This window comes from Schistocerca gregaria, chromosome 3 (genome assembly GCF_023897955.1).
Source record: "Schistocerca gregaria isolate iqSchGreg1 chromosome 3, iqSchGreg1.2, whole genome shotgun sequence".
NCBI classification, from domain to species: Eukaryota; Metazoa; Arthropoda; class Insecta; order Orthoptera; family Acrididae; genus Schistocerca; species Schistocerca gregaria.
In genome coordinates, this window is record NC_064922.1 from 634,311,428 (window position 1) to 634,383,516 (window position 72,089).

Here is a 72,089-nt window from a genome sequence, read left to right on the forward strand (position 1 = left end):
CGTCGATAGCTACTGACCACTAGGTGAACACTGCGTTCGCGAGTGCAGTGTGAAATCTGATCGAAGCAGGTGCTGCTTTATATCGAAGCCATAGCGAACGCACCCGTATGAACCTGAAGGACACTGTTCCTCTACAGTACATGAAGATTTTGCCAGATTTGTCTGTGCTTTATTTACGATGGTAAACACTTCCCCAGAGTATTATTTTTAGAGTAATTTCGCACCCAGAATTCGTAGTCTGTGGTGCAAAGTGCAGTTAGCTATCCTGTGGGTAAGTCGGGCGAGTCCGACACGTGGCGATGGCGCGTTCGTATTTCAAATTTTGTAGGAACACAAAGGCAGGTCTGTTAAGCACTTGATAAGCGCAACCCTGTTACACCACAGCTTTCTGATACGGGCAGATGACGTGTCATACGTTGTACTTTAGAATTTGTACCATTGGTACGAGCGCTATTCGGAAAGCAATGTCCTATCGTTTGCGAAATGGAAACCATAGAGGAGACGAAAAACGCTTTATTTACAACAGTTTTTTTGCACCTTCCAGCTACTTCTCCAAATAGTTACCGCTATGACTTACACATTTGTCATAGAGTTGTGACAACATTCCACCACCCTCGTCATAGAAGGTAGGCGTCTGTGCTGTACGCCACTTCTCTATGCTGGTCTGCAGTTCTTTGTCTGTCGCAAAATGTTATCTTCATACCAAGAGTTTCAGTTGTTTAGAGATGAACATAAGAGTGAGCCATATGAGAGGTGTATGATGGGTGATCAAACGCTATCCATCGTAAACGCTGCAGGGCGTCCTTATTGCCCCTGCAGTGTGCGGCCGATAATTCTCATGACGATTGAAATGCAGTACAGGTAAGTTATGTGGGGTTGCATGAAATCAGGCAGAGCATTTCATGGGAGACCTACACTTGGAGGGACACGCCATTTTAGCTGCACATTTACCACTGACTGAGAAAAGAGTGACTTTACACTATCAACAGGCAAGTATTTATTAATGTGGGGACCTAGAAGGGAAAGAGAGGCATCGTCCCTCCATAACCCTCAGTGGCTCACAATCCAATTTCCTGACAAATTGGACCTTATTTTTCGAATATCCGCAGTATTTCCTCACGTCGCAAACCGATGCATTTTAATTGGGTTCAAACGAAAAAAAGTAACAAAACAGATTCACTTAATATACTAGGGGGAAGGCCGACAAGGTTACAACGTTCATGGCCATTACATTTCATCAGGGCTTTAAGTGACCAGCAGGTCTAGCAAGCAGCTATGCAGAGAACTACAGATCTTTGTTACTTTTGTTGTACTCTAGCGATGTAAGTGGAACAACAGGTAGGGTGCTTCCATACTACTCTTGCAACTGAGGATGCAGATACAATGCGAAGCGTTCAGTCAAGCATGAACAGATAGGCACCAAATGTTTGATGTTGCAAGAAGTTCGGTTTGGACATTTGATCTACACTGAGTCAAAATACTTATCAGACATTTGATTACAGTGTTGCGAAACTGCCTTTCTTTGACGTCAGTTTTATTCGGTGAAGCGTATTCGCGAGAAGTCGTCGTGGTGTGTGGGATGCGGATATGGATTTATAAATAGCATAAATTTTCTATGTGAAAGTACAGCTCTATAATGACTATTTATAGAACTGGAATAATTATTAACATAAAATTAAGCTTCGAAAGTTTAACCCAACCACATGTTATCTACTCAGAAGTTAAATTTTTGAGAAGAAGTTGTGAAGTAGACATGGTCTCAACTCTATATTTAAAGCTTCCACTCTCTAACAGCATTATCAACTCCCAAAGTAAGTGATAAACATTGTTGATACTCCAAACTTCGCTTTTTTTGTTCAGGGGTATGGTTAAAATGTTGTCTTAGGAGCCTACTATTCTCTCTAGCTTTTTTTTTAAATTAATGGATGTGGCTATTATTTGGAACTTGTGTGCCTATTCTTCACAACAACCGTTACAGAGTAAATGTACTGTGAGGCTGTTAATAATGTGTCTAATTATTCAAACATCTGCCTACATGTAATTCGTAGACAAGTAACAGAAACTAAAGTTACAGAAAGTATCTGTACAATGAGGAATTTGTCCCGAGATAATTATTCAGTATTATATCAGTCGATGGAAACAATAATCTCTTTTCTAGTGCTTTGAGGGCCAAAATCAGCAAATACAAATAGTCCAAATGAAACAGGTTTCAATTTACTGAGAAGATGTATAATTCACAATTAATTTCAGTTCCACACACAGAAACTTTGAACAAACTGCTCCATAAATTTCCTTTCCCATTGCTGTCTTTTCATTAATCACAATATATCTTGCATTGAACATAACTGAATGTATAAGTGAGGGACCTTTATTCAATGACCACTCAATAGTAATATTATTGCTGTTTTTGTTACTGAAGTTTTCATGATGTTGGTTATATCACCTGTATCAACTAAGCGCACTATCTCAAGTTTATGAGTGTTTAGATGGCAGGTCATATTACATAAAAAATACGAACGGCTCCAGAACTGAACAATGCGGAATTCTAGCTGTATTTACTCCTAAATTAGAGGAAAATTAATCATGAGAGATCCATGTGCTGTCTTGCCTGACCATTTGCTTCCAATCACTTGAATATGAAGTGAAGCTTATTCTTATCATACCTCACATGCCATTAACCTGAGTGTCACATTACCTAACACACGTAGTACCGCTGTAATTTATTTCTGTTCTAAGTGCCCCATCTCCGTCACATAGTTAGCTCGTCCATGCCAGAGCTCGCACTGAACGTGTAGCACTAATTTCTTTGGATCTCCTCTTGCTATTCCGGGCGGATGGCGGCGAACCCATGTCTTTCTTTTCAGTGTGTGTCCTCTCAGAGCAATCGCTGCGGCGATATGGCGGTCACGCACGCACGGCAGGTCAAATAAATTGCGACACAAAGCCCGCCCCCCCCGGGCAAGGGCTTCCTCCACCCTCACCGAGTGGGGACCACCTCCACCTCCACCTTGCCCTCGAACCTCTGCGAGCGGCGATGCGCACATTGGGAGGACTTCAATAAGGACGCCCGACTGGAGTGCAAGGCGTGGTTCGATAAAGACGTGACGGCGCTACGGTTTGTGCGTCCGCCCTCTGCTTGCCCTCAGCACGAAGGGAAATGGGTGGCCTCTGGGCAGAAGACGCTGGACTCTAGCCGCTATATATCTTCCGCAGTATGAGAAATATCTTTACTAAGTTTCGTCCTAGCCCGTAAATCTCTCTCCATCGTCCTCCAACTAAACATCCGAATTTATCTGGGTCGTCGTCTACAGAGTACGGAGGGATTGGAGAGATCAACAGCTTCTGGTCGCCTCAGAAATCCATAAGAGAAATCTGCACAATTCTCTTTAACATTCAAAAGTGAAATTATTGTGTTACACGGGGTGTATTGGAGGTAATCCAACAACTTTTAAACGTCAGTCAGAATATATGTTGAACAGTGTATACTGGGTATGTCAGAGATAAACTAGGCCAATAATTTTTTTCGAACTCTCGGTTTTATGAGTTTCTTTTGACCGATCCTTAATGGCTCCGATCTGCTGATGCCAAATCTGTAACCGCTTTATCTCTACATATACTGTTTTTCATACAGCCATAATTAGTCCATTCCAGCCATTTGTGGCATGATTCCTTACTGACGCGTTTTCTTTCAGATCTGATGTTGTTTCATCATGGGTACGAATGTAATAATCATCAAGACAGTTTCTTTTATGTCTGTGGATGCTACATCTGCAGTCGTCAAAGACGGAATATAACATTCTTTGAAAGGCAAGTTTATAAAGCATATTTTGTACTTACTCATTGCGAAAAAGACGAAGTGTGAACACCACATACTGTATGTCCCAACTGTGCGGAAATTCTGCGTGACTGGACGAAAAGAAAGAGTTATAGTTTACCTTTTGGAACCTCCATGCCCTAGCGAGGGTCTGTACACAAGAGGTTACCGTTTTATTATCTTTAAAGAAAAGGAGACTGGTGCGGAAAACACACATTAAGTGTCATATCCTAAAATCACTAAGTTATAACAAAGATGGTCATCAAAGAAAGGGCTGCTTGTGAGTCATTCGTTTGGGTAAAAAAGCTGGTAGCTAAGAAAGTAACATAGAAGGTATATTGTCAGCATTTCATGGCCTTTGGTCTTGATAAATTAACTGACAGCTTAGGAGACATCAGTGACGATCAAGGCTATAGAATAGCGTTATCAAGGGAGATGGGACAAACACGTGATGCAGACTATTGGTGGAAAATTAAATAAGATATCCCTGAAGAGGTGCACCAAAAAAGTGCTTTCAACGAAAATTACTGTCTGAATAGAAAAAGTTACTTAGTTAGAAGTCAGTTTTATCAAACTTTAGCCTTTTCCAATAGTATTTATCCAATAGTATAGTTCAGTTCGTTCACAGAATAGTTTTATACTGTCTTTCTGTTTCAGTTGTATTTAACTTAATTTGTATTACCAGCTGAGTTCAAGAGGCTTAAAGCAAATATTTATCCACGTACATTTTGAGTTAATGATAAAAATATGAAATAATAATACTTTGGGATTACAAAAATGTGAAGATTGTAGAAACAAAGGTGATCTCATATCTGAAAACAGTGCCTTTAATTTATGTAAGAGCAAATTATGATAGCAATACAACCAAAACATTGTTGACCAGTGTCAAAGTAAGAACTTCAAGGGATGCTGACGAAACGATAACATAACAAACTGAGACCGGAAATCCTTGTCCGGAAACGACTAAGCCCAGCAAATTTCAGAAAAAGTGATAATTTTAAATTTGAGTTTAGTTCACTGTCGTTGATAAATACGTAACTAACAAAATTACTGTAATGATTTTACTTGCCCGTACAGCTTGTACAAGTTACTACGTTAACAGACAGTTGTTCAAAATGGTGATCTATGTCTTTTATGCAGATACGACGTCGATACACAATATTAGGTCGTATCTGATCAGAAAACTCGAGAGTTGTAGGACACTGTCATAGGCTTCTAGAAGTCTCGCCAGTAGATCTACATCTTGAGTCTCAATAGGTGTCTCTTGCATATGGCTTTTCACATGGTAGGGGGTGAATGCTGTATCTGAAAGATAGTGTGCCTAGGAACGTTTGATGGTTACTGGTCGGTTTTTCAATTGACTGAATGATTTTAGAATCAAGTGAAGAAATGTGCACTATAAACTACTGTGACAACTTTCTGGCATTTTCTATGGTGTTTATTCTTGTGCAAATGAGGTTGCGTTACTAAATATTACGTGCTGTATAATACATTAAAGCTGTTGGGAGCACACTGTTAATCATTCATTAACAGCGTTTTAAGTTGAGTAAATTTCTACATATTTAATCCATACTTCGTCTATACTGCATCACTTAGTACCTTGAAAGAACCGAGCGAGGTGGCGCAGTGGTTAGACACAGGACTCGCATTCGGGAGAACGAGGGTTCAATACCGCGTCCGACCATCCTGTTTTAGATTTTACGTGATTTCCCAAAATCATTCCAGGCAAATGCCGGGATGGTTCCTCTGAAAGGGCACGGCCGACTTCCTCCCCATCCTTTCCTAATCCGATGAGACCGATGACCACGCTGTTTGGACTCCTTCCCCAAATAACCAAACCAAACCAACCTTGAAACAAAAGATCTTCTACCATGCAGCACGTGAAATTTGCAAACGCACTGATTCTCTTTGACTTCTAAAATAATTGTTGTATCTACAAAATGGAAATTCATGTTGGTTAGCAATATCTTCTCTTTCAAGTCACAAAAACTGACTCACTACGAAGGAATTATACTAATGGGATGACACTCGGTAGATGTGATGTAGATGTACAGGTAAAAAAATGATTAAAGTTTCAGAAAAATAGGAGATTCCCTCCCTCTCTGAACCACGGAGCGATCCGCTTCCCCTCTGTGCCGAATGCCAACTACCAAACGTCATAGCGATGGGGCCTAAAGTTTAGCTTCCCCCTCTCCCCCTTTGCCAATAGCCTTCAGAGAGCGCCAAACCTCGTCTGCTACGCGCTCGTGGACAAGTCATGTAATTAATTGCAGAATCAATAACCAGAGAGCCTCAAGGCTTAGGAAAATTTATGTAATTCGGTCTGGAAGAGTCCGAATCTGCTATGTTTCACAGTAATTAGGTGGAGTTAAATCTGATAAACGGCCGCCACGAAAAAAGACCCTCCTCTTTGCACTCTACGGAACGTATGAGACATATGCTCACGAGCCTGATAAGCATTTAGAGAGATATTTTTCCTTCATGTTGGAATCAAACAGTGGACACAGTTAAAGCACAACTTCATTCTTCAGAACTCGCCAGTGGCTCTCGTCCACCCCGTGGGACATCAGATCAGTCAGCAGTTCCCGTATTTCACAATGTGCACTGAGATGGCGTCCGATAGCGTCCGAGATTTGTTCCGAAGGGCTCTCATCAGGAGAATTTGGTGGCCAAGAGATCAGCGTGAGCTCATTCTCATCTACTTCATACAACTACTGCTCAATTCTGGTCACGTGACAGGGTCAATTGTCCTGTTGCAAGTCGTTGTCTCTGTCGGGGAAAACATCATCGAGGTGCTTGCTTCCGCTCTCATAACGTGGTACCCTTTTTCAGCAGCCGTTAACCTGGATGACAGAGTATCAGGACACGACTATTTACCTGGCGTAACAAAGAATGTGGTTCGACCCATCAAGGGACAAGTTTTCATTGATCCAGCGTAATATGTTGGCTTCCCTGTGTCCACTACAATAGTAACTGAGGATGTGGTTGGGTCAACATGGAGGGACTACTTCCAGATGTGACGGTGCAAACCCCCGTTACTAAATGAACATTCTTAGTATGCAAGGATTGCTTTGTGGAGAGTGAGCGCGCGACATGGTGCGCCTTTCACGGAAGTGCGTGTCGCGCCAGCGCGAGATTTGCGACGGTCGGTGGGACCCCACTGCCGCCACGTGACCCTCCAGCTTGGGGCACTGTTTGCTTTTTCGCGCATTACACGAAAAGTATGTAACTCACGGTGAAGAGCGATGCGGCAGTGCATTTTCATGAGCAATATGCGGCTTCTGAAAGAACTATCTTTATTTCAAGTCACGAGACGCAAAATTTATAGTAACCTCAAAATCGGTTAACATCCCGAATACTAATAGGTTAATAAAAGTAGTAAATAACAACTTACAGGGATGAGCGAGCACTCATTAAAAACGTTTCGTCGTAGTGGATCAAGTGCCTTAGTCATTTGTTAAAATTCATAAATAATTAAGCACCTAAATAGCAATAAACATAGTTTGAGGGAAATTTGTTTATAAAATTCAATAGAAAATTCGTGAAGTACAGAACGGCTCTATATAATATTTTGGGTGGAATCACACGTATTTTAAATTAGTTAAGCTATACTATACACTTAACTTGCAATAGTTTTCATTGTTTGCAAACTATTATTAACATTTACCGCCCATAATTAATTAATTATTATAGATATGAAGATTTTTAGCGGCGCAATGTGTAGAGCGCTATAGGTTACGTCTAAAAACTGTGTTACGTGCAGTTCTATGTTAAAACTTCATAGCACAGATGTCAACATTGCGGTAAGTCGCGAAATTTTGCGAAAACTAAAACTTGATTTATGGGCGATAGAATAATCCTAGAAATTAATGTAACATGGTATATGAAATGTACTTTTTAGCGCAATTCCGATGGTGTACTTATTTCTGCCGAGGGATGTATGTATCAAAATTAGTGACCTTAACTGGCGAGCCTATATAACCGAGCGGCCATCTTGGCCATGGGGCAGTCTTTGGGCAGTCGTTTCGGAGGGTGGGTGGGGAGCAAGCCTCACTTTTGGGTGGCCCATGTAGTCGTTTGAGAATTCTTTTTGGCGCGGATTTATTTCGACCAAGAGTATTGTTTGATAGATCACATATGGCGAACTGTGATTTCGTGACGAAACTGTTAAAACAAAGAGGACAGTGGGACTTGTGGTTCTGTTCGAATTAATTGAGTAACTTTCGTTTATAGCAGACTACATTACTGCTGTTGGGGCTTCGGAGTAAAATTATTATTAAAGTAAAACATTAAACTGTCTGAACAGTGCTAATTTTATTGTGTGAAGGAAAAGGACAACGCCAACATATAGTGATTGAACTATGTCGTAAAAAAAACTGATTTTTCTCTAATAATCGCCTGATTTTTGTTCCCTAGCATAAACTGTACTCATGTCTGAGTGAATAATTAATTCAAAAACTATAACAAATGCGTGGGTGTGGAAGTGTACTATTGCACAAAGTGTGGAAATCATCCCCTAAGACTTACGTGAGAGCCCAAATTTGCAATAACATTTTAACTAACATTTGTATTTACACATTCGTGAGAACGCTTCAACTGCACTTCTTTATTTATTTACCGCCCCGTCTCTCAGTGGAATCTCATTTGTATCTATATTTGCTGAACGGTATGCCCGAAACACTAACGACGGCAACAGTATTGTACGCTGTAGTGAGATCTTCCGTATGTGGCTCTTGTCCTGGTTTACAAAGACAGCAAGCCTCCGATCTACAGTAATCGTTCTTTGATGAGGCTAGAATTTTCCAAAACTTGCAGCTTGTTCGTGACGTCACAGTCCTTTAGCAATTCTCCGTAGATACTTCCGACAGCAGCATGCGAACAGCCGACTAGTTTAGCCTCTTTACTGAGATGTCGGTTCTCAGGCCATTCGTCAATTGGCTTACGTCCTGTATCGTGTATCGGCCCTAGAGTGATTCCCCATCCGGCAGCTCCTTTTATGTACTGTCCTTATCTCATAACATGTTCACAACACTACGAACCGGTGGGCAGTGGTCACAGTGTCTCGACTCATCAGTGTCGGTCGCCTTTCGTCTTGGGGTGGAGACTGCCCAGGACCGGTATGTGGCTAGCGTTCCTCGAATCGTAGCGTGGAATATTTGGAGTTTGACTGTTTTATCGAAACTACATCATTTGACAAGTCAGTTAATCAGTGGGTCAAAATCATCTACCCACTCACTCAGTGACCATAAAGGCACCGAAACGGAAGACACCAAGACAAGGCCGAAATACTGAATTCGGTCTTCTGACATTATTTCACTGAGTAAGATTGTGACATGGTCTCTTCCCTTCAATCGTCGTACGAACGACGAAATGGCAGATATTGAGGTAAGCGATCGCGGAATAGGAAAACAACTACAATCGCTTACTAGTGCAAAGGTGTCAGGATCAGATCACATACCTATCAGATTCTATAAGGATTATGCGAAAGAATTTGCTCCCGTTCTAGCAGTAGCCGTAGATCGGTTGAGCAAACGAAAGGTACCTAGCGACTGCAAAAAAAGTTCAGGCTATTCCCCTTCTTAAGCAGGGCCATTGGAACGATGCACACAGTTGTAGGGCTACATCGTTAAAGTCAGTCTGTTGTAAAGTTATGGAAGATGTTTTATGTTCCAGAGTTATGACATTCTTGAGGAAGGAAAATTTCATTTATAAAACATGAATTCCGCAAACAGAGATCCTGCGAAAACTCAGCTCTCTCTGTTCCTCCATTAGATCCATAGCGCCGAAGACAATGGCGTTCAGGTTGAAACCGTGTTCCTTGACTTCAGGAAGGATTTTGCACCGTCCCGCACAGTCGTTTAGTGAAAACAACACGCGCTTATCTAGTATCGTAACAGATTTGAGACTGGATTGAAGAGTTATTGCAGACAGAACTCAGCACGTCTTTCTTAACGGAACAAAATGGACGGATCTAAAGGTAATTTGATAGGACTGTTACTGTTTACAATATATATAAATAATCTAGTAGAAAGCGTCATGGCCTCTAAGGCTGCCGGCAGATGATGCTGTTGTCTGTAACAAAGTAGGAACGATCTGTACAGTGACCCGCCGAGAATAGATGAATGGTGCAGGCTCTGGCAGTTGACCCTGAATGTAAATAAATGTAACGTATTGTACATACATAGGGAAAGAAATGCACTTCTGTATAGCTATACTATTCATGAAAAATTGCTGGAACAGTATATGCCGTAAAATATTTAGAAGTAAGTATCCAGAGCGACCTTAAGTGGAATGTATTATCTCGTTATAGGGGAGAGAGTGTGGCAGATATGATACACGAGTTGGGATGGAAGTCATTACAGCATAGACGTTTTTCGTCGCGGCGAGACCTTTTTACGAAATTTCAGTCACCAACTTTCTCTTCCGAATGCGAAAATATTTTGTTGAGCCCAACCTACATAGGTAGGAATGATCATCAAAATAAAATAAGAGAAATCAGAGCTCGAACAGAAAGGTTTAGGTGTTCGTTTTTCCCGCTCGCTGTTCGGGAGTGGAATAGTAGAGAGATAGTATGATTGTGGTTCGATGAACCCTCTGCCAAGCACTTAAATGTGAATTGCAGAGTAGTCATGTAGATGTAAAACAAATAGGAGGAAAAGCAGATGCCAGGCGCAGATTCTTAGATTGAATCTTAAGGAAATGTTACTCATCCACGAAGGAAGTGGCTTATAAAGTGCTAGTTCGACTGATCCTTGAGTATCGTTCATCTATCTGGCAGTCATACCACATAGGACTGATGGAAGAGTTATAGAAGGTCCATCGAAGAGCGGTACCTTTCCTCGCGGGATCGTTTAGTAGCCCCAAACACGTTACGGAAATGCTCAACGAACTCCATTGGCAGACATTACAAGAAAGGCATTGTAAATCACGGAGGGATTTAACATTGAAATTTCGTGACATCATTTCCGGAAATAGACGGTCAACATATTACTTCCAGCCACATACTCTTTCATTTCTTCCTATTACATATTATTTCTACTGGAACGTAATATTTATCATTACCGCACGTACGCCAGTCTGTTAAAGCCAGTCTCCATCAGTCCGTACGAGAACTGCAGCAACTTCTTGGCATAACTGTTGTAGCGATTTCACTCGTTGTGGTTCAGTTTTCGCTTTCGGCCAATACGATACATTCGTGTCAGGTGACGAGGCTTCGCCCTTTTGAATGAGAGTTTGCCACTCTTTTTTCTGATTTTCATTGGCTGGTCTACGCAGTTTTGTGATGCTGAGAGGAAGAATACAAGATTCTGATGGAGATCCATGGCATCCAACAAATTCTAATGGGTACAGAACTGGGTGCTACTATTTCAATTTATTCCGCGTGCTCAAAAATATTGAGAGTGGCGAGGTTAGAGTGGCAATAATCTGCGAGTAGCCAAGGGGCGGTGTAGTTGCGCGTCCTACGGCTGTACGCTAGGAGAGTGTTTCTGATAGGTAGAGCAGGTAAGCAGTTATAAACCACTCAGTTAGACAGTGATCTGGCATCATTTAGTTCCAGTAAGATGGATGTAGATGAACTGTGGGCAAAGTATAAGCAGGTTGTAAATCGTGGTATGGAGAGTTACGTGCCTAGTAAGTGGATCGAGGATGGAAAAGACTCGTCATGGTTTAATTACAAAATTCGGCGGATGCTGAGAGAGCTCTTGCACTCTATATTCAAACGACAACAAGCGAAGGTTAGTAGAGATTCTTGTGAATGTGAAAAGGTCCTTTCACGAAGCACACAAGAACTGCCTCCGTCACGAATCAGCAAAAGATCTGGCAGGGAACCCGAAAAAATTCTGATCGTCTGTAAAATCATTAAGCGGGCCTAAGGCTTCCATCCAGTCCCTTCTTGGCCAGTCTGGAGTGGCAGTTGAAGACAGCAAAACGAAAGCCGAAGTTTAAAATTCCACGATCATGAAATTGTTCACTCGGGATAATCCTACAAACACACTGTCATTTGACCATCGGACAGACTCCCGTATGGACGACATAGTAATAAGCGTACCTAGCGTAGAGAAACAACTGAAAGATTTGAAAGCAATTAAATCGTCAGTTCCAGATGTAACCACACTTATATTTTGGATAGAGGACTCTACGGCATTGGGCCCTTACCTAGCTTTTATATATTGCGAATCTCTCGCCCAGCGCAACGTATCAAGCGACTGGAAGAAAGCGCAGGTGACTCCGTTGCATATGAAAGGTAAAAGAACAGATCACAAAATTATATACCAGTATGACAAACTTTGCTGCAAAATCCTATAATATATTCTCACTCCGATTATAATAAACATTCCTGAGGCTGAGCAATTTATGTGCACGAATCAGTATGGTTTTAAAAAGCCTCGCTCATGCGAAACTCAGCTTTCTCTTTTCTCACATGATATACTGCGAACTATGTATGAAGGGAAACAGTAAATTCCACTTTTCTAGATTTCTGGAAAGCTTTTGACACGGTGCCCTATTGCAGGCTGTTAACGAAGTTACGAGCATACGGAATAAGTTCACAGATATGTGAACGGCTCGAAGACTTCTTAAATAATAGAACCCAGTATGTCGTCCTCGACTGCGAGTTTTCATCAGAGACAAGGGTATCGTCAAGAGTGCTTTTGTTCTCTGTATAGATAAATGATTTGGCGGACAGTGTGGGCAGCAGACAGCGGTTGTTTGCTGATGATTCCATGGTGTACGGTAAGGTGTCGTTCTTGAGTTACTATAGGAAGATATAAGACAACATTTCCAGTTAGTGTGATGAAAGACAGCTAGCCCTAAATGTGGAAATATGTAAGTTAATGCGGATGAGTAGGAAAAATGTTCGGATACAGTGTTACTAGTGTTCAACTTGCGTCCGTAAAGCCTTTTAATTATCTGGGTGTAACGTTGCAAGGCGATATGAGATGGAACGAGCACGTGAGAAATGTCTTAGCGACGGCGAATTGTCTACTTCGGTCTATTGGGAGACTCTTAGGAAAGAATGTCCACCTGTAGAGAAGAACGCATATAGGAAGCTGGTGCGACCTACTCTCGAGTACTGCTCGATTGCTTGGGATCCGCACCAGGTCGGATTGAAGGAAGCCATTGAAGCAGTTCCGAAGCGATTTGTAGGAAGGCGACGTTCTTTTCGAGAAACACAGTTGAGAAAATTTAGAGAAGCGGCATTTGAAGTTGACTGTCGTACGAGTCTACTAACTAACTGCGCGTAGGGACCACGAAGGAGAGATCCGAAAATTAGGCCTCATGCTGAGGAGTACAGGCAGTCGTTTTTCCCTCGCTCTGTTCACGAGTGGAAGAGGAAAGGAAATAACAAGTAGTGGCACAGGGTACCCTCCGCCACGTACCGTCCGGTGGCTTGCGGAATTTCTATGTAGATGTAGGTTGCTCATATTTAGTTGAAAGAAGGTGGTTTTTATTATGTTTTGTCTTCATTGTTTTGTAACCTCAAGGTTATTACCCTCTTACGAAGTATAAAACAGATTTTTGCTTGTCGAAAGAATCCTCAGATACAAATACGATGATCAGCTTGAGTGGCGTGAATGTGAATCAGTAGTATTTAGGAGATTGACTGCACATACGGCTCTGTGAGTTTGTTTATTTGTGTGCTCGGGATTAGAGCTCTAGCTCTTTTAGATTTATTTCAAAGATATCTGGCAATTCTTTGTTAACTAATGCTGCGGATTGCGCCACAACGCATGTTCCTGACGTGTGGCCGCTTAATAGACAGTCATCCTTTCATCTGCTAATAAGGAACATTAATTACAAGAATTCATTCTTTTTTATGCTATTACATTATCTGATCAAAAGTATTTGGACAACACCAAAAACATACGTTTTTCATATTAGGTGCATCATGCTGCCACCTACTGCCAAGTACTCCATGTCAGAGACCTCAGTAGTCGTTAGAAACCGTGAGACAGCAAAATAAGACGCCCTGCGGAACTGAAGGGCTTCGAACGTGGCCGGATGGTTGGATATCACTTTGTCATATATCTGTACGCAACATTTGCACACTCCTAAACATCCCTTGGTCTATTGTTTCCGATGTGATAGTGAAGTGGAAACGTGAAGGGACACGTACAGCACAAAAGCGTACAGCCCGATGTCGTCTGTTGACTGACAGGGACAGCCGCCAGCTGAAGAGGCTCGTAATGTATAATAGGCAGACATCTATCCAGACCATCAAGCAAGGATTCCAAACTTCATCAGGATCCAATGCAAGTACTATGATAGGCGTGAGGTGAGAAAACTTGGATTTCATGGTCGAGCGGCTGCTCATAAAGCACAAATCACATCGGTAAATGCGAAACGACGCCTCACTTGGTGTGAAGAGAGTAAACATTGGACGATTGAATAGTGGAAAAGCGTTGTGTGGAGTGACGAATCACGGTACACAATGTGGTGCTCCGATGACAGGTTGTGGGTATGGCGAATGCAAAGTGAACGTTATCTGCCAGCGTGCTTAGTGGCAACAGTATAATTCGGAGGCGGTGGCGTTGTGGTGTGCATGTGTTTCACATGGAGGGGGCTTGCATCCCTTGTTATTTTGCGTGGCACTATCACAGCACAGGCCTACACTGATGTTTTTAACACTTTCTTGCTTCCCACTGTTGAAGAACAATTTGGGGATGGTGATTGCATCTTCCAACACGATCGAGCACCTGTTCATAATGCACGGCCTGTGCGTGAGTGGTTACACGACAAGAACATCATTGTAATGGACTGGCATGAACATGAAAACCATTGGGATATTTTGGAATGCTGATTTCGCTCCAGGTATCACCGACCGACATCCTTAGTGCAGCACTCCGTGAACAGTGGGCTGCCATTCCACAAGAAACCTTCCAGCATCTGACAGAACGTATGCCAGCGAGACAGGAAGCTGTAATCAAAGCTAAGAGTGGGCCAACACCGTATAGAATTCCAGTATTACCGATGGAGGGCGCCACGAATTTGAAAGTCATTTTGAGCCAGGTGTCCGGATACTTTTGATCACGTAGTGTAGATGTGCTGATGAACGTAGGTCAACATATGCTGTACTATGCTGTTCGTGAGACACTGCGTGACGTAAACCTGTCTCCCGTTATGGTGTTATGAAGAAAAATACATTCAGGATCTATTTGCTCACACATATGGTTTAAGCATTTTCGTGTATCAGATTCTTGATCATCCAATCAAGGAAAAACCTGGCAGCATAGCTGGAAGCAAAAAGTGGAAGACTAACACGTTAATCTTCGTTCACTATCTTTACGTGTCAGTGCTTACTATGCAGTACCCTAGTACGTGAGTGCGGGTCCATCTTTTCCGCTGTGTATCATTTATGAGATTATTGGTGTGAGTGCGATTATTTTCACTCAGCTTCGCGATTTAAATAGCGTTTCCAAACAAATTCAGTTTCCGAGGCATTATTAGTATATAGTATCTTTATTCTGAAAGAATCAAGACTTGATTATCAAAACTTACTGGTGATATTCTTGCTTTTCTAAAACTGTATTATTTTCAGTATAAAAGGTGCAGAAGAATAATTGCACAGCGAGTCAACCATGAAAGAACCATGAATTAAGTTGCTGCATGTGTGTGGATATTAATTCATAAAAATGAAATAGAGAGAAACACCGTTGTAAATGGAAGAATTTTAATTCCTAGACTAAAAGTAGAGAGAGGAACTTTAATAGCCGCATATCCTCTAGATCAAAAAGGTGAAGACCAGGGATCGTTTTATGAAGTTCTTTAATTGGTGTCTGAAGAACTTTTCAGAAATGATTTTGTAACTGGGGCTTGTGATACAAATGTCCACGTACGAATGAAACAAGCGACAGAAGTAATGTGAACACATACTAAATTAAAATAGTAAATAATTGAATGTGTTTGTAACCTATGACCAATTAAAAATTTCCGATGCCTTTCTTAAGAAGGACATTCATAAATACCCATGGAATACAAGAGGATAGAAGTCAGTTAATGCACAAGTAATGCGTAACAATGGACTGAGACTGGATGAAGTCGGCTACAGAGTACATAGAGTAAGGACACATGCAGATCATTACCTGGTCATTAAAATAATTAGATGTCTTGCTAAACGTAGAAAAATTTTAAGTAAGATAATACAGAAGAATGAAGAAGGGTATACAATATACTTGTTGCAAAATGAACAGAAAAAAATACGTGCATCAGAGTCGATTGCAGCAATAATTGAAATTCCTATAGGTAATGATATCAACAAGGAATGGGAATAAACAACTTTAACAGCAATGAAAACAAGCAGATGAAGCTATCGGAATGGAAACCGAGTTCGATATAAAGGCTAAACGAAACATTTGCAAATAAAAAAAATTCTCTCAAGCAGAAATGAGTAGCGTATCCACAAATGGTACAGAATCGGAACCCATAAAAATGAGAAAGAAATAAAAATTGTAGAAATAATTTGGAGTCAACAGAAGACAATATGTACGGTAGGCAATAGATGTCCTATTAATTACTGAAACCTCTTAATTGTGACGAAATAGAAACTGCCAATGTAAGTGTAACTGAGGAAGACTCACGAACCCAGCATTGTAGAGAATTCTGGTATGATGAAAGGAATTGGGATTCACTAACACCAAACCGTCGATAAGGGTCCTGCAACAATTGATCCAATAGGTATAGAGGAACAGTATTGAAATCCTTTAAAAAGAGGATATCTAAAGGATTACATGAAATGAGTTTGGAGCTCGACAAATATTATCTTGGCATTATTCTTAAATTCAGGCACTAGTAGTTAATTAAGCTTTGCTGGGAAAGGGAAATCATACCTACATGGAGGATGGAAAATCAAAAGGAATTTCACACTGTAAGAAAGGAGACATACGTTCTTGCCTTAACTATCTTGGAATATGTTTGCGAAATATTATGTGTACAATGTACACTAAAATGGGAAACAGGCACATGTTATAGCTTACTCTCTTTCACTGGAAGGAAAATGTGGACTTGTAACAGGAAGTTATTGTGAAGTAACACATTCTGCTTAAAACAGATACTGGAGAAGAAGAAGAGAAATTAAAAGCCAACGTCTCCTACTCTGATTACGTAAATGCTTTCTATGCGGTAGATATAGATCAGCTACGTATCGTAACGAAACGAAATGGCTACCCAAAATATTTTATTTAAGTTATCGCCAACAGTCGGTAGCATTTGGCATGGATAGCAGCGGTGACGCGTCGTGGATGAAAGAGATGAGGAAGGTCGTTGGAGGGAGTTGGCTCGAAGTATGTGTATACAAGGCAAGGCTCCTAATTCCCGTAAATTAAGGGAAGGGGTGATGAGTTCTGCCTCCATTTTCAATCATATTCCAGAAGTGTTCGATCAGGTTCAGATCTGGCTAGTTGATGGACCAGCACAATAATTGGAACTCACCACAGTATTACTCGAACAACTCCATCACTTTCCTAACCTTGTGACATGGCGCTTAATCATGTTGAGAAATCCCACTTTCACTTCGAAACATAATCGCCATGAAGTGTCGTACGTGGTCTGCAACCAGTGCAGATACTCCTTGACGGTCATGGTGGCTTGCAAGAGCTCCACGTGAATCATGGATGCTCTGGTGAATATCCTCCAGAACTCAATGGAGCAGCCGCCAGTTTGTCTCCGTCACACACTACAGGTGTCAAGATGTTGTTCCCCTGGAATACGACGGATTCGCCCCCTCCCATCGGCATGTTGGAGAAGGTATTAGTGTTCATCAGACCATGAAACTCTTTACCACTGCGCCAACATACAGTTGCCGATGGTAACGTACTGTTTTCAGTCATAGTTGCCGATGTCGTGGTGTTAACATTGACACGTGCATGGGTCATCGGCTGAAGGAACCCTTTTTCAGGAGTGTTGGGTGCACTATGAGCTCAGGTACATTTGTTCTCTACCCACCTTTAAAGTCTGATGTTGGTTCCACCTCAGACCACGGCTTGTCTTGTTTTATCAGTTTTCCCGGCCTACGACGTCTGACATCTATAATAAGGGGGAGACGACCAACCCCACGACTTCTGAACGCAGTTTCACCTTGGTTTCACCACGTGCTGAAGGCTCTCAGTACAGTACTCTTCGAATATCGGACAAGCCGAGCAGTTTCCGAAACGTTCGTGCCGAGCTTCCAGGCCATCGCAATCTGCCTTCGGTCAAACTCAGATACTTCTTCAAACGGACAGCACGCTCACTGAAACAACAAGCACCCTGCGTGCGTCTTACTTGGCATCATTCCTCGCCAGGTGACGCTGCTATCGTCTGGACGGTTTATTTGGACAGTAGCTCGGAGGTTATATTATTCGGGCTGATCAGTGTATAGATAAAGGGCAAAGTCGTGACTGAGTGACTCATAATCACACAGTCCAAACCGCAAAGAACAGAAGCTTCAGATTTTGAAAGGAAGTTGATCTTATCGTATAGGTGTCGTTTACGAAAGGGACTTTTCGAAATTCCACCCCTATGGTAACGAAATAGGGTATAAGGTTCTTGAAAACATGTCACTGTAAGGCAAGTTTGAAGCTATTCTGAAGCTAAACAGATGGAAAGTGGTGTTTGGTGTCGGTCAGATATAAAGAGAAACATGATGAGAATTTTTTGAAATGTGACTCATATGGGTGTCACATACTGGGTGAAAGATTTTTAAAAATAAATCAGTATTAAAATACAGTAGAGCGTCGATTATCCGAACGTCGGTCCACCGAACGAGCGCTTAACCGAACTGTGGACTCGCTCGCACCTGTTACTCTCCCCCCCCCCCCCCCTTCCGTCCATCATCCCCCTCACTCCCAAACCAAGCAATAGATTGGCACGAATGTGATGAAGAAGATGCTCGTGAGTGGATGATTATCGATGATGCAGATCCAGGACACCAAATCATGCAGGATAGCGAGATTATAAACGTCGTCAGTGATAAAGATGACGCCGCCTGCATCTCTTCAATCAGTGGTTCAGAAAGTGAAGATGAAAGTATACCAACAGCTTCTGAGGCGTTCACTTGTTTAGATACTGCTTTGCGATGGTTTGAAGCCCAAGGTGAAAGTGACCAGTTTCAGATACCTGTAATGAAAGAAGTACGTAACTTCGCTGCTTGTAAGCGAGTAGGCTTGCTTAGACCAAAATAAAAGGTTTTTTAAACATTAATTTTATATACTGTGTGTATTGTTCATGCAAAATTCGTATGTAATATGTGTATATTTTTGGTTAATAAACTGTGCCACATACTATATACTCCTATTGAAGTTGCCTTTGTATGTTACTTTGTAATACTAAGAGAGATGACTGTTTTTATGAATAAATTTACTGTACAGTAAATATTTTTGGCAAATAAACATGTAGAGTTCGATTATCCGAACAAACCAGTTTTCCGAACACCCATGTCCCCCAATTACTTCGGATAATCGACGCTCTACTGCATTACTAAAGAATTTCTAAAGATACATCTATGAAAACTGATATTTGACTTCTTGATTACAAAAACTATATGTTTCACTGCTTTTTGAAATTCAACATGGGGATGAAATATGGGATGAAATGTTTCATGACAGTAATTTCAAAACTAAATAACAAAAATTAGAATTTGTCTAACAGTTGCATATGAAAAAGAGCGTATTTCAGTGCGAAATAATTTTTTAATGGCATATCACTTCTGGACTACAAATGAAAAAAATAAGAGTTCCAATGCAACTAGATATTTAAACCCTAAGGGGATGGACTACCCCCCACCCCCCTACTAAATGAACCACGGACCTTGACGTTGGTGGGGAGGTTTGCTTGCCTCAGCGACACTGACAGCCGTACCGTAGGTACACCACAACTGATGGGTATCTCTTGAGAATCCAGACAAATATATGCTTCCCCAAGAGGGGCAGCAGCCTTTTCAGTAGTAGCAGAGGCAACAGTCTGGATGATGGACCCTCCTGTGATAGTACTGTGAAAGGATGAAAGCAAGGGGAAGCTACAACAATAACTCTTCCCGAGGGAATTCAGCTTTACTGCATGGTTAAATGATGATGGCACCCTCTTCGGTAAAATATTCCGGAGGTAAAATAGTCCCCCATTCGGATCTCCGGGCGGGAACTACTCAGGAGGACGACGTTATCAGGAGAAAGGTAACTGGTGTTCTACGGATCGGAGCGTTGAATGTCAGATCCCTTAATCGCGTAGGTAGGTTAGAAAATTTAAAAAGGGAAATGGACAGGTTAAAGTTAGATCTAGTGGGCATAAGTGAAGTACGGTGGCAGGAGGAACAAGACTTCTGGTCACGTGAATAGAAGTTTAAAAATACAAAATCAAATAGAGGTATGCAGGAGTAGGTTTAATTAAGAATAAAAAAGTATGATCCCGGGAAAGTTGCTACGAACAGTACGTTGAATGCATTAATGTAGCCAAGATAGACACGAAGACTACACCTACCACGGTAGTACAAGATTATGTGCCAACGAGCTCCGCGGATGAAGAAAACATTGAAGAAATGAATGACGACATAAAAGAATTTACAAAGATACTGAAGGGAGACGAAAATTTAATAGTCATTGGGGACTGGAATTCAATAGTAGGAAAAGGAAGAGAAAGAAAAGTAGTAGGTGAATACAGAATGGGGGTAAGGAATGAAAGAGGAAGCCGCCTGGTAGAAGTTTGCACAGAGAATTATTTAATCATAGCTAACACTTGATCTAAGAATCATGAAAGAAGATTGTGTACTTGGAAGAGGCCTGGAGACACTGCCAGATTCAGATAGATTATATACTCGTAATACAGAGGTTTAACGACCAGGTTTTAAATTGTAAGACATTTCCAGGGGCACATGTGGACTCTGGCACTATCCTATTGGTTATGAACTGCAGAATAAAACTAAAAAAACTTAAAAAAGATAGGAATTTAGGTATATGAGACCTTAATAAGCTGAAAAAGCAGAGATTGTAGAGAGTTTCAGGGAGAGCATTAGGGAACGATTGAGAAGATCAGAACTAGAAGAAGAACAGGTAACTTTGAGAGAGCCAGGATAACAAAACTGTACAATCTACAGAGCAATATGCATGAGACAGGTGAAATACCCTCAGACGTCAAGAAGAATATAATAATTCTAATCCAAAAGAAAGCAGGTGGTGACAGCTGTGAAAATTACTCAACTATCAGCTTAATAAGTCACGGTTACTAAATTCTAACACGAATTCTCTCCCTTGGGGAGCCCTTGGGGAAGAACAGTTTGGATTCTGTAGAAACGGTGGAACACGTGATACAATACTGTCCATTCCAGTTGTCTTGGAAGATAGATTAAGGAAAGGCAAACCTCCGTTTCTTGTATTTGTAGACTTAGATATAGTTTTTGACAATGTTGACTGGAGTAGTCTCTTTCTAATTCAGAAGGTGGGATGGGTAAAATACAGGGAGCGAAAGACTGTTTACAATTTATATAGAAATCAGATGGTAATTATGAGTCATGGGACATGAAAGGGAAGCAGTGGTTGGGAAGATAGTGTGGCAGGTTTTTAGCCTATCTCCGATGTTGTTGAATTTGTATTTTGAGCAAGAAGTAAAGGAATCAAAACCAAAATTTGGAGTAGGAATTAAAATCCATGGAGAAGAAATAAAAACTCTGAGGTTTGCCGGCGACATTGTAATTCTGTCAGAGACAGCATAGGACCTGGAAGAGTAGTTGAACGGAATGAATAATGTCATGAGAGGAGGATATAAGATGATCATCAACAAAAGCAAAACGAGGATAAGGGAATGTAGTTGAAATAAATAAGGCTATGCTGAGGGAATTGGGTCAGGAAATGAGACACTTAAAGCAGTAAATGAGTTTTGCTATTTGGCAAGCAAAATAAATTATGATGGTCGATGTAGAGAGAATATAAAATGTAGACTGCAAATGGAAAAGGAGCTTTTCTGAGGAGGAGAAATTGGTTAACATCGAGTATAAATTAAAGTGTTAGGACGTGGTTTCTGAAAGTATTTGTATGGAGTTGAGCCATGTATGGAAGTGAAACATGGACGATATATATTTTAGTCAAGAAGAGAATAGAATCTTTCGAAATGTGTTGCTACAGAAGAATGCTGAAGATTAGATTGGTAGATCACGTAACTAATCCGGAGGTAGTGAACAGAATGGGGGAGAAGAGAAATTTGCGGCCAACTTGACTAGAAGAAGGGATCGTTTGGTAGGACATTTGCTGAGGCATCAAAGGATCACCAATTTGGTATTGGAGGACAGCGTGGAGGGTAAAAATTGTAGAGGGAGGCCAAGAGAAGAATATGCTAAGTATATTCCGAAGGATGTAGGCTGCAGTATGTACTGGGAGATGAAGAAGCTTGCGTAGGGTAGAGTGGCATGGAGAGCTGCATCAAATCAGTCTCTGGACTGAAGACCACAACAACAACAAGAGGATCAAAATTTTTAGGAAATTATTTTTTTATATTCCAAAAAATTTCAAGCAGAATTTTTCAAAGCTGGTATTTCGCTTCTGGTTTAGATATAGAGAAATATGTACTAGGGGATGAAAGTCATCGTGTTAATAACATCACAAGAAAGCAAGAGGCATGATTAAAAAAATAACCTTGTACTATTAAAATCGTTTTTTTAAATAAGTACATACGAAAAGACTATGCTTCTACGGCCTTAATTAGCGTGAAAAGTTTAAAAAGTGTACATTTCGTGAACAACAGAAACATTCGAGAAAAGAAAAAAAAATGCATTGAAAATTGTGAGAGTACCATAGAGTCGACATGAGCGAAGCAGCGGGCGTTAAGCTAGTCCAAGACATATAGACCAAGAAAAAAGTTGTTTGAATGTAGGGCATAAGTTAACGGAAGGAATTCTATATGTACTAAGTAATTAGGAGCTGGAGGAAGCGTGCAGTGTTTTAGCCGATGATAAGTTTTTCCAGCAAAAAAATGAAGATAAGCTTGAGAAATAATTACGTATACTAAACGTCATTGGTAAAAATTGTTACATGCTGTTATCTAGGGAAAAAAGTTGCGATAGAGCTAAGAAAACCCCTAATTAAAGTGAAGATAGTAATTGTAGTTCAACCAACAGAACAAGTTTCAAGTTTCACTTACCTTGTTTGTAATTTATCTTTTCGATGATGCCGAAGGGAAGAAACAGCTTCATAGATTTGGATACGTATGTGAAAAAATTTCGAAACCTTTAATGTGTGATGTGAAAGAAGAGACTCAAATTATATAAAACTACGACTGTGCCAAAATTGAGCTATGGAAGCTACACATATGCGATTGACGCAGATTATCGAAACAAAAGAGCAACTTTCGAAATGTACTCCTGAGATCAGTGAGTGGACACTCCGTTAAAAAAAAAATAGAAATCCGAGACTTACCATTAGATACTGACTTACTGGAAAAAAAGCTGACGGTCGATCTATGAGGAGATAACTGGTAAAGTGAGATCGGAACAAGTAAATAGTCTAAGCCAGCTAACGTAAGTACCTAAGTAAATATGAATTTGAACTGATGACAGAAATTAACAAAACGCGTGACTTACCATGAAATCTCCAAGAACCTCAAGTATCCGCGAACATTTATTCAACCTATTTTTCAAGTAGCCACAGCTTGGTTGATATTAATGTCATCTGACAAGTCAATTAACTTCAGATTTTTCAAAAGGGCTATCGCCATATTAGGTATGCCTTTGGTCGATGAGTCTACATGTCGAGACATATATACAGAAGAATAGAAAAGTGGAGAACAGAAGACTTACTAGACTAATATTTGTTTGGTTTAAAAAAAAGGCAAATATACCAGAGACCTGGAACATAGTAATACTAGTAAGACTGAAAAAAATTTGACACTTTTCTGGCGTTTCAGGAACTAGAGAATACAGAATAAGGTGTTTGCAGTACTGGAACTTTTCCATCTGAAGCACAGAGATGAGAGAATAATCTGCAACGCAGGTAGTAGTATGAACAGGAAAATACACTAAAGTTTAATTTGGTATGAAGGATGTATGTCAGGGTGTTTTCCAGCTTGTATGTTGTACAAAAATAGGAATCTAAAGAGGAATAAACGCAAAAGAGAAACAGACACCAACGCCAAGTTTCTCAGCCCTAACGGCTTGAATGCAGTTAGTGTTTGGAGACCTGTCCAGAGGAATAAAAAGCATGCTTAACACATATTATGACTTACGGGTAAACAGAACACAGACGCAGATGATGACGAGTAGTGGGAAGGGGAACAGCGACTTTAGGCAATCATTATTGGGAACGGACATTTGGGGCATGTAATAATGGAAGTCACTAACCAAAGAAACGAGATTACTCATGATGGTGGACGCATAGTATTTTTGGGATGAATAAATATTTCTTCAATAAACGAGCTGTAAATAGTGATATTTAGTGCGAGAGCTTCCTGAGAGTGTATATGACGAATAAAGCTGCATATGGAGATGAAACACTGAGTATTAGGAAACGGAAAAGAGTTAACGTAATGCTATGGAACCGTGAAATAATAAGAAACTAATAGGTACTGAAAAAAGTAAATAAATATGGCCGTGAAAAATCTTATCAAATGAAGAGTCAATTTACTTGAACATTAACTATAGTATCCAAGAATTACTGTTGACAAGGGAAAGAGCAGTAAAAGAGAAAATGGTAGAGGCGGATAAAAGATTAAAGTAATCAGAATATGGAGCATAAGCGGTGTGGCAGATATGTAAAGGAGTAAACATAGACACAGTCAAAGAAATGAAAGGAGGTATGCAAGTGGTAAGAGAGATTAAAAATGATAAAATTATTTCGCAAAAAAGGCGCAGTCGCCCGCTTTTAATGGAAATGACGCAGATATTCGCAAGTATAAAAAAAAAGTTATATCACATACCGACCTTACTTTCATAACTAATTTCGTAAAGTATGACAGTCTAATTAGTTGAAATAAATTAATAGCAGGCCAAACGTTACAAAAGAGATGTTTCACACAAATTTGATTTTCATGTGGGAGAATCGTAACTTGTCATGACTGCCGAATGCTTCGTCAGCTCCTCTCGGTTGTTCTTTCACAACACGAGAATACTATGTTTTTTTTTTTTTAAGTTGCGTCAAGTAAATATGAAATTTGAGGTACAGTTCGACCCAAGTCCCTCACAGAAAAGGAAAGGGGCATAACATCAGGTCGCAGGTCATGTGTAATTGCAGAAAATAAACATGTAGTAAGATTTATAATAGAGGATATTGAGATTATCTCCAAGGTTTATGTAAATCCTCGTTTAGAGTTGACAGTTCTGCCGACTTACGTTAAATGAGAGTCTGACTAAATCAAGAAACTATTTCTTTAAAGATATGTATTGTATTTAGTAACAGCTGACTGCGTGGTCTTAGCTGGTTCTTTTCGCTACTATTCTGCTATTACGTAGGGAAGTTAATAAAAGGTGTCACTAACCAAGAATCTAAGAAACTTCAAGTGTCATTTATTAGATAACCACTACAATATTCATTCAGAGAAAGGTAAGTACAACTTGTTGTACATCTTCTAGAACAAGGATGAAGTTATTATTGGTTTAATCAGTTACGAGCTGGTGTCCCAAAATAGTGCGTGAAAAATCCTGGCCACCTCAATTAGATTCGGCAATACTTTAAAACTTATTGGACCGAGTACCCGTAACCACTTTTTATTTTAAATAAAAGAGGTGGACTGGAACGATGTAGGTGACAAAGAACTGCTAGCACGTGGTCTTGTGGCCATCACAGATGCGTGCCATGACACTGAAGAAGTGTGTGAGGGTCACTCGGTTGTAACGAAACAGCGTCATCTTGAAGACGTGACAGAGTGCCAGAACGTAGAGGCACTGTTTAACATGCCCACAGCCTCATAGTGAGTAAAGCTGGTTGATTTGCTGTTGCAGTCTGTCTGCAGGGAGTAGTGTACCATCTGCAGCCATCTAACACGGCATATTAGAATAGCGATCGTGAAAAGATCCTTTCCAATAGAGACGAGACACGAGGGTCACAATATATCGATGACAGTCGGTTTCATACCATACAAGAACTACTACTGCCAGTGAATGAAAGTTCATATCAACCTGTTTCGGAGTGAATATTACGAAGGGACTGCATACAAACGATACGGGGGTTCGGGTGCATCACCAAAGTTGTTTGTTCACTTTGTCATATGAAGCCTCACATCTCTCTCGTGTATTACGTGCTTCCATTAATTCCAGCTTAACGTGAAGATTAACCAGGATGTTCGTTTAAAAACTGTAATTGACAAGTTTTACCTCGTCTCCTACATAATCAGCAAGAGTGTGCCTTAGACACTCATGGCTCCTTGGATGAGAGTTACGTTTACAGTTAGAAAAAAAGCTTATTTTTAGCCATCAGCTAATTAGTTACTTAGATTTCCCATAGATCATTTGAATCATTTTTTTATCGAAGTGATGTGGGAGAAGTCGGTTTACACTGAGGTGAAAAGAGTAGTGGGATACGACCTAATATAGAGTTAGACCTCTTTTTTCCTTTGCAGTGGAGCAGCAGCTCGACATATCTTGGACTAAACAAGTCACTGGAGGTTCTCGTGCAAACGTACTGTGCCACGCTGCCCCCACTGCCGTCAACAATAGCGAAACTGTGGCAGTCTCAGGATCTTGTGCACGAACTGACCACTTGATTATGTTCCATAAATGTTGGATGGGATTCACGTCGGGCCAAATCATTCCCTCCAACTGCCAGCGAACAGTTGTGGCCCAGTGACACGGCGTGTTGTCACTCAAAAAAATTCCATCACTGTTTGGTAACATTAAGTCCATAAATGGCGGCAAATACTCTACTGCAGTCATTGATCGTTGAGTTGGACCAGTCCATCTCACGTAAAAACAGCGTACACCTGTAATCACCACGAGCTTGCGAAGTCCCTTGTTGACAACCTGCGCTCATGACGTCATGCGGTCTGCGCTGCACTCGAACCCCACCATCAGCTCTTACCAACTCAAATCAGGACTTATCTGACCCGCCCACGGTTTTCCCATCGTCTAGGGCTCAGCCAATACGGTCACGAGCCCAGGAGAGGCACTGCAGTTGATGTGCTCTTAGCAAGGGCACTCGCGTCGGTCGCCTGCTGTCACTGCCCATTTACGACAAATTTCGCCAATGAATACGTTCGTCGTACGTTCCACATTGTTTTGTCCTGTTATTCACTCATTGTTCCTGGTCTGTTATAGCTGAAGCTCGGAATAAACGCTGCTGCCCATCGGCCATTGCATTGTCCGTGGTGAGAGGTAATGCTTGAAATTTGGTATTCTCGGGAAACTCTTTGACACTGCGCATCTCGGAATATTGTATTCGCTAAAGATTTCTGCAGTAAAATATCCCACGCATCTAGCTCCAGCTGCCACTCCGCGTTCAAAGTCTTTTAATTCCCGGCCCTCGGCCACAAATAAATGACTCAACAGCAAACCATATAAAATGATGTTCCAGAGTACTCTCTAAACCGCTCATAATTTGGTTATGTGAGAGACGTTCAATAAGCAATACAATACTGATCACAGGTAACAGGTTGTTTTTGTTCTGCATCCCAATACACCATACTACTCCCAACCCTTTTGACTAGAAACTCCTGTTTTTCAACATAGTCTACGTTCAATGCGGCGACATTACGGAACCCTACAGTGAGGCCGTGTATGGCGGCACGGTACCACTCCACAGGTAGACGCCGGAGCCACCGTCTAGTTGCATCAACAAGCTCCCCGTCATCTACATACTGCTTCTCATCCTTCATTGGGCCAAAAAGGTGGAAATCGAAGGTGCAAGAGCCGGGCTGTAGGGTGGATGAGAAAGAACAGTCAAGTGATGTTTTGTGAGGTCTTCTCGGTTGCGGACGAATAAGAGTGTCCATACGTTCCAACTTTTCAGGAGTCAGCTGTGTGCGGCCTGCGGGCAGGCGGGAGATGAGACTGAGATGACCGACCTTATTTTGATCACAGAAACCTTGCCCAACGACCCACCATACTGTTTTCACTACCAGGTATACGTAGACATTCTGTACGCGCCTGTGAATATCTGCGATACTCTGGTTTTACACCAAAAGAAACTCGTTAACAGCTTTTTGTATTGAACACAACACCATTCCAGACGGCATTTTCATGATTACGTATAGCGTCGTCACCATCGGAATTTCATAAAACTGTAGTACCTTAAACATGAATATTCCACGATGTCATACGAATTCCGCATTGATTCAACATAAACTGGTCGAGATAAGAAATGTGTTGCATTATTTGTTTAAATCCCTTCGTATATTAGGAGTTTACCCTACTGCCAGTCTGATGCCAGACTGAGACTCTTTGGAATAATCCGGAAGAAATGCAATCGGAAAACAAAGGAAGTAGGCTACAGCACTCTTTTTTGCCCGCTGCTTCAATATTGCTCACCAGTGTGGGATCCGTACCAGATAGGATTGATACAAGAGATAGAGAAGATCCACAGATAAACTCTAGTGGAAGACTCTGCAGGAGAGACGTTCAGTAGCTCGCTACGGGCTTTTGTTGAAGTTTCGAGAACATACCTTCACCGAGGAGTCAAGCAGTATATTGCTCCCTCCTACGAATATCTCGCGAAGAGGCTACGAAGATAAAATCAGAGAGATTAGAGCCCACACAGAATCCTACCGACAATCTTTCTTTCCACGAACAATACGAGCCTGGAACAGAAGGGAGAACCGATAGAGATACTCAAAGTACGCTCCGGCACACACCGTCAGATGGCTTGCGGAGTATGGATGTAGATGTAGATGTACCTGTGTCATTTACGACATTGGTCTAATTATGAAAGTTTTACGTACCACTATGGAACATCGTTTTGTTTAGCACACGTGTGTGTCATTTACGAGTGGTACGCATTCTTGATCCATCCATCTTTCAGTGATGGTGTTATAATAACCTAATAACCGAAATCGTTGATAAAATTGATTATGTACGGCTGATGCCTCAAAAAATGTTTTTCTTCCAATAATTAGCAGCTGTAGCAAGGTGCCTATAAAAACTGAAACATTTTCAATGCTTCACAAGTATACATATAGCGTGAAAACCTTCAGATATCATATTGCACCATTACTGGCCTCCTAAATCACCAGATGCTAATCGCATGGAAAATATTTGTGACTACACAAATAAGGAGCGGTTTTATACGATGGTAGAGTTGCGGAGACTTATTTCTTGTCTAGTGTGTTTACATATTTTGATGGTAGTCGAAGAAGCAATTCTGATTGGACACTGGGAACTCGTAGAGCCTAAGGAAAATACATAGGTAAGTTTTATTTGAAGGATACTGACTCTCTCTCTGTTTCTACGTCTACATTCACACACGGCAATCCATTCCACGGTGCGTAGCACAGGGTACTCTGGACTATTACCAGTCATTTTCTTTCATGTTCCACCTGCACAATAAGCGAGTGAAAAACGACTGTCTGTATGCCGACACGAGAAACCTATTGACGGCAGTAGAATCGTCACGCAGTTAGCTTCAAATGCTGATTCTCTAAATTTCCTATGTTTCTCGAACAGAACGTCGCCTTTCGTCTAGCGATTCCCAAGTGAGTCCCAGAAGAATTTTCTTAATAATTCGTATTGTTCTAACTAACCGGTGAAAAAAATCTAACAGCCGGCTGGTGTGGCCGAGCGGTTCTAGGCACTACAGCCTGGAACCGCGTGACCGCTACGGTCGCAGGTTCGAATCATGGCTCGGGCATGGATGTGTGTGATGGCCTTAGGTTAGTTAGATTTAAGCAGTTCTAAGTTCTAGGGGACTGATGACCTCAGAAGTTACGTCCCATAGTGCTGAGAGCCATTTGAACCATTTGAATATGCTAATCAGGTGAGACAGGCTCGAAATGTTTACAGAATCTCTCCCACTTTAAATAGCTAGGTAAAGGGACCGCTTTTGCTATCTAGATCTAACTGCCGTCCTCTGGACTGCTTCGTTATGTTCCTTAAATATAGATAGATCATGGACACTCCAGTAGCCAAATTGGCGTCCAATTGAAAGACTGCACCTGACTATTGCGCCACAACAGAGGTTAGCTATCTTGTTACGTCTCCTCGTTCACTCATCTTACGGCACTGTTTCCCATTCTACCAACTACAGTCCTATTAAAATTGGTTGACACTTTACGTTTGACACTTGCCGTTTCAGTGCTGCCACATCGGCTGCCGGCTATGGGTCGGTTATTGGTGACGCACGAACACGGCGGCACATTTCGCAAACGTCCGCCACCGGTAGCTGAGTGGTCAGCGCGACAGAGTGTCAATCCTCAGGGCCCGGTTCGATTCAAGGCTGGGTCGAAGATTTTCTCCGCTCAGGGACTGGGTATTGTGTTGTCCTAACCATCATCATTTCATTCCCACCGACGCGCAAGTCGCCAAAGAGGTGTCAAATCGAAAGACTTGCACCCGGCAAACGGTCTACCCGACGGGAGGCCCCACTCACATGACTTCACAAACGATGTTAATGTATAACGCCGAGTAATGCTGGAAGCGTCCGCCGTGAGGCGTGACTGAAATGCAAGATGCTCTTCGACAGCAGATTTTAAGAACGCAGGAAGATTGAGTTTATCGCCCCGTCGACATGGAGGTCATGAGAGATGGAGCACAAGCTTGGATTGTGTCAAGGACGGGGAAGGAAATCGGCCATGCATTTTCAAGGGAACCATGCAGCATTTGAATGGAACGATATCGGGAAATCACGGAAAACCAAAATCTGGATGGCCAGACACTGCTTGGAGCCGTCATCCTTCTGAATGATAGTCCAGTGTGCTAGCCACTGCGCCCACCTCGCTTGGTTGATTTTAAGAGACAAATGACCGAACTGCTTCAGACGACGCGCTTTGTAGCCGTGAAGCGCCTCTCCTAACCTAGCCGAAGCGTCGGTATGTGCAGTGAATCAGACAAACTGCGGCAATCACAATCGCTTTGTTTACAGCAATCACAGCTAACCTCTACGAGCAAACTGAAGACTGAAAAATTCCTGTTTTAGCTTTAAAATTTCTCATTGTCATTGGTTGTCTGAAACTACTATAACACTGGATACATCAGCTGTCATGTTGCCAAACGATGGGCCCTTGGTTGCACATTATAGATAATACTCGCAGATTACAAACGAAAAAGAACTAAAAGGAAGAAAAATAAGAGCAAATTAAAAAAGTCAATAGGATGACGAAAATGAAGTGGAAAAGTATTAGAAGAAAGTAAATTTATAATAATTAACTGAGTAAAAATAATAATCAGTCTTTGACTGGATTTAGAAATAAGAAAAATCATTACGTTTGACTAGATTCAAACCGACAACTTCCTGAACGTTAGATTTATACGCTTGCCACTACGCTACGCCACTAAGCTGTGTTGCACAACTTTAAAATATCTGGGGACTGAGTCGCAACGATGTAACAAAACCTTCAAAAATTTGGTTTCATGCAGCGATCTCTGTGACTATAATAGCCGCGCGGAGTGGCCGCGCGGTTAGAGGCGCCATGTCACGGACTGCGCGGCCCCTCACACCGGAGGTTCGAGTCCTCCCTCGGACACGGGTGTGTTTGTTGTCCTTAGCATAAGTTAGTGTAAGTAGTGTGCAAGTCTAGTGACCGATGACCTCAGCAGTTTGGTCCCTTAGAACATTTGACTATAATAACAGAATATGTGACTCTGAGACTTGTCTTGTGTTGAAGGATCCAGTATAGTTCGACTAGTACTGCTGTGTGTGAAACGTGTGTGTTCCGTTAGCATCGTTGTGTGTGTGTGTGTGTGTGTGTGTGTGTGTGTGTGTGTGTGTGTGTGTGTGCGCGCGTGAGAGAGAGAGAGAGAGAGAGAGTGATGTGGTTATCATGTCGGATGATATACGGAATAAAAGGGTCTGACCAAGGATTCGAGATGCAAACACATCAAAAAAGAATGCCGAAGAAGGAACTGGAAGTGAACTAATCAACTGGTTTGACAGATTGGCAACAGCGCACGTTTGGCTGTGACGTCGAGAGCTCTGATTGGAGGCACACTTACGTCACCAGTGGATGATCACACGACCACTTGGTACAAGTTCAACACTGTTGATAGAGCTCCAAAGCAACTGTTGAGGCTTCTTAGAGGGTTGTAGTTTGACCCATTGGATAATATTGAAATAGCCGATATCGAGGAAAAGTACTTCTGAAAATATAGGAAGCAGGTATTACGTCATTCTTCAGTTGCTCTGAAAGTATTCCTCGCCAGAACCTCAAATGCGTAGCAGTGTTGCACACGCGTTCGTAGCGACAGGTGAGACCGAACTGTTTGAGGAGGGCGCTCCCGTGTGGCCCTTGGCGCCCGCATTTGCTTAACGCGCTCGTCGCGTGTGTCACCGCTAATCAGTATTTACAACCTCGCGGCCAGAGCTAGCGTGGCGTAGAGAGCCGCGCGTTTCACTGCTGCCCTCGTACCTGGAGCGCGGCCCCATATGCGAGCTCTCACCACTGGGGAAGCTGGCTGAGGCTGAGATACTGCGCTGGCAGCAATCCACCAGCGACATCAGCCACGCTGCTAGCCATTAAAAGCGCAGTACCAGAAAGCGGCAATGAACAAACATCGGTATCTTTCAGGAAGCGTTGCCTGTCTAACACAGGGGTTCGATTGATATATATCGACCTCCCGAATCTCGTGGCGGCAAATATTGATACTGTTGTGACCAGAGCGACGGCAAACACTAACGTTTGCTAAGTTAACATTCATTACATGGTCGCTAGTAATTTCACTTAACTTCCTCTTCAGGCACGTCTATATAGAGGACTTTTATGCCAGGCACGTCTACAAAGAGGACTGTTACGGTTTGTAAAGGGCGGTCCACTGATCGTGACCGGGCCAAATATCTCACGAAGTATGTATCAAACGAAAAATACTACAAAGAACGAAACTTGTCTAGCTTTCTAGCTTGAAGGGGGATACCAGATGGCGGTATGGTTGGCCCGCTAGATGGCGCTGCCATAGGTCGAACGGATATCAACTGCGGTTTTTTTATTACATATACGTGTAGTACGTAAAGGAATATGAATGTTTTAGTTCGACCACTTTTTTCGCTTTGTGATAGATGGCGCTGTAGTAGTCACAAACATATTGCTTACAATTTTCGACGAACAGTTGGTAACAGGTAGCTTTTTTAATTAAAATACAGAACGTAGGTACGTTTGAACAATTTATTTCGGTTGTTGCAATGTGATACATGTACCTTTGTGAAGTTATCATTTCTAAGCATACATGCTGTTACAGCGTGATTACCTGTACATGCCACATTGATGCAATAAATGCTCAAAATGATGTCCGTCAACCTCAACGTGCAACGACACTCCTCTCAACAGCGCATAGTTCGCCTTCCGTAATGTTCGCACATACATTGAAAATGCGCTGATGCATGTTGTCCGGTGTTGTCGGTGGATCACGATAGCAAACACCCTTCAACTTTCCCCACAGAAAGATATCCGTGGACGTCAGATCCGGTGAACCTGCAGGCCATAGCATGGTGCTTCGACGACCAATCCACATGTCATGAAATGTGCTACTTAATACCTCTTCAGCCGCACGCGAGCTATGTGCCGGACGTCCATCATGTTGGAAGTACATCGCCATTCTGTTATGCAGTGAAACATCTTGTAGTAACATCGGTAGAACATTACGTAGGAAATCAGCATACATTGCACCATTTAGATTGCCATCGATAAAATGGGGACCAGTTATCTTTCCTCCCATAATACTGCACTATACATTAACCCGCCAAGGTCACTGATGTTCGACTTGTCGCAGCCATCATGGATATTCTGTTGCCCAATAGTGCATATTATGCCGGTTTACGTTACCGCTGTTGGTGAATGACACTTCGTGGATAAATAGAACGGGTGCAAAAATCCTGTCATCGTCCCATAATTTCTCTTGTGCCCAGTAGCAGAACTGTACACGAATTTCAGAGTCGTCGCCATGCAATTCCTGGTGCATAGAAATATGGTACGGGTGCAATCGATGTTGATGTAGCATTCTCACCACCGACGTTTTTGACATTCCTGATTCTCGCGCAGTTTGTCTGTTACTGATGTGCGGATTAGCAGCGACAGCAGCTAAAACACCTACCTGGGTATCATCATTTGTTGCATGTCGTGGTTCACCTTTCACATGTCGCTAAACACTTTCTGTTTTCTTAAATAGCGCAACTATCCGTCGAACGGTACGGACACTTGGATGACGTTGTCCAGGATAACGATCAACATAGATATCACACGCCCGTTGGGCGTTTGATCACAATAGCCATACTTCAACACGATATCCACCTTTTCCGCAATTGGTAAACGGTCCATTTTAACACTAGTGCTATATCACGAAGCAAATATCGTCCGCACTGGCGGAATGTTACGTGATACTACATACTTATACGTTTGTGACTGTTACAGTGCCATCTATCACAAAGCGGAAAAAGTTGTCCAACTAAAACATTCATATTTCTTTACTTACTTCACAAATATGTAACAAAAAATGGGGGTTCCTGTTTAGATAAACGCAGTTGATGAACATTTGACCTATCAAAGCGCCACCTAGTGGGCCTGCCATAGTGCCATTTCGTTTCCCACTTTAAGCAAGTGAAATTTCGTTCTTTGTAGTTTTTTCGTTTGACGCTTATTTCGTGAGATATTTGGCCCGGTCACTATCAATGTAAATTCAAAGTAAAAGGGTATTAATGATACGATTCGCTGATAGCATTGCTATGCTGAGAGAAAGTGAAGAAAAATTACATGGTATGCTGAATGGAATACACAGTGCAATGAATACAGGACATAAATTGAGACTAAACCGAAGAGAGACGAAAGTAGTGAGAAGCAGCAGAAAAGTGAACAGCGAGTAACTTAACATCAGGATTGATGGTCACGAAGTAGGTGAAGCTATGGAATTCCATTGCCTAGGCAGAAAAATAACCAATGACAGACGAAGCATGGAAAGCAGACTACCAATGGCAAAAAGGGCATTCCTGTCCAAGAGAAGTTTATTAGTATCAAAAATAGGCCTTAATTTGAGGATGAAGTTTTGGAATATGTCCGGAGCACAGCGTTGTATGGTAGTGAAACGTGGACTGTGGGAAAACCGTAACAGAAGAGAATCGAAGCATATGTGATGTGATGCTACAGACGAATGCAGAAAATTAGGTAGACTTATAAGGTGAGGACTAAGGAAGTTGTGCACAGAATCAGAGAGGAAAGGAATATGTGGAAAACAGTGACTAGCAGAAGGGACAGGATGATAGGAGATCTATTAAGTCACCAGGGACTGACTTCCATGCTATTAGAGGGAGCTGTAGAGTGCAAAAACTGTAGAGAAGGACAGAGATTGAAATACATCCAGTAGATAATTGAGGACATATGTTGCAAGTGCTTCTGTGAGATGAAGCGGTTGCCATAGGAAAGATATCCGTGGCGGGCCGCATCAAACCAATCACAAGACTGATGACTCAAAAGGGTCAAACCGTGTCAGTACCGTCACGTGTCCAGTATAGATGCTAAAAGAGATGTAGTACCTTTAGCAAAGGGACTTATGTTGGTTGTAAGCTGCCATAATCCATTGAAGCCGAACTTTACGAACGGATACGTTCATCGTACGTCCTACATTGATTTCTTCTGTTATATCAGGCAGTGTTGCTGGCCCGTTAGCACTGACAACTCTACACGCAAACGCCGCTGCTCTCGTCGTTGAGTGAAAGCCGTCATCTACTGTATTGTCCATGGTAAGAAGGAGATCCTCAAAATTAGTAATTGAGAATATGGGCCTCAGAATTTTGAACTCTCTAACGATATCCTAAGTGGAATGTCCCTTGCGTCTAGCTCAATATACCGTTCCGCATTCAATGTTTACTAGTTCCAGTCTTGGTGTCACAATCACTCCGGGAACCTTTTCACATGATCTGCTGAACGCAAAAGACAGCTCCACCAGTTCCCTGCCCTTATATACCTTGCGTACGTGATACTATCGTTATCTTTATATGTGTATATCGTTATGTCACGTCTTTTGTTACCGCAGCGTAACGTGTTCGCCCCTTGTCTCTAGTGGCCCTTACACTTTTTTTTTATAGCCCATGCACTTGCTGTGTACACGTTATCGACGCGACAAGAGCGCCTCCCAGACTGCAGGTCGCGGCCGTTGGCTTGGTGGTGGTGGTGGTGACACCCCTCGGCGCCAGCCAGCAACCGCTTTTTATGCTCGCCGCGCGCCGGGAGCAGTTTATTATGGTTCGCAGCGGGACGTAACCTTGTATCACGGCAGGAGCTGAAAATTCTATGCTCGCCTTTACGAGGGCCATTTCACGTTGTTTGTGAGCAGCTCGTCCCTGGTACAGCGAAACCACAGCCATGTTTTTTTGTATTAATGAGGATATCCTTCATATTAACACATTCAACACCATTAACTCTCCTTTTCAGTTACGTAGATGAACTGGCGATTGTCGAGCAAATTTAAACAATAATTACACACAAGTCAGGAATCTTGGTGGCACACACTTAGCACCATTTTAAACCACTTACTTCATAGATTACGAAATATACTTCCTTTCATAAATTTTCACATACGTACTTGTACATTAGCGATATCAGAAACATAAAACGTCCACCCTGAAACAATTTTCACGTTTACACACAAAAATCGCACGCAGAAATAAAAATACGGAAATATCTTCATAAGTGTATAGTTATTCCGTATCTTACATGCAGTTTATACATGATCTGCTACCATGCGGTAGTCTCGAAAACATTGTGGTACATGAAGTAAGACATTGCAGTCTTTGTACGACAATCTTTTTGGTTTATTTTTCAGCTTGCCAGTCACTTTCTTTCGCTTTCCAGAGCAAGTTTTACAGTAGCATGCGGTGTTTATGTTGTTGGAAGTGTGTGTTACTTTTCCTTGAAAATGGTCAGCAAAGTTTTCTTGTAAGTTAGTTGCCGGTGTTGATTCCAGTGGTTGAATGACACCTGCTGTAGCTACGTCCATGCTAAATTCTGTCTATAAAATCCACTAGAAATACCTTCTGCTTGGTAATACCCTTGTACAAAATAAAACCAATCACATCAGACAACAGGAATACGTGAAACAAATGTTATCTTCCCACTATTTCATTGTTTCTCTTGCAAACTAATAGTAGCTGTAAAACTAATTGAAGGTCTACACCACTTTTCTTCATGGCAGATTATAATACTGTTTGGCTTCGCTGTTTTCGTGAACACTTCTTTTGAATGGATAGGAACCTGCTTTGTGGCTGCCTGATGTTTTGTGGAGAATCAATATACATCCCGTTCATTTTTGAATCTGAACGCTTTTATAGAACCCTTCGTAAGGAAAAGTAAGAATAGTGACCCAATTTGCGTCAGGCTCTTTCTGTTCTTCATGATATTTCCGGCAGCTATTGTCTATGTTCCTACATTATGTTCAGTAAAGGCACACTTGTGAGTCCACGTCTGTTGCATCTAATAGACAAAATATGAAATACGACGGCTACCCTCCAGCCACCAGTCGTTTAGCACACCGAATGCATATTTAAGCGAAAGGAAAATCTGTGCCCCAACGGGATACAGCCGCCGTTCCCAAGACAGAAATGTGTGCGTCCGCACGGCGGTCGGGCATAGCGCTGAATGTGGTAAAATGTCATACACAGGACGTTGGAGTCGACAAAAGGGGCATGTGCTGCACTCAAGAAAGGCGTTTCATTCACCAAATGATTTTCATACTCCACTAGGAATCATTACCTACTATACCGCTAATTAGGGATGTGAAGTAATCTGTGCCCCAACGGGATACAGCCGCCGTTCCCAAGACAGAAATGTGTGCGCCCGCACGGCGGTCGGGCATAGCGCTGAATGTGGTAAAATGTCATACACAGGACGTTGGAGTTGACAAAAGGGGCATGTGCTGCACTCAAGAAAGGCGTTTCATTCACCATATGATTTTCATACTCCACTAGGAATGATTACCTACTATACCGCTAATTAGAGATGTGAAGTAACTACTGCTATGTTTTCACCATACTCCCTATTGTAGACCTAGTTGCATTGACAGTCATCAGTTGTACTGCAGATGTCTGAGTTGTGCGTTGAACGAAAAATTCTGGTTGATTGCTACTTACTACTACGGTAAAAACAGGTTTAGGAAATTGTAGCATTGCTTAGACCACTACAATAAGAAATACTGTCGCTTTAGCAACCATTTCTCGCTGGTTGTCACTCGATACATGAAAAATTACGCTGTTCCCTCGGCGCAGGTCACCTTTGGTGTTGACTGAATCTCAGTGCGGAAACAAACATGCTAAAACAATACTCAATAGAACAAAGAGAGTAAATTACTTTTTTTGCTACATAGAGGCACTTACATAGGCTGTTGATACCTAGGATGGGCCTTGGGATGTGTCTCACGTGGCATCTGGCATGACTACGAACGACACGCACTTAAGCTAGTCTTTTTTGTAAGTCAGATTGAAAGAATTATTTCAAGAAAGGAAGCTCCATTTCGTCATAGAGAGCCTCGTTTGGTTTTAACAACAAAAAACTCTCGGTCTACGAAGACTCTTTGTGGGATGAATAATGGGAGTAAATTAGTCGATTCAAATCAAACGTCGATAGTATTTATGACACTTCATTTAATGGGTCTAAAATGCATAAACAATATGATATTAAAATGAATCCGTTGACATTTCAGTGATCGTAAGTCTACTTGTTTTTTGTGTTCTCCTAGATGTAGATGCACTAAACAGTGCTGTCTAGCAGTACACTTTAGCAGCTGTCGAAAGTCAGTTAGTTACAGTCAATGTTATTTCATGTTTACTGATTCGCATAGTCGCTTCAGCACAATCATCGAGTATTTTGTGTAGTTCGCGATCATAGCTGTACAGCAAACAAATTCACGCCTTTAAAACACATGGCCTCCGCCTACACTGCGTCCCATAGTACGATCTGACGACCGTCTGTAGGACCGACGTTAGTGTCTTAACAGTTGAGCCATTTATCGCAGTCAGTTTGATAATATGTAGAAGAAGCAAATTACGGAATTCGGTATAACACAAAAATAGTGTTTTTTTTTTTCATTCACATTTGCTGCACGTTGCAGCAGAGATGATTAAAATTTGGAGAGGGAACTCACTCGCAAAGGAAAGAAACCTACGCTCTATAATGCAGTACCTTGTTTTACTCTCTCTGTGTAACCTACACAAAATAGTTCGTGTGGACTGACACATATCCAAACTCAGACAGTTATTTGGCATATTAATTTCAATCTCCCTTACCGACTCCTCCCCATCCCATGATGGACAACGGTGTTCTGATCGGAGGCCAAACTTCAGTATATCTAAATATTCCAGTTTGTACATCCGGTCACGAAAGCTAACAACGGCCGGGAGAGTGGTGTACTGACCACGTGCCCCTCTATATACGCAACTAGCGACGCCTATCGTTGAGGATGGTACGGCGATCGGTCGGTACCGTTGGGCCATCCGCTTACATCTATTAACAGTTAATTTATAGTAACGGTCTGCTTTGAAACAATAGTTTTGTTTGTAATTGTTTTAACATGGTTTGTTATTGTGCGCCGGCCGTAGTGACCGAGCGGCTCTAAGGTTTAAGTAGTTGTAAGTTCTAGGGGACTAATGACCTCAGAAGTTAAGTCCCATAGTGCTCAGAGATATTTTTGTTGTTGTTGTGGGCTTCAGTCCAGAGTCTGGTTTGAAGCAGCTCTCCATGCTACTTTATCTTGGCAAAGCTCTTCATGTCCGAGTAACTACTGAAACGCACATCCTTCCGAATCTGCATAGTATTTTCATCTCTTGGTTTCCCTCTACGATTTTTACCCTCCACGCTTCCCTCCAGTACTAAATTGGCGATCCCTGGATGCCTCAGTACGTGTCCTACCAACAGATCCCTTCTTTTAGTCAGTTTGTGGCACGAATTCCTCTTCTCCCCAGTTCTCTTCAGCACTTTCTCAGGCACCGATGGCGTATGTAGTCTGGTGCCTCCAACCCCTACAAACCAACCAGTACCTCCTCATTAGTTACATGATCTACCCATCTGGTTTATTATCGGTTTATTGTTTTGCCTGAAGCGAACCTTAAGTGTATATATTTAAGCACAGTGCAGCCATTTAAATATAAAAGGAAATAAAAAAGCGGCACGATGCATGACTCGTCTCTTTTCTTCTTATTTTATAAATAATTGGATCGTACGCGAGCGGAGTGAAACAGGTCCTGATAATGCACATTTCGATATGGATTAATCCGATTACTGAGATTTTACAAGTAAGCGCTGATTACAAACCCAATATTTAACATTATTTATTCTAACTTCGTGTTGGGAATTTTAATTGATTTTCAGAGTGAGCTATAGCAGTGAGACGCACTGAGGATACTGGGCACGAAAATTGACAGAGTGACTCAACAAAACCAACCCTCCGAGGGCTGACTGAGCACTTCCTTCGCAGAACTGCTGGAGTTGGCCTACGGAAAGTACAGGCTACTTGCGTCTTGTCTTGGGAAAGTCGTCTTCGCTAGCAGCATACTGGCTTCCAACATGTGCAGTTCATTGCTCAATGCACTTTGGACAACTGACTCGAAAGCATTTGTTCCGAACAATGGAACTTGCCAGGTAGGAGCTTGGCATCCATGCCTTGCTAACAAAAGTCGTTTCAGCTGATTTACATCTCCAGACGGGCCAAAAAGCACAGCAAAAGAAACTGTGGCATGTAACAGGTTCAGAAGATACTGCAGAGCTCATGTAAATCCTTCAGAGCGGTTTTTTAGATATCACTACGGCCTGTGATGTTAAGACTAGCTGCATCCTGTGAAGGCACTGGATGGTTAAGTTGATGTGATGCCAGGAGGTCGTAACACACTGTGCCAATCTTTTAAGCGAAAGTGGGGAGGAACTTGTCATTATCGGTTTGTGAACGTTTTGCCTCTTTCTAGTGGGAGATTTTTTTTACGTGGAGATAACAACGTCACTGGTAGACAGGTGTGACTTTAAGAGAATTTGTCGCATCGGTTCTTGGCGGGAATAAGTGAGTAGTCTGTTCTTTGCTGACTAGAAATTAAGGGATTCGCCTCTGGACTTGATGCCGATCGCAACGGCATTCTGCAGGCTTCGCTCTCAACTGGAACAACTGACTCCATTAATGCAGTGCAGTTATACGCTGGAGTCCTGGGCAAAGTGATTCTAATTTATGGCAGCCTAGCACGGTTTCAGCGACCTCATCATATGGCACCAAAAATGATGTTGAGCATAACTTGCAGCTTCAACATGTTAATATGATCTCGAACTAGAAATTTAGGATCATGTTAGAACTCACATTCTCTTGTCCATCAGCGCATTGTTTGTTGTACGGGGTTGTTGGTTTGCTGTTGTCAGACAGTAAGTTATAGATACTGTGTAGGAATGTCGAGTTAAATTTCAAAAACTCAGGTATATGACCACAAGATAATTCTCTTCCTAACCAGACAACTTTGCAGCTGATAGTTCACTTACCTTTTTCCCACAGTTAATATTAAGTATTCGTAAATGAAACGATTTCTTGACTTACATGTTTCATCAAACTCATACCTTTTTATAAGAAACCAAAGAGTTCCATTACGATTTACTTATTTTTAATGTAAGATACATATTTCTCACCTTGAAATTCACTGGTAGGGTCGCGATCTTTCATAGCTCTTATCATTCCGTTGCTTACAGTTATTCCACCATTGGGCCCTAAGAGTGTGTCTGTATCACAATTACTTTTAATACAGTTGAATTCAATCAGATACACAAGTGGTTTTGCAAAATATATGCTCAACAGTGCAGCTTAGTACATTAAATGCACTTCAACAGTTAACACTTGTAATAAAGAGAGAGCGATAATGCGTAATTTGTAGTCTCTACAAAATATTTTATAGTATAGTCCAATTATAATAATGTGAAGCTTTAACCGATTAAGAACTGTACGTACGTCCAGCAATAACAGTCACACACAACTGTAGATTAGTCAGAGGTAGAGGCTGCATTGTACAGACAGAGGTATTCCATAATTCCACTGACAACGTGACATCCACAATGGTCGGATTTAATCGCGCGCGCTCTGTATCTTGTGATCTGAGGAGGACCGTTTCCGACCGAAACAGGTCATATGTTATTCACAAGGGTGATTGTGGTGGAAGAATGACTACTGTTCATAACAAGGTCACCATAGACATCCACCATACACAGATGTCTTTCTTGGAAAGTGGATTATCTCTACCCGAGGAAAAATTAGTAGGCATACCACTAGACCATGGATGGCAGTCGATGGGACGGTCAAGGCCAGTACGCGCAAAGCATGCCATTTCAGGGCATGTGAGTACGGCCAGATCGTTGATACACCCCGCATGAGATATCACGTCTTTGAGGACATGCGTGTAAAAGGATTTCAATGCCTACTTGCCAATTGTGCACCATGTGAGTAACTCATTTTGATGAAACTGGCAGCAAAGCAATACTGTTAATGTACGTCACTATCGAATTCCACGGACTGTGTCAGCAGGTACAGTGCATGTAGTGAGAAAACCGACATATATAAACATAGTTTCTAGGACATGGACCCGTTGTCTTGGGTTAGCGGCTTTGACCAGTAATGTAAGCGTCATTGGTCCTAGGTCCGAACCTGGCCACTTTTAAATATTGAATAAAATTTATTGGCAAAAACTACCTGAGACCCGATAAAAGAAAGCACCTCCATTCTGTCTATGGCCTGTCAAAAGAGGGCAGACATGTGGATAGACGTTCCCCTTTTCGATGGATGACTCAGCAATGATAAATGGCATGATGATGCAGAAGGCAATGGAAACCACTGCATTAATGATATGGTGTATCCATCGGACATTTGACCATTAATTGAAAAATTGGTTCCTGGGAGTAAGAGATATACATATACACAGGCCGTGACTATGATAGTATACTGCTTAAGTAACTCTACATAAACCAGATACAAAACTTATCTCAGACATTGTCACTTAAATATTTACAAATGTGGCGTTACGGTGCACACTAAATCCCTCTCAACCCTTCTTAACTGGAAGTCTGAAATGCCATCCCCACATCATATTTTTATACCAAACTCGACATCCACTACTCTACCCCTAGCATTGTTCCCTTTTAAAAATTATCATGTTAAGCCATTACCGCTCTTCGTCCTAGTTTACAAGAGTTCCTTTCAATGGCAGAATCTTGCAACAGTGAATGACACGTAGCTTCTGTCTCAGTTCAGTGTTGCCTCCACACTTTCAGTAGCGACTACAGTCTACTTGCAGATCAAGTCTGTTAATCTGTGATTATTTGTCTTTATGTCACCATTAGCAAATTTTTACTTCTGCTCATTATTTGGTTTGGAAGTCTTACGAGGAGGGTAACTAAATTAGATTATTTAGTAATTGAACGCTGAAAGTCTATTTATGTCAGCTGTATAAAATACCTGATGAAAACTAGTAATCATGTACTAAGAAAATTGAGTTGAAAGTGGTGTCCTATAAACAGGTCGTTACGCTACTCTAACACCAAAGCCCAATTTCCTTTTCTTTAGGGAATTACAATCTGTATCGGCAGAAAACCTTCAAATCGGCCGAGTTTAACAGAATCGTTCTCCTAAAAGGAAAAAGAGTGAACGCAAATGAGGTGTAAGACAAATCCTAATTACAGTTTCTGCAATGTAGCTAGTCTGACAGAAACTAACCGTGAAAATATTTTGAGCGGCTAATAACAGCATGCAAGAAAGTGAAAAGTATGCAAAATAGCGGAAATCATGGTATTCTGCCTCAGTACATAACATAAAATTTTTATTGGTTTCTTAATTTTGTCTGGATATCACATAATGGCCAATCAGAGAGATTATTGGTCTCAAGATGATGATCTGATGGTGCCCTAGTAAAAAGTGCCATATCAAGTAATAAATACCTTGAACTAAAATCAATGTTTCGTAAGGGGATAAGAACGAATTGAATAATTACAAAAATGTTAAACAGTTCACTTCCAGACATTTGTTTGTGACAAGGAATAACAACTTCAATAAGTGGAAACTTCAGCTGAAAGTCTCTCGATCGATGAAATGATGGTCTGTCACTATGGTTGTCATTTTCTGAAGCAATTTCGAAAATAGTAAACCATTGCGCTTTTTTATAGGTATTCGGCATGTGTGGAAGTGGTGGCTGTTACTACAAATTTGATCTGTACTGTGGGAAAGATGTATGTGAAGTTTGCCAACCATTGGGAAATCGGAGTCTTGGAAAAATGTTAAACTGCCACACTTACCCTACCAGCTATACTTTGATAACTTTTTTAGTTGATATTATCGGTTTGTAGAATTAAAACAGATGGGGTTCCGTGTCACAGGTATAATGAGACCACACAAGGCTGGCCATTGAAGCAGACGAAATCTTATCAAAGAAAGATTGACTGTCCCATAATTCCTATTTCCATAGAACCAACAAAATCACCATGATAAAGGGGAATGGCAACACCTGTGTTTCATAAGCATCAATACTGATCTAATAGAAATTCTGATTTCAGCTTTTAGACGACATAAGGTACTAAATGAAGAGATGCTCTATGAACGGTCTTACCTCGTGAGTCAGTACAACAAATGTGTGAGCAGCATTGACACCATGAATGGCTTCATAAGAAACATTCGATCGCAGTTTGTGGGAAAAAAATGACATTGACCAACTCTCATTAGAACTGTTGACACAGCAGTGGTAAACACATAATACTCTTCAACAACACACACCAAAAATGTTTTGCATCACACTAGTTCCCAGAAATCCTGAAGATAAACGTTGACTGTGGGTAACACAGACACAGTCCCTATTACTGTTCAGAGATGTCACTAAAACCTCCCAAAGATGTAAACAACCATGCATGAGCAACACATATTAGACGGAGGGGGTCCGATAACAGATCAGTTCCAGTTATTCCACCAGGGAGGAGGAACACAGCTTGCATTGTCTGTAGTTAAACAATGCCTAGACAGCCAATACCGCGATTCCATCGCGTCCGCGTTGTTACTTTGTGCCAGGAAGGGCTCTCCACAAGGGAAGTTTCTAGGTGTCTCGGAGTGGACCAAAGAGATGTTGTTGGGACACGGATGAGATATAGAGAGATAGGAACTGTCGATGACATCCTCGCTCAGGCCACCCGATAGCTACCACTGCAATGTATGACCGCCACTACTGATTATGGCTAGGAGGAAACCTGACAGCAACGCCACCATGTTGAATAATGCTTTTCGTGCAGCCACAGGACGGCATGTTAAAACTCAAACTGTGCGCAATTGGCTGCATGATCCGCAATTTCACTCCCGACGTCCATGGCGAGGTCCATCTTTGCAAACACGACACCATTCTGTGCCATACTGATGGACCCAAAAATATACCGAATTGACCGCTCAGGATTGGTATCACGTTCTCTTCACCGATGAGTGTTGCATATACCTTCAAGCAGACAATCGTCGGAGACGTGTTTGTAGGCAACACGGTCAGGCTGAACGCCATAGACACACTGTCCAGCGAGTGCAGCAAGGTGGAAATTCCGTGCTGGTTTGGGGTGGCATTTTGTGGGGCCGACGTACATCACTGGTGATCATGGAAGGCGCCGTAACGCCTGTAGGACACGTGAACGCCATCCTCCAACTGATAGTGCAGCCATATCGGCAGCATATTGGTGAGGCATTCGTCTTCATGGACGACAATTCTCGTCTCATCGTGCACATCTTCCTTCAGGATAACGACGTCTCTCGACTAGAGCGGCCAGCATGTTCTCCAGACATAAACCCAATCGAACATGCCTGGGATAGATTGAAAATTGCTGTTTATGGACGACGTAACCCACCTACCACTCTGAGGGTTTCACACCGAATCACCGTTGAGGAGTGGGACAATCTGGATCAACAATGCCTTGATGATCTTGTGGATAGTATGGCACGACAAATACAGGAGTGCATGAATGAAAGCGGACGTGCTACTGGCTATTTGAGGTACCGGTGTTTACAGCAGTCTGGACGACCACCTCTGAACGTCTCGCTGTATGGTGGTACAGCATGTAATGAGTGATTTTCATGAGCTATAAAAAGGGTGGAAATGATGTTCTATAAGTCCAATTTTCCAACATTTTGATCAATAATACTTTGTTTCAACAGTTTTAATAAGTGCAACTCATTGGGTATGTGGGTTCTAATAACTAATTTTCGTAGATAAGAACAATTACTATTTTTCACTGTGTGTATGACTGATGTGACACCATTTCGAACCTAATTACAGACTTTCGTAACTTATTTCTCATAATATTTCAAGGCCACTGACTTTATTTTCTAACTTGATCATTTAGATAAATCTTTCCCACTTTTAAATTTAGTGTTCTGTTTCTTATTTAGCTCCTTAAAAAGAAAACGGAACTAAAAGTGCTGAACAGGAAAGAAAGCTGATGAAAGATTGTTTTCTTAATAGGAAACCACAAAAGCCCACTTCATATTAATGGGAAAGTGATCCTTTTTATACTGTTAGAGGTAATCAGTTTAAACTTCAGCTGTACGTTATTTTAGACCTTATAAACATTTCCTTAAAAATTATAAGAAAATTGCCACTACAAATAATTTATGTGCTAATGGGTCAAATTGTATCTCCTAAATACACTCCTAGAAATGGAAAAAAGAACACATTGACACCGGTGTGTCAGACCCACCATACTTGCTCCGGACACTTCGAGAGGGCTGTACAAGCAATGATCACACGCACGGCACAGCGGACACAGCAGGAACCGCGGTGTTGGCCGTCGAATGGCGCTAGCTGCACAGCATTTGTGCACCGCCGCCGTCAGTGTCAGCCAGTTTGCCGTGGCATACGGAGCTCCATCGCAGTCTTTAACACTGGTAGCATGCCGCGACAGCGTGGACGTGAATCGTATGTGCAGTTGACGGACTTTGAGCGAGGGCGTATAGTGGGCATGCAGGAGGCCGGGTGGACGTACCGTAGGATCCAACGCAGTGCCGTAGGGGACCGCACCGCCACTTCCCAGCAAATTAGGGACACTGTTGCTCCTGGGGTATCGGCGAGGACCATTCGCAACCGTCTCCATGAAGCTGGGCTACGGTCCCGCACACCGTTAGGCCGTCTTCCGCTCACGCCCCAACATCGTGCAGCCCGCCTCCAGTGGTGTCGCGACAGGCGTGAATGGAGGGACGAATGGAGACGTGTCGTCTTCAGCGATGAGAGTCGCTTCTGCCTTGGTGCCAATGATGGTCGTATGCGTGTTTGGCGCCGTGCAGGTGAGCGCCACAATCATGACTGCATACGACCGAGGCACACAGGGCCAACACCCGGCATCATGGTGTGGGGAGCGATCTCCTACACTGGCCGTACACCTCTGGTGATCGTCGAGGGACACTGAATAGTGCACGGTACATCCAAACCTTCATCGAACCCATCGTTGTACCATTCCTAGACCGGCAAGGGAACTTGCTGTTCCAACAGGACAATGCACGTCCGCATGTATCCCGTGCCACCCAACGTGCTCTAGAAGGTATAAGTCAACTACCCTGGCCAGCAAGATCTCCGGATCTGTCCCCCATTGAGCATGTTTGGGACTGGATGAAGCGTCGTCTCACGCGGTCTGCACGTCCAGCACGAACGCTGGTCCAACTGAGGCGCCAGGTGGAAATGGCATGGCAAGCCGTTCCACAGGACTACTTCCAGCATCTCTACGATCGTCTCCCTGGGAGAGTAGCAGCCTGCATTGCTGCGAAAGGTGGATATACACTGTACTAGTGCCGACATTGTGCATGCTCTTTTCCCTGTGTCTATGTGCCTGTGGTTCTGTCAGTGTGATCATGTGATGTATCTGACCCCAGGAATGTGTCAATAAAGTTTCCCGTTCCGGGGACAATGAATTCACGGTGTTCTTATTTCAATTTCCAGGAGTGTAGTAATTTAAGCCATGTTTACGACATTCGCAATTCTCTACGAATAGTCATAACGTTACTGTCGATTGCTGTCACCCACCCAGGAAACGTACCCCTTTTGTGCACTGTTGATGTTTCTATTTGAAGTACGCCCAGTCTTACAGCGGTTGTAGCCTGGAACTCGTCCTGTCAACCAAAAGGTCCAATGTCACTCATGTCGTGCTATCTTTGTGGCAGTACCGTGACCAATACCTAGAGCTTGCAGTGATTGTTCAAATTCATTGCTGTACCATGTTATCCTCCAAGCCGAAGTAAGCTGAAACTGGAGATGGAATGTTATGTAGCGTGGTTTGGTACTGGTTGGGCTGGATCATCTCCCAAAAATGTTGTGCGGAGTCCTGATGTCTCGACGTAAAATGTGGCTCCATTATGCATATGTCCCTTGTTATTGCTTCATATTGAGCCAAATCTCATCTAAAAACACTTGTTTGAATTTTTTTAAAGGTATTAGACACGTTAGCATTACTGTACAGCTACTAACTCCTTTTACATGCAAATAACCGTATTTGAAGAGTAACCGTATATTTTTCGGGCTGTGGTAAAGGTAATATATCTTCAGATTGTGGATGTATCATGTGTATTGGATGAAGGCGCCACATGTATTTCGTGACTGATAACTGTGTTTTTTTGATTCCTCCTCCTCAGCGTGACTGAAATTATTCCATATTTTCCCTATTGCGGTTAATCCTATGCTTAGAAGGTTTCCGATTAACCTCTTCCTGTGCCTCCTTTGGCCTCGCAGTTTTTTGTAACTACTGCTGCTTCACCTCTTCTGTAAGTATGTCGAATTATTCCGTTTCTGTCTTTATCCCCAATTCGGTTTCCTCAACCTATGTTTTCAGGAATGTGCCAATGCATCTAAACTTTCCTCGAAGGACGAAGCTTGTTTATCTCTTTCCTGACAACCTGAGCTTTGTTGTTCCTCTATTGACCATTAATATTTCTAACTTAAGGCTTTGGCTTGTTTTTCGACGTATCTAAATTGCACGTCCACTCCGTCCTCACATTTCTTAAATTGTCTTGAGAAATTAATCACAGTTTTAAAATTCTTCCCCTTTTCCTTGAAATCAGGTGTCTCTTTTTCTCGCTCCCTCCTTGAAAATATTTTCGCTTTCACTGATTTGTTTGTCCATTTTCTTAAACTGCGCGTCCTTTTCCTCTTAACATTTTTTGTATATCACTTCATAATTACTAAACGATTCTGCCTACCTCTTTCATTGGGCGATCCGTCTTCCATCTTTCCTCATGTTCTGTCAATATTCTTTTTTGTCTCTTAATGTGATGAGTAAAATTCTTTGTAAATCGCATCCAATAATGGGTAGTTGTGCTATTTCCTGAACTACATCGCATGATGCGTTTTCACATTAGATAGTTTCGGAAACGTATCTTGCTTTTGTAGTCTCTGTATTATCTTCAACGTCTATCTTTTCATGATTCTTCTCTGAATGTGCAGTCCTATCAACTACCATTGTTTAGTGTTGGCTCGATTCACAATTCGCATCGTTCTGCAACAGTTATTCGGGGTCATGCTCTCTGTCGTCACTACTATTTTTAAAGATCCAGCTTCACGTTCTTCCAACAGCCATTTACCTTCAATTCGTATGTCATTTAGCACCTCATCCTGTCCTGTTTTCACCTTCCTTTCGTTTCGTAATGTACCATCCAACGGCGCACTGGATTCTACGTCTTGTTCAGTTTCTTCTGCAAATTCCATTTCCACAATAAAGTTCACATGATACTTCAGTACTAAATAATTATTTTCTCCTCTCAAGACAAGCATCACAAATCCTTTGCTCACTGTGCCATCAGTTTCACTTAATATGGCAAAATACGTAGCATATGCGTACCACGTAATGATTCCTATCATGCAGCAAATATCTCGTTACTCTGGCCGCTTTGCTACTCGTGTAGTGCTTATTATCACCCCCAGACGTATTGGGTCTAGTGCGTTATTTCAGCCTTGCCATCGTATTATGTTTCTAAATGTGCCAAATTTTACTTCCTCCTAGGAGCTAACCACACTCAGTCTGGTTACACGGTGTGCTATGTCCCATAAAACTGCATTGTGCCGAACGAACAGGGTAAAAAGCGCGTCCTGCCTCACTTGCATTTATCGTGAATACTTAGAAATGTACCTCTGTCTTCGAAACTTTGAATACTGGGTATTTGGACATAACTCTTATTTCAATGTTAAGTTTCCTGCTTAATACACAATACATTCAAATACAGAAAACAAGGTAAGTTCACACCGACGACGATGGACGCAAACCAATCTAACTTTATTATATAAATACATACTATCATTAAGCCCCTACTACAAAATATATTTTTTATTTCAGTTAATTTACTGATTTTTGAGGTGGAATGTGCAAATCGAAATTTTCGCAGATATAACTGCAGTGTTAGACGGTGGGAGGATGCTTGTTACGTTAATTACATATACACAAAGTCCTGTACATCTGACATGATTAAATCATTGCTCTCCACAATAGTAGTCAAAGATATCGTTGTGTACAAAATCAAACATGAATCAAAATCAACAAATTTTATTTCATTAAAGTACATGATAAACGTTTTGACATACGTTGTCAGTGGTAAGGTAAGGTAAGGGAACCTACAACATCGGATGTGGAACATGGTTCGAATAATTGTGTAATATAATAAAACAGTTTATTCACAGGAGTCCTACTGTGACTGCCAGTGGTTTAGTGTTTGAAGACAGAAACAGCTATAGAATCGTATCCTTTTGTATCGATGGCCAGAGTTGAATGCATGTTGAAAATACAGCTTCAGGCAACTCTTCAGAATAAAGTTTGAAATTACTGAATTGACTCAACTTGGTTTATCATTCGTCTCGTTGTAGTGGATAGACTTCACTGTGTTAGTCTGCAGGTGAAGGATGAACTGACAGCCGAAGTCAGTCATAGGTTCCGTAACTACAACTGACATCTGCAGCTACACAGAAGCGCCAAATAAAATGGTGTAGGCATGCGTGTCTACATACGGAAGTATGTAAATGGTTAGAAAAGGCACTGCTGTCGGCTACAGCTATTTAAGACTACAAGTGGATCACGCAATTGTGAGATCGGCTACAGTAGCTACAGTGGCAGGTTATCTTGGTTTGAGGGAGTTTGATCGTGGTGTGACAGTCGGCGCACGAGTGATGGGAGACAACATGTCCGAGGTAGTGATGAAGTGGGGATTTTCCCCTACGACTATTTCATGAATATACTGTGAATATTAGGAATCCGGTAAAACATCTAGTCTCCGACATAGCTGCCGATGGAAAAAGATCCTGCAAGAACGGGACCACCGACGACTGAAGTGAATCGTTCAACGTAACAGAAGTGCAACATTTCCGCAAATTGCTGTAGATTTCAGTGCTGGAATCGTGCGAACCATTCAACAAAACATAATAGATATGGGCTTTCGGAGGCGAAGGACCACTCGTGTACACTTGATGACTGCATGACATAAGGCTTTACGACTCGCCGGGGCCCGTCAACACAGACATTGGACTGTTGATGACGTGAAACATGTTGCCTGGTTGGACGAGTCTTGTTTAGAATATTACCGAGCGGATGGGTGTGTACGGGTATGGAGACAACCTCATAGATTGATGGACCCTGCATGTCAGCAAGGGACTGTTCAAGCTGGTGGAGGCTCTGTAATGGTGTGGGGAGTTAGCAGTTGGAGTAATATGGGTCCTCTGTTACGTCTAGATACGACTCTGACAGATGATACGTAAGCGTCATATTTGATCACCTGCATCCATCCATGTCCACTGTGCACTGCGACGGACTTGGAAAATTCCAGCAGGACATTGCGACACTCCACACGTCCAGAATTGCTACAGAATGGCTCCAGGAGCACTGTCCTGTGTATCAGACTTTAGTCGAGTCCATGCCATGTCGTGTTGCGGCACTTCTGCCTGCGTGGGTCCTACATGATAGTAGGTCGGTCTACTATTTTATTTGGCTCTTCAATGTAATTTCAAATCAGCCAGAAAACTGCCTGAGTCTCTAGCCTATCAAGTCAGTTCTAAGAGGCGCCTGGCTGACAGAGATACGTTGCTGTACATTTAATTGGGGGTAGAGGATTCAGCAATGAGTGATTTTCTGCCATCTGCTTCCTGCTAGGAAGACTCATGTATCTGCAGTTGTTTTTCATCATGTAACTTTGATTGGCTGGCTGATAGGTATTCCCAGCGCCAGGTAGTGAAATGTTGTCTTAAAAGACCCTGGAATTGTACCGTTACTCTCATTCCAGGCAGTTACTCAGTGACACGGTACCTAACTCTTAGCACTGAAAAGCTATGTCATACTCTCTCTCTCTCTCTGTCTATGCACAATGAGGGTGGAATTCTGTAGGCAGAGCTGTATTACTCTCTCCCAATTCTAAATTATTTATGTTACCAAATTGTAGCGATTTATACATTGTGTTAAATATTCTGTCTTGTTGTGCCTCAGGTAAGTCATAAACTTTGGGTTTCCTCACTCCGCCCTCAGTTGTTACCTACAGCAGTCTGTGTATTTCAAGGAGTCCTGCATATCACCGTTTTGTCCACAAAAGCATTCTTCCATGTGTCTGCCAAAAATGGCACCTACCTCCAGCCTCCTCCCAATCGTAGGCAACTCATTAAAAACACACTACTCCAGTGTTCCGGCACCACGGGAGGTACTATCTGTTTTGCTACGATTTTTAGCCTCCAGTGCCAATGAGCGGCTTCCTCAAAGCACGGGCCGATCTGACCGTCTGGCGCTTTGCTAGTAAAGGAGACCTAGAACCTTCCGTGAATTCTAGTGCAGTGGGCCCTCTACTGGCTATTGTGGCCTGCGGCGTGTCTACTTACTCTCAGCCCAGAGCAAGATGCTTTCATTGTGGCTTCTTACTTAGGTTACCATACAATTCGACATGAAATGAAAATTGCTGTAGTTAAATGCTGGCAGTCGCAGGTACTAATACACACTTCATTTCTCGGTGGTGACAAAATATTCTGATACAATTTTTTTTTATTTTGCGTTTTATAACAGTTACTGGACAGTTTGGGAAAAATAGACTGAATTTGAGAGAGTAGAACAATGTGGGGTATTGAAATACTTTATGCACTTGGAGTTCGATAAAGATGTGGATACTGTGATAATAAATAACGCAGCAGGCAGTTCAGCTGAATAGGAGTGAACATTACTAATCACAGCAGTCACAGATGATGGACAGACAGACGTAGGTATTAGGATGAAAACTTCTAAGTTATCTTGTGTAACAGACGAATGACTTAAGTTGTTCGCTGAAAGAAGAAAGTACAAGCATATTCAAGGACGGATAGGAATACAGCAATATAAATCACTTAAATATGAAATAAATAGGAGCTGTAGGGTAGCCAAGGCGAAACGGCTCCAGGATGGATATTAAGAAATCAAAAAGAAAGTATCTTTTGGTGAACTGACTCAGAACAAGCAAAAGTAGAGATAGCCTAGGATTTTCACTGTTAGACGCAGAAGAGTGAGTGGGTAGAAGGTAAGGGTACTCTGAAGGCGTCTATGAGATGAAGGACTTGACCAATGATGTGACAAAAATGAAACTGGAATCTATAAGGAACACTTACGGGAACCAGTATAGATGAAGAGTTTACAAAATCTCTTGAAGATTGGATATCCAGTAGGGCAGAAGGGTTGAACCAAATTACGCCGGAACTTTTAAAACCAATAGGGCTAGCGATTGTTCACACAGGTGTTTAGAATTTATGGGACTGACGACTTACCATCTTATTTTCGGAAAAAACATCATCCATAAATGCCAACAGATAAATAGGACAGATAAGTGCGAGAGCTCTCACAGAAATGGAATAACAGGTTATGCACCTATACTGCTGACAGGAACAATAGGCGGGAGATTGGAAAGGAATATTCACGATCTGTTAGATGAGTATCAATTTGGCTTTAGGAAAGATAAAGATAATGGTACCTGACAGGAAGTTTTGACATTGCTGTTGATAATGGAAGCAAAATGAAAAAAATCAATACACATTCATTGGATACGCCGACCAACGAGACGCTATCCTGTACTGCAGTGACGTTTACCTCCGCACCGGCCGTTACCGGTCTTCTACTGCGTGGTGCATCTTTGACGCGTTGCGCCGCTTGGATGCTGCCACCCACTTCTTCACAGTGGATTGCGAAGTCGAATCGTTCTATGACGTCTCCATAATGTCCTTATAGATATCCCGTGCACTCACGTCCTTTTTCTGAAGGCAATGTATGATCTCACGCTTGCTCTCTTTAAACGTCTTTCAAAATACGTTCGCGCTATACACTTGTCACTCCATGATCTGAAACAAAGAAAAAGATATCAAAGAAAAATTTTGTATATAACCCAGCAAAGGAACAGATTATTATGAATTAAAATGCAAACAGCACCTGTGTAATATACTACAAAAATGTTGAATATGGCACCATTGATGTGTGTATTTCACTCATAATGTACAAAATACTCTAACAAAAACTGACTGAAGAGTCTATCAATGTAATGTGATATTAGTTGTTAAACTGATATTTGGCTAGGACAAACCTTTCGTATGTGAGCCAAAACCTTTGCAATCATCCCTCATAAAAAAGGGCCGTTCGAAATTATGAGACAAATAGAGGTAAACAATAGCAATAGATGGGCGATATACAATATCTAAGAGAATCAAGGGGAAACAACAAGTCTGAAAGACCAAGACCGAAGTGCTCAGATAAAAAAGGGTAACAGACATGGATAACGTGTTTAAATTCGGTGGTATAGCATATCAATAACACGATAAGCAGATGACATCACCATCCTCAATGAAATCTAAGAAGAATTACAGTGGGTTTGAAGGAAAGAGCAGCGTAATGAGTACACAAAATGTACTGAGAGTTCATCGAAGAAAGACAAAAGTATGGAGGAGTAGGTTGGTTGGTTGGTTTGGGGAAGGAGACCAGACAGCGTGGTCATCGGTCTCATCGGATTAGGGAAGGATGGGGAAGGAAGTCGGCCGTGCCCTTTCAGAGGAACCATCCCGGCATTTGCCTAGAGTGATTTAGGGAAATCACGTAAACCTAAATCAGGATGGCCGGACGCAGGATTGAACCGTCGTCCTTCCGAATGCGAGTCCAGTGTCTAACCACTGCGCCACATCGCTCGGTTGAGGAGTAGCATACATAAGAATAGCTACGAGGTTAACATCAAAACAGACAGTGACGAAGTAGACGAAGGTAAATAATTCTGCTACCTTGGAAGAAACGTAAACCATTACAGACCAACGAAGGAGGATGTGAAAAGTAGAGTAGCACAAGTAAATAGAACATTCCTAACCAACAGAAGTTTACGTGTCTAATAATGTCCTTTATTTGAGGGAGAAATTTCTGAGAATGGACTTGTGGAGCACAGCATTGTATGGTCGTGCATCATGGACAATGTGTTAACCGGAACAGAGATCAATCGAAGAGTTCGAGATGTGGGGCTAGACAAGGATGCAGAAAATTAGACTAATATGGTAAGGAAGGAGGAGTTTCTCCTCAGGATCATCGAAGAAAGGAACACACGGAAAACACTGACGGGCGGAAGGGACAGGGCGATAGGACATGACAGGGAATAATTTCCGTGGCACCAGTGGGAGGAGTAGAGGGTAAAATGTTGGGAAAGATCGAGAATGAAATACATCCGCAAAATATCTGAAGACGTGGAGCGCAAGCCCCACTCTCAGATGGAGAGGTTAGCGCAGAAGAGGAATGCGTGGCTTGCTACATCAAACTGTTCAAAACGCTGATAGCAAGAAACTTACTGTAGGAAACGCAGAATCCACGCACAACCCTTGGAAGAATCATATGAAGGCAAAGTTGCAAATCAGTCACGAAGAAAGAGGCAAACAAATGATTGTTCTAGGATTGCAGTACCGGTTCTGCTTAATTCTGCATAACCTGATAACGCAACATCTGACCGGTCCGTCCTCTCTCCAGATTGGGTGGCAGACACTGGTGGCTTCAGGTGTTACTGGGCACAAGGTGAAGGAGGGACCAGGCCGTGCGGCTTGCTCCCTACGTCTTAGTAACGGGTACGATGTGCTACCCCTCGTTGATAATAACTCTGAGCCAGCACGGGATGCCTCGCCTGTTGAGCAAGCATTCGATTTTCCTGCCCAGTCCGGATAAGTAAGTGGGTGGGTTTGCTTGTCATTGGGAGCTCCAGTGTTAGGTGGGTGATGGAGCCCCTCAGGGAAATAGCAGGTAATGCGGTGAAGAATTCCAGTGTGCATTCGGTATGTTTGCGGGGAAGTCTCATCCATGATGTGTAGGAGCCCTGCCAGCGACTATGGAGCGCACAGGGCGCAATCGGCTGCATGGCACATGATGGCACGAATGACGCAAGCCGCTTGAGTTCTGAGACCATCATTTCGGCGGCAGGCTGATTTGGTGAAGGCAACTAGCAACACATGTGGGGTGCAGACTAAGCTGTATTTTTGTAGCTTAATACCAAGGTGTGATCTCGATCCTCTGGTTTTGAGCAGAGGGCAAGGCCTAAACCAGAGGCTCAGACGACTCTGAGGCGGTGTCTGAGGCCAAATTATGGACCTCCGCTATCGGGTTCTAAATTGTAGGGTTCCCCTCAATAAGTCGGGCGAGCACTGCACGCAGGAAGCGGCTACTAGGGTAGCGGAGTAAGTGTGGAGTGCACATCGAGCTTTTTTAGTTGGGGAACCCTCCCTTGGGATCAAAGACGATATGCCTCTAAAATCAGAAAAATGACCTCAGAGAACCTTGGCCCTCACAGATCAGATATACACTCCTGGAAATTGAAATAAGAACACCGTGAATTCATTGTCACAGGAAGGGGAAACTTTATTGACACATTCCTGGGGTCAGATACATCACATGATCACACTGACAGAACCACAGGCACATAGACACAGGCAACACAGCTTGCACAATGTCGGCACTAGTACAGTGTATATCCACCGTTCGCAGCAATGCAGGGTGCTATTCTCGCTTGGAGACGATCGTCGAGATGCTGGATGTAGTCCTGTGGAACGGCTTGCCATGCCATTTCCACCTAGCGCCTCAGTTGGACCAGCGTTCGTGCTAGACGTGTAGACCGCGTGAGACGACGCTTCATCCAGTCCCAAACATGCTCAATGGGGGACAGATCCGGAGATCTTGCTGGCCAGGGTATTTGACTTACATCTTCTAGAGCACGTTGGGTGGCACGGGATACATGCGGACGTGCATTGTCCTGTTGGAACAGCAAGTTCCCTTGCCGGTCTAGGAATGGTACAACGATGGGTTCGATGACGGTTTGGATGTACCGTGCACTATTCAGTGTCCCCTCGACGATCACCAGAGGTGTATGGCCAGTGTAGGAGATTGCTCCCCACACCATAATGCCGGGTGTTGGCCCTGTGTGCCTCGGTCGTATGCAGTCATGATTGTGGCGCTCACCTGCACGGCGCCAAACACGCATACGACCATCATTGGCACCAAGGCAGAAGCGACTCTCATCGCTGAAGACGACATGTCTCCATTCGTCCCTCCATTCACGCCTGTCGCGACACCACTGGAGGCGGGCCGCACGATGTTGGGGCGTGAGCGGAAGACGGCCTAACGGTTTGCGGGACCGTAGCCCAGCTTCATGGAGACGGTTGCGAATGGTCCTCGCCGATACCCCAGGAGCAACAGTGTCCCTAATTTGCTGGGAAGTGGCGGTGCGGTCCCCTACAGCAGTGCGTAGGATCCTACGGTCTTGGTGTGCATCCGTGCGTCGCTGCGGTCCGGTCCCAGGTCGACGGGCACGTGCACCTTCCGCCGACCACTGGCGACAACATCGATGTACTGTGGAGACCTCACGCCCCACGTGTTGAGCAATTCGGCGGTACGTCCACCCGGCCTCCCGCATGCCCACTATACGCCCTCGCTCAAAGTCCGTCAACTGCACATAAGGTTCACGTCCACGCTGTCGCGACATGCTACCAGTGTTAAAGACTGCGATGGAGCTCCGTATGCCACGGCAAACTGGCTGACACTGACGGCGGCGGTGCACAAATGCTGCGCAGCTAGCGCCATTCGACGGCCAACACCGCGGTTCCTGGTGTGTCCGCTGTGCCGTGCGTGTGACCATTGCTTGTACAGCCCTCTCGCAGTGTCCGGAGCAAGTATGGTGGGCCTGAGACACCGGTGTCAATGTGTTCTTTTTTCCATTTTCAGGAGTGTAGAAAAGATTAATACGATTTTAGTAAACTGCAAGGACGTTCAAAGAAGGGTCCCTCTATTAGTATGGCTTACTGAAGGTCATAATGCACTGATAGTATTGCGAACAGAAATCTGGTTGAAGCCAGAGGCCAATGACAACATCCTAAGTTCAGATTAGAATGTTTGTCGTAAGGATAGGTCAGTCGCCAATGGTGGAGGCGTGTTAAATGCAGTAAAATTTCGATAAAATCTAGCGAGGTTATCACGGATTCCGAATGTGGGTAAAACTGAGTATCAAAGAACGGTCAAAACTGGTGATCGTGTGTTTCTATAGACCACGTGGGACAGGATCTGTAGCTGTAGAGCGCTTTAGACAGAACTTGTAGAATACTATTAGTAATTTTCCTGATCATGCCTTTGTAATAGGGGGGGGGGGGGGGACTTCAACTTACCAGATATAGATTGTGAGTGTTATGCCATCAAAACTGGTGCCAGAAACTGGTATTCGTGTGACACAGTTCTGGATGCCTTGTTAGAAAGTTACCTTGAGCAGATAGAGAACCAAATCGTGAAGGTAACGTCTTGGACCTCCTACAAATTGAAGACCTGAACGTATCGAATCAGTTCTGTGCATCATTGTAGTTGGAAACTCTCGGATTAATTTATCACCAAAAAAAGGAACGTATCCAGGAAAATGATTGAAAACAAATCCATGTTCTCGACATGACCTTTCGAGTGGCATAGTTATTATTTATAATTCGGCAAATGACTGGCACGTACAAATACATACAATACTAAGCGTTACTTGTCCTGAAGGTGGTGGCCTTAGTGATCTTCTGTGGCACGATCATCGCTCTTATGTAAAATACTCTGTAAGTATCATTATGGCCTCGTAATTTAACGATTCAGAGCACACCAATAAATGGCATGATGTAACAGCCAAAACAAATCGACATTCTAGGCTTAATTAATCCATTCTTGCCTCATCAGGCATTCTGCATGCTCCCACGTTGGATACTGCCCACCCCCTATCTTTACCGCAAAGACTCCGCACGCTCCTTCGCGCCAGTTCATGTTTTACGCTCCCGCCTAACGCCCCATGCTTTGGAGGGACTTCCCTCCGGATTTTGCATCTGATATAATCATGCACTGCCTGAGCATGAACCAGTTTTACAAATAGTACTTTATTGTGAGGTGACAAAAGTCGTCGGATACCCCCTAATACCGTTTAGGACGTCCCCTTCCCGGCGTAGTGTGGCAACTCGACGAGGCATATTGTAGGAAGCTCTATGCGGAAATAGTGAGTCATGCTACCTTTACAGCGTTCCGTAATCGCGAAACTGTTGCCGGTGCTGGATTCTGTGCTCGTACTGACCTCTCGTTTATGTCTTATACATATCTCATTATCTGAATGGTCCAGTCATTCTCTCGAATTGTCACACCAATAGCGAAGAATTGTGGTCCCATGACATGGCGCATCGTTGTTTGCAAACATAAAGTCCACGAATCGCTGCAAATGATCTCCAAGTAGCCGAACATAACCATATCCCGTCAATTACCGGTTCAGTTGGATCGGAGAACCCAGTGTATTCCTTGCAAACAAAGCCCAGACCATTACGTAGTCACCACCTGTTTGTACAGTGCCTTACTGATACTTGAGTCCATAGCTTCGTGGGGTCCACGCCGCACTCGAACCCTGCCTTCAGCTCTTACCCTGAAATCGAGTCTCATATGAAAAGAACAGGATTTTCCAGTTGTTCCAACCCACAAGATCACGAGCCAGGGAGTAGCACTGCAGGCGATGTCATGCAGTTGGCAAAGGCACTCGCGTCGGTCGTCTATTGCCTTTGTCCATCAGGACTAAATCTCGCACCACTGTCCTAGCAGATGCGTTCACCGTGCGTCCCGCGTTGATTTCTGGTGTTATTTCAAGCGTTCTGCTTATACGCCAGCACTGAAGATTCTGCGCAAATGTCGCTGTTCTCGGTCGTTAAGTGAAGGCCATTGGCCATTGGGGTGCCCTTCGTGAGAGATAATGCCTGAAATCTGGTACAGTCTTCACACTGTGGACATCGTGGATCATGGAATATTCAATTCCGTAACGATTGCTGAAATGGAATGCCCGATGCGACTTGTTCCAACAAGCATTCCACGTTCAGAGGCTGTTAATTCCCATCGTGCGGCCATAAACACGTCTGAAGACCTTTCTTACGAGTCACCTGAGTACGAATGACACCTCCAGCGATGTACTGCCCTTTTATACCTTGGATACGTGAAGGTACCATCATCTGTACATGTGCATATCGCTATCTCTTGTCTTTTGTCACCTCATTGTATATAAGAACATAGTTTAAAAAATAAATTCATAAACTATTTATTTTTGTATAATTTTACGTAAATAAGAAAAATGTTGTTCCGAATGTGTACACAGATATTACAGTATCGTACGAAATACAGATACTACATGAAATACGTACTGTCGATATCACACTCAGGTGCTGCAATTTGAATGAGATCAAGGATATCGACAATAGCCGGGAATGCGATGTGCTATCGCTTTGCCCCTCCATACCGCAATCAATGACGCCATCTGAGGGTGACATGGTGATCAGGCTGCAAGCACAAGGTGTCAGCTTACGTTTGGATTTCAACGCGTGTGTTTGTAACGGCCTATCTGTGTACGGATGGGGTTTGTGGCGGGGTTGGGGGGTGGGGGGGTTGGATGTGGCGTCAAGCGATGTGTGACCACTGAACGTTTCCAAGCTCATATTCACTGCACCATGTATAGTTTCTATGTGAAATGCATTTGTTAACTGAAACTATTAAATCACTAATGCGCAAACTCACAGACTATTTTGCAAGCGGATGTCTATTGCAGACCTATAGACCATAATTTGAGATCAAATAATATACGATGTCTCTTGAGAAATGGAAGCCGCTTTCAAAGAACCAGGTCGGTCCCGGATAAATCACCCGTGACAAATACGTCTTACTGTTTTCACTCGCTAAGTCCTGTGAGCAATGGATGCCAGTCAACCAGCGTACCATTTTGCCAAGTTGGAAGCAAGTTGCTGTGAGTTACGCACAGTACTCACCCAATTAACCCCGACAAAACTCTTGTACGCGAATAGTTGTGAACTTACCATAATTTTCTTCTGTATATTATTCCAGTAGTACAACATTACCGGGTAAGTTAAATTTAACGTAGTGATAATGTGGCGAGACGCCGCTAACATCAGTGTTAGCGACCTGCTCCAGAGTAAGACACATCGCAAAACACATACGTTGGAACTCTCTGCATTATTACCCTGAACGTTGTTTTATATTACCACCTACTGATTATTTTAACTATATCTACATCTACATTTATACTCCGCAAGCCACCCAACGGTGTGTGACTGTATATCAAAATATTTTTAGTATATTCTTACATGTGCCGCAACATGTCTATGCGAAACAAATGAGCTACTGGAGAGACGCTGGTGGCAATTTCAGAACCTAATTCTGTCGGTATTACAATTACTCCCTCAGTAATAATCCGTAAGACGGAAAACTAAATGTTCAGAAGTTCATTAATTAACTTTTCCACTAAATTAACATGTAATTAAAAAGGAAGTTCCTCGGTAAATCAGAACAACTTTACACTGAAGCTCATGGGGGAAACCATTATGAATCATCACTCAGCAGTTTCTACGTGTTATGCGATCACGCTGAGAGTCGTTAATACCGTGTTACGTGATTTACGTGGCAGTTCAATTTAAGACACTCTATGAAACTTCTTCGAGCTTCCTTGGGACTTAATAACGGCATCCGCGATTGAACTGGTGTCCTACGTCTGGCACTTGTAGTGTAACGACGTAAGTTTTGTATAAATGATTTTCCTTTGACATATGACCATGTGCAGACTTCGTCACCAACGTCAGTTACAAAACACTTCGGAATTATTTAAACTCTTTTTATAAGTGGTCGCTCAATGGTTCTTGAACGAAACTATAATTAAAACATCATCATTTGAGTCGTATGCGCAGAATTACGTCACTCAGTCCAATTGGTTTGCGCAAACTTTTTTCAATTTATATGTCGTTTGTTTCTTCTCAGAAATTATATTAATGCAAGTTACCCGCTTTAATAAATATTAGAACCACACTGACTAAACTTTCAAGATTCAAACTCGCGATGAACGTTGTCAAAAATCAATAATCTTGTCAAATAAATTAGTAATACCTCTTCCTTAACATAATTCTTCATAAAGAAATTCTCGGAACACGTATTTAAACTTTTGTAGTATACACTAGTTTATTATCTTCCTATATACTACATATAGACGTGAACCTGAGCCTTGAGAAGATAGGACTGAACATTTACAACATGATTAAACTTTCTATGACGTCATTGTTGTAGAAACATTACAAATTATTATTTTTTCAGGTTTTAGAAGCACGACGCAACATCTCTGTTTCAGGATCTTCTATTGCTCTTTGGCTGTCGACCCGCGACGTATAGTGCCGGCAGTGAAGATGCTGTCTCCGTTCGTTGCGCCGCCCTCTCCGTACATGAAACATAAAAATAAATACAAAAACTTTAGATAATTCACCACAATTATAAATATTACACAATACCTAAACAAAACACTAAATCAAACTTACATTCACCTGCAAACTGGGCTGACACTGGTGGATGGGTGACGCTTCAATTTCACGTCCCACCACATTCCCCACCCACAAGCTCACTTTGTCAGGTTTTAACCGAAAATAAAACTTCTTCTATATACAATATTTAACCGTTAATTATATACATTTTTCTCATATTGTCCGTAATTTAAAGTCCTTGCTCTTAGATAGATTCAATCCTTTTATGACGATATCGTTGTGACTATTTGTCATTTACTTTTAAGTGTGCTATTACGGTAACTCATAACCGAATATATGGAGATTAATCCTTTTCATTTGATAGTTGCTAGTAAATAATAATTTAGTATGTTCTTTAACGTTGTTACATAAGGACATAGCGTTCAAATTGTGATAGGTTAGTTCCAGTTTTATTCATTTACTAGGGTTATTCTTTCCAAAATATACATTACTAATAAGTGTCTTACAATAACTAATAGTACTATTTACTTTACTTTGTTCTTTTACATAATGCTTTATTTATGTCTGAGGTCAAGAAGAAATCAAGCAAAACTTTCTTTAGAATCTCGGCACGGCTTTCTTTACCTTCGAACACTTTGTTCGGTAATGGCAATTTATTTAGAAGAAACAAGTGAGAGAGCCCCATTTGGTGTGTTCTATATTAACACTATTACAAATCTCTGTTAAAGGCACTCTGCCATTTTCTCGCGAGCTATATAGCTCCTGACGCCCATGGTCCCTAAAATCATTAACCATCCCCTTTAGTTCCTACTATCCGAGTAAATATAAAATATACAAAATTCCTTGTGACCTTATAACAAAAATTTCTTCCACATAAATCCCCTTTTAGTTATTTTTCCCCTTTTGAAGTACCGGTAGATTATTGTAGAGCACTTGTTTAAACTTTCTGTAATTTTTTTAAAAAATAACACGTAACTATCCCGAAAAACTTCACATTAATAAACTATGAACGCTCGTCCATATGTAACATATACTAAATACTAACTTACGTAGGAATGAAGGGTTTTAATCCTTTAATTACACCTGATGAAGGTTCCATAAGAAGTAATGCATTGGGATGTACAATCTTATGAACAAGATATGGACCTTCAAAGATAAAGAAGAACTTTCTACATTCCTTATTGATCTTCGAACTTTTAGGATGAGATCGTACTAATAAAATGTCTTCCTTTTCTTGTTCGGATGGACAATTCGTAGAATAACATTTTTCTTTCCTTTACATAATACGGTAGCCTACTAATTAGGACTTAGATGACTTTCAATAATTGGTTCTTCAATAATTTATCACGGTTTAAATGCCATTCGAAATAATTCTTATAACCTCCCCACCGTTTAGAATAAGGAGGAGGGTCTAACAACGCTAAAGTTAAGTGCTATTGCTTTCCTCTTGACCAATAATTTTGTTTAAACTGCTTAACAAAATCATACCAGTCCCGAAATTCAGTTTTATGCAGTACTGCCCATTCCGCAGCTTCTGCTTCTAAATGTCCTATTACAAATTGAACCCGTTTTTCTTTACTCCATTTAGGAGGTAATGAAGTTTCTAAAGCTTTTATAAAGATTATAAGGTGAAGTTCGCCTCCTGATTTGAATACAGGAAATCGACTTGCTACATTTGAATTTGTCCTTATATCATCCCAACATTCTGCGAGAGACATAGTTGGATTTTGTTTAGATTGCAGAGACGGAGTTGCGTCGTATTTGCTTGCCGTGATTTCTTGATTTGTGTTGTTGTCGTCCGAGCTAGCAAACACGACGCGACTGTTGTCTCTGCTTACGCTATTACTTCTACTACCTGAAATGTTTTCTTATTATCTAATTCCGATAACCGTTTGTTATCTTTGGAAGTCTCAAGGTTACTGCATATTTCGGTAATTAAGAATTTCGTGTTTTCTATTTCGGTATGATCCTTTTCTACTCGATGAGTTAATGTCTCTAATTCTACATTATCTATTGTAGAAATCTCTACAGATTTGGTAGAAACCTTTTTAATAGATTCTAATAACTCTCTACGAACAGCTTCTGTTTGCATAGAAAATTCATCTCGTAACTTATCGTTATTTTTCTCTATTTCATTTACAACTAAGACATTGACATTATCTAGTCTCTAGGTTAAGTCAGTAATATCATTTCGCATGCAAGCTTTTTCCTCACGCGATTCCTGGATACGTTCTTCTAACCTTTTACAATTATCAGCAATCTTATTCCTAAGTCCTACTAAGTTATCCTGCATTTCAACTTTAGGAGCCTCTATTTTATCACTTAATTCTCGACTGGTTTCATTAAGATATTCCTGTAACCTGTCTGCAGATTTTTATAACTCCCCTTTAAGTTCCTCTTTTAATCTAACCGTAGGTTCTTCGTTAGATTGTTTTAATTCCTCTCTTATTCTAGCAGTAGATTCTTTGTTAGATTGTTTTAATTCCTCTCTTAATCTATCAGTAGATTCTTTGTTAGATTGTTTTAATTCCTCTCTTAATCTAGCAGTAGATTGTTCGTTAGATTATTATAATTTCTCTCTTAATCTAGCAGTAGATTGTTCGTTAGATTTCTTTTAATTCCTCTCTTAATCTAACAATAGATTGTTCGTTAGATTGTTTTAATTCCTCTCTTAATCTAGCAGTAGATTATTCGTTAGATTGTTTTAATTCAGATAAAAATTCCCCGTTAAATTGTTTTAATTTAGCGATCGCCCTAAAAAGGGATCTCATGCTCCTATCGGTCACAGATTGCTCTTCGTCTGACATTTCACTTCCCGACATTATTGTAAAATATTAACTAGTTGCACACGCAGACTTGTAATCAACAGTCCTATTAAAAGCACACTCCCTATGTACGACACTCCACTTCCAACTTAAAACAGACTCACCGGACACTAATATTGCAGTTTGTAGTTCTCGGTGATCAGTGTGCTGCTATGGGCTGCAGAAGTAACAGCCGTCGATGCAGCAGCTGAGATGCTACGACCCGGCTTCCGCAACCGGCAGACCGCTGAGTCGACTACCGGAGACGTCACTGGCTGCAACAACACCCGGCCGCACCGTAGATAGGCGAAGCCCTCAGCAACACTTCTAATACCAGCCGAAGGAACGCCCCCCCCCCCCCCCAGATGACGTAATAGGCCTGTTAGTTTAGGGAGAAAAAGGTTGTCGGGCTTTGCAGCGTTCAGCTGCTACCCAACAGATGCGCCTTCTCGTGGAATAACTCCGTGACCGTACTGCTTGGCTGCGCTCCGTCAGATGCTCACATCCGCGAAGTCGCCGCTGGCTGGTGAAGGCTCCCCGAAGACTCGCGTTGACTTCCGAAGGACTCTTGATATTTTGTTTCGTACCTGTTTGCCTTAGTTGCACACAAGTCCTGTTTATAAGGTCGCCACGGTGTAGTGTAACGACGTAAGTTTTGTATAAATGATTTTCCTTTGACATATGACCATGTGCAGACTTCGTCACCAACGTCAGTTACAAAACACTTCGGAATTATTTAAACTCTTTTTATAAGTGGTCGCTGAATGGTTCTTGACCGAAACTATAATTAAAACATCATCATTTGAGTCGTATGCGCAGAATTACGTCACTCAGTCAAATTGGTTTGCGCAAACTTTTTTTAATTTCGATGTCATTTGTTTCTTGTCAGAAGTTATATTAATGCAAGTGCGCTCAGCAAGATCGTTGAGAAGGTAATACGTAAACGACTCGCCAGGCATTGCATCACAAATGACACCCTGAGACCGGAGCAATTCGGTTTCAGGAATCACCACTCAACAACACAACAAAGTTGAATACATAACACACGGATACAAGACAAACAAGGCAACTGGGGCGGTGTTCCTGGACATCGAAAAGGCTTTCGATCGTCTATGGCACAATGGCCTAATACGCAAACTTAGTGACGCAGGGTTCCCCGACGGGCTCGTACGTCACATACACTCATATCTCACGGACAGGACTTTCAACACCGACGTGCAGTGCAAACAATCGACACGACATGGTATACAGGCAGGAGTACCCCAAGGAAGTATCCTAGGGCCCTTACTGTTTAACCTCTACATTAACGACCTCCCAGATACACATAACACGACGGTAGCAATCTACGCGGATGACACTGCCATCTTCGCGCAAGATTGGAAGCCGTCTAACGTTAAGTGACGACTACAGACTGCACTCAGAACGGCGGAGCCTTGGCTGGTGAAATGGCGTGTTAGAGTAAACGTCGACAAGTGCGAGGCCGTTCTGTTCACTAGAAGGCCGAAGCAACTGCGCAAACACCAGCACTGCAACCCAATAACACTACACACACGCCCAATACGTTTCCGCGAGAAGGTCAAATACCTCTGTGTCTGGCTGGACAGGAAATTACTCTGGGGGGACCACATCGAACACGTGACCAACAAAGCTAACGCGAGGCTCAAACAACTCTACCCTATGCTTAACAGGAGTAGCACACTGAACAGGAGGGTGTCTAGGTCCATGTACATGACACTTATTAGACCCCTGATGACGTACGCAGCCCCTGTCTGGGGATACGCTGCGCCCACACGCCTGCGCCGTCTGCAGCTCATACAGAACAAAGTACTCAAAATCATAAGCATCGCTCCGCGCTACACACGCTTCGCGGACCTTCACCGGGAATACCGGATAGATACCGTCTTGCAGGTATTCCAAAAACTCTCCACACGACTGTACACTCGCGCAACCCGTTTATTGTTTCTCTGGGTAACTACGACCACAACCATAGATGGAAGCATAACAGACCAAAGACATTACTGGCTAGGAACTAAACATCTATGGTCCATAGAACGCTAACACGACAATACTGGCGAGCCCCTGCAACACAGTTATTACTGGGAACCCAGATGCGCAACCTGCCGAAAATCAGGCAACCGCAGGGAAACCGTACTGTACACAGCACGCAAACCAGCCACACACACCCCCTACACCGTCTGTGAGCCGATCTATGACCGATCGCCCACTAATGTACAACGACGTTGAACTGTTGCAGGGACGCAGCAACCACAGCAAGCGGCGCAACAAGCTCCTACAACGACAAAGGTAACGATGCACGATACCTCGAACTAACACAACCACACTTTGCATGCACTGACGCAGATAGCAAGCCGCTACTGCCCTTACTACCCGTCCTACTGTCGCAAGGGATATTTTCCCTTGGCTCTTGCCTTGGCACTTTTTTTCCTCTGCCTTTACAACCGCTACCCTTAAATCGTTTTCGACCACTTCTATCTCCTGATGGACCATGTTAATGAGTGATCTTACCCAGACGCATGGACAACATCACAGCCCGCATCCTGTGACGCCTGATTCAAAAAACTAACATGTTTACCATGTTTACGGAGGTGAGAGTAGAACTTTTGGTTTGGTCACCACGTTAGTGTGGGCGCGGAGGGGCCCCATCCTTAAAAAAAAAAAAAAAAAAAAAAAAAAAAAAAAAAAAAAAAAAAAAAAAAAAAGTCCCACCACACACTCAGAAATGCTTACCGCACAGCCAAATTAACCGATTGTAGTATTTCTCTCTAAGCTACAAATTCTTATTAACGGCGGTTTGACGCCAGTAGTCACACTTCTTTGTCGAATACTACTTCAGTACAATATGAAAAATCACCTTATACTAATATAAAAAATATTATCTGTGCAAGCAGTGAGTTTCATTGGCCATTCACAATTAAAACAGTCAAATGGCTGAAAGGTTATTTTAGTCCGATGTACACTGGCTACGTTTCAACACAAACGTTGTCTTTGGTCTGACGCTGCTCACCAAATGTAAGCAGTCTTGAATGAAAAACATCCCACAGTTGCACAAAATTATGTTTACTTTAAACCTTGACCATGGATTCTTCTATAATAATACAGTGTTCTTCAGAAGTCATACACACTAAGAAATGAATAATTGGAGACAATTTCATAACGGTTGCTGTTGTCGCTGCCATGAAGAAAGTAATGAAATATAAGCTGTATATTAAATTATTGCGTCTATGCACTAGCCCTCATGAAATAATAATGAAATATATGCTATGTAGCGTGCTCATCGTGGTCTTTCTTGACAGCAGTGAAGCACTCTAGTGCTAAATTATGTGCAAAGAGAAGCTGTGTTAAATTTTACAGCCAAAGCGAATATCTTGCCCATTCTTTAAAGTGGATGGTGAGTATAACAGTCCAAACCTGTAAATAAGTTTGGTTACAAAATGTATATTATTTAAATGTTAAATAAATGAACTGTTCTCATAATATACTCCTTTTCCCATGTTTGTAAATAGTACAATTGGAAGCCATAGAAAATATAAAGGAAGTTAGGATTTAACGTCCCATCGGAGACTTCATTGCAGACGCAGTTCTGGGATCAAGGAAAGGCAGGGAGTAAAACCGGTTGTGCCTTTCCAGACAAATCCTCCCTGCCTTTACCTCAGGCGACTAAAGAAATAACGAAAAACCTACACTTCTAAGGCAGAAAAGGATTTGAAATGTTGCTGTCACTAATTCTGTTTACACCGCTTAGCTTCGCACGTCAGCAGTAATAGAATGAGCGAGAACAGCAGAAAGAGTTCAGTATGTAATGAAGGATGTTTGTATCGCAAAGTCTATTCCAAGCTAAATCTACCCTCGCTGGGAAGGCATAAAATGTTTTTAGCTGCAATATAGTGTTATCCAAACATCTCTACCCGTTGGCAGCTATGGAATACCGTCTCAGATGAAGTACGGGGAGAAGTTAAAGCCGTTCTCAGTCATTTCCGTGCGAATTAAAATTTTAAGTCTACATCTTAAAAGGAACGCACTTCATCTCTAAAATAATGGGATTCTTTACTCAGAGTTAATTAATGCCAGGATTGCCTGTAAAGTTAACTCACAGCTGTCAAGAAGAGCCCCAGAAAATTAGTTTTCCTTCTTTAATTGGTACATACCTCTTGCTTCTGCGTAACTTCTCCGCCGAAATGAGTTTACTAACTATTAATCGGGATACTGAAGATACTGAGCAAACGCAATAGAGTAACTCTGCTTATCAATGTAACATCACCATCCGTTTCTAACGCGACTTCTGCATCTGCTACAAAGAAGTGCATTTGTTTAATTTAATTGTCAGTTAAAATACCTCTTAAGATGGATATAATGTGACTGAGTCAATAATGCCTCGTAATATAACTCCATTGCTTTCAGTTTTCCGTAATATGTCGTCAGTAATATTTATAAATTAATGAATATTATTTCTGTGTCTTTCATAGTAGAGGAGGGATGTTACAAAATTGTGTTTAAATATTTTGTAATTAGCGACTGATCACTTTATTATATTGTTGTTCATATAGGTATTTGTAACAACCACATTTGTAAATGTCTGTTCTCTTCCTGAGGAAGGAATTATTTACAGTAAAGGGTGGATTTCAACTCCCACACTACGGAATCATTACGCATTGTTATTTCCGATTCTGTAAAGCATTTTTATTGGGACAAATGCTTAGTAAGCCGACATACAGCGTACAGTAGTTACACGCATCGCGGGTGTTCTTGTCTTTCCTATATTTGGTACTCCTTTTCTTTAGAGGAAACGTTCAGCTGGCAAACGTCAGTCGAAAGAGTATATAACAAGCAGTATTGGGTTCTCTACCACATTCTCATATTTTGAGCTTATGGAGGAAGGCGATGAATACTAGTTTTTCAGTACTAAATATTAACATATACGTTCTAGTCGTGAATGCAATGTATTTCTGTTCATAATTCTGTGCTGCAAGAAATGCACGTTAATTACATTTTTGCAGATGATGCTGTGATGCATCGAGAGGTTGTAACAATGGAAAATTGTACTGAAGTGCAGGAGGATCTGCAGCGAATTGACACATGGTGCAGGGAATCTCAATGTACAAGTGTAATGTGCTGCGAATACATAGGAAGATAGATCCCTTATCATTTAGCTACATAATACTGGTCTGCAACTGGAAGCAGTAAATTCCATAAATTATCTGGGGGTACGCATTAGGAGTGATCTAAAATGGAATCATCATATGAAGTTGATCGTCGGTAAAGCAGATGCCAGACTGAGATTCATTAGAAGAATTCTAAGGAAATTGAATCGGAAAACTAAGGAAGTAGGTTACAGTACGCTTGTTCGCCCACTGCTTGAATACTGCTCTGCAGTGAGTGATTCGCACCAGATAGGGTGGATAGAAGAGATAGAGTAGATCCAACGGAGAGCAGCGCGCTTCGTTACAGGATCATTTAGTAATCGCGAAAGCGTTACGAAGATGATAGATAAACTTCACTGGAAGTCTCAGCAGGAGAGAAGCTCACTAGCTCGGTACGGGCTTTTGTTAAAGTTTCGAGAACATACCTTCACCGAAGAGTCAAGCAGTATATTGCTCCCTCCTACGTATATCTCGTGAAGAGACCATGAGGATAAAATCAGAGAGATTAGAGCCCACACAGAAGCATACCGACAATCCTTCTTTCCACGAACAATACGAGACAGGAATAGAAGGGAGAACCAATAGAGGTACTCAGGCTACCCTCCGCCACACACCGTTAGGTGGCTTGTGGAGTATGGATGTAGATGTAGATGTAGAGAACTTGTACATAGGGTAGACAACATGGTGTGTCTGTCTATTTAATCTGAGACGTGAGGATACTGCGAAAGCACAGGTGCACCATACTCCCAACTGCACCGCATCTCAAAAGGCATGCTAATGACATTTTATTTCATACTTACCAATATGACAGGAGTGACTTGTTTTTGAACCATTCTTTGGCCCTATAATTGTTTCCACTCGAATGCTATCAAAAAAATCATTTTTTAACGAAATAAGAGATTTAAGTTTTTGACGCCATATGGAAATTTTTGAACTCTGCAGCTTTATTCCAAACTTATGCAGTAATTTATACTGCTAAAATCAGTTTTTATTAATATTTAATAAGTGTGACAGGTACTGACAGCATGCTGCCATCATCAGGAGCATTTCAAGTACATATACATTAAATTAACATGAATTATGATGAGATCCATTTACTGAGTATGTCAATGGCAGTAAATGTCAAAATCCAACAATATTAGAAAGATGCAATCACTTTAGTGTGTACAGGGAGTAAGTTGCATGTTTTAAATTATTTCTTTAATATACTGACTTACCTTTAGTTGCTTGTCACTCAAAGCGCTGTAACAACAAGTCAAAACTTAACTCTTTCACATTCAGATATTTACATCATTCCAGGGACGCTTAACTGCTAAGATAAGTTACTTTGAACACTCAAGACAGTATGTACAGTGAAGATAAAGCTTTTCGTATATAGACATATTTACATAATGCCACATACTGAAAGATATGACTATTTGGTGAGGACTTCCGTGCCAAAAGAAGCATTCAGATTGGAGAAGATGTTGAAGAAATTTAGAAACCTGTCACCATGTGCTACTCTACGAAGGAAAAC